At 38.5% G+C, this 72,089-nt stretch overlaps 2 protein-coding genes and 1 long non-coding RNA gene across 3 annotated transcripts; 1 reads left to right on the top strand and 2 right to left on the bottom strand.

Annotated features, from left to right (window-relative positions):
* Positions 1-19,252: 19,252 nt before the first annotated feature.
* LOC110791579 (uncharacterized) lies at positions 19,253-25,546 on the bottom strand. The gene is made up of 6 exons (XM_021996328.2): positions 25,377-25,546; positions 25,187-25,262; positions 25,003-25,034; positions 19,965-20,206; positions 19,545-19,781; positions 19,253-19,442 (listed from the first exon to the last, which is right to left on the bottom strand). The coding sequence occupies exons 2-6, from the start codon at positions 25,237-25,239 to the stop codon at positions 19,434-19,436; spliced, it is 573 nt and encodes a 190-aa protein (XP_021852020.1). The 5' UTR covers positions 25,240-25,262; positions 25,377-25,546; the 3' UTR covers positions 19,253-19,433.
* Positions 25,547-45,581: 20,035 nt separating this feature from the next.
* LOC110796484 (ABC transporter C family member 13-like) lies at positions 45,582-47,259 on the bottom strand. The gene is made up of 5 exons (XM_056834182.1): positions 46,654-47,259; positions 46,325-46,564; positions 46,171-46,243; positions 45,679-45,853; positions 45,582-45,611 (listed from the first exon to the last, which is right to left on the bottom strand). The coding sequence occupies exons 1-5, from the start codon at positions 46,733-46,735 to the stop codon at positions 45,582-45,584; spliced, it is 600 nt and encodes a 199-aa protein (XP_056690160.1). The 5' UTR covers positions 46,736-47,259.
* Positions 47,260-55,835: 8,576 nt separating this feature from the next.
* LOC130465938 (uncharacterized) lies at positions 55,836-56,328 on the top strand. Its single transcript, XR_008925960.1, has 2 exons — positions 55,836-55,936; positions 56,043-56,328. It is a non-coding gene; the product is annotated as an uncharacterized lncRNA (long non-coding RNA).
* Positions 56,329-72,089: the final 15,761 nt, after the last annotated feature.

Here is a 72,089-nt window from a genome sequence, read left to right as displayed (position 1 = left end):
CCTAGACTCTTAAACTCATCACTAGACTCGACAATTGAAAGACAAACTCTGGACTTGAACATAAAAAACTAATCATAGAGATAGTTCTCGGGGTACTCCCACACATCCACATCGCCATCATCATCATTGACAAAGTTGCATCCACAGGTCTCTGAAGCTTGATTCCAGACTTGATTCTAGGTACTGTATGGAAATGCAACAAAGATGCTTTTTCACTAGGTATTGGGGCCTAGAAGAAACATCCTTACCATCTTTCCTTCTGGTAGCTTAGGTTGAACTTCACGGGCAGAGGCATTCCACTTGTAGTAATAATCTTGGACGCACTCATCCTTCTCTTGGCGCAGGGACGGTGCATGCTTGATAGAAGTGCCATTATAGATAGAGCCCTTGGGTGTGAGACAGATAGGACCATCTAACAGCTCCTCGAACCAAGGTTCTCCGAATAAGAGGTCGAAGTTGACCGGTATTTCGACGACCAGGAATTCAGTGTTGTTGTAGTAAGTCTCAAAAGAGAAAACCAGGTCAAGGACCCCTAGGATTTTGTATGCGGTGCCATGCATTTTGACGGTCCTCTCTGTGGTTAGCATTAAGTCGTACTCATAGAAGCCTAAAGCTTTCAAGGTTGCAAGGGGACAAATGTTTTCTTGAATGTCTGTGGTTACCCTGGGTTCGGGGATCGCCCAATCTTGATTCTGTGGAATGAGATGGTAGAAACTCGGAATTATCAGCTCGAAGCTTGGTTTTTACGTTGTAGAGATTAAGTTGCATGGGAAGTTCTCCTCTTCATCCTCATAGTCGTAGGAAATAACTTGTACTGAAGGAGACTGCTTGACTCTTGGAGGTAGGGGAAAAGTCTTGTTGTCGACCATATTCAGGATTAGATGCTTAAGCTTAAAGCAGTTTTCGATGTCATGCCCGTTCCCCTGATGGAACTTGGAATAGGCCTTGGGGTCCTAGCTTTTGGACCTCTTGTCAGCTGGAGGATCTGGTGTAGGCCCAATGGGAATGATGATTTGCTTCTCGGCCAATCGGTCAAAGGCGTCACTATAGGACATCTCGAGGCTGGTAAAAATCCTTTGAGGCCTGCTATGGAAATCGCGCTGATTAGCATTATTCTTGAAGGTGCTTGGTTTCAGACCTTGAGGAGCTTCTAAGGCGTTAACCTCGTGGACCTTATGTGTTGCTTCAGTTTTCTTGCCCTTCCACTTCTTGTGGAGTTGGTGCCACGGGTGCTTCCATGAGGTCATCTTCTATGTCAACCCCGATGTCATATGTTCTCTTGAAACTTTCCAGGCCTATGTATTTCATATGAGTGTTGTACTTTGGAAGGAGCCAAGCAATAAAAATCTTTACCAGTTCTCTCTCAGAGGGCCGAGTAACCATTTGAGATGTCATTTCCCTCCACCGGTTGAGGTAGTTGGTGAAGCCTTCTTAGGGTCCTTGCCTGAGAACCTTCAATTCTTGAAAAGTGGTTTGAAGTTGTATGTTGGGTTGGTATTGTTCCATGAACGTTTGAGCTACCGATCCCCAAGTGTTGGTTTGATGGTCCTTGAGGGAATAGTACCATTTCTGACAGAATGGTTTCAAGGACATAGGGAATACCACATGGTAGAGGCTATGATCAACTCCTGTGATTTCCATGGTGGCTCTGAAGTTCTTGAGATGGTACTTAGGATTGTCGGTTGACTTGAATTTTGGAATATCATTGGCGGAGAATTTATCTGGAAAATTAGCTTTCCCCTTGAGATTGTCCTCCATTGAACTGTCAAAATAGTTCTCTTGATTAGTTACCTTGTTGACCATGCTCTCGATTTTCTTAGTCAGGTCGACTGGGGGTGCGGCTTGTTCTACTACACCCAGGCGGTTGCTCACATTTTCCAGATTGGTGTTGAGGTTGGCTACGGTGGCCATGAGTTGGGCAATTTGATCGGTAGTGGCCGTTTGGACTGATTCTTGAAAGGGACTGGAGGTTTGACTTGTAGAAGGTGAACTTGCTGCTTGTTCGATGCCGGTTATAAGGGAGGCTTGGGTTGATGGAGTTCTCTTCAACCTTTCTCCTCTTCGGAAAACCCACAAGATCTTTTGACTCCTAGTTAGGACACATGACATGATTTCAGAACTTGGACTTCCCGACACATGGTATAATATGCATGCAATGAATGAGACCTAGACTTGACTCTAAGTGTCACTCCGAAGATTCGGGATTTTGGATTTTTTATTTGTATTCGGGATTTGCGACCCGTGGGAAATATTTTAAAGGAATTTCAACCTATTGGATTTGTTTTGGAAATATTTTTGAAAGGGGTTTCAACCTATTGGGATTTGTATAAGAATTTGTACTGGTATCAGGACTTACAACCCGTTGGAATTTTTTTGAAAGGAGCTTCATTCTTTTGTTGAGGCTTCCTCCTTGTACCATTCCTAAAGACTTGCAACCAAGCATTAGAACTCGGAATATTGAAATGGAATTTTGACTCGCTGGATTTGGTATATTCTAAGGGAGTTTCGACCCAACATAGAGTATGGAATATTTTAGGGGAGTTTCAACCCGATAGAAATGTAGAAATTGAATTTGTATTATTTCAAGGGAATTTCAACCCAGGAAGAGAGTTCGGATTTGTATTATTTCTGGGGAGTTTCAACCCATGAGAAGGAAAATTGGATTTTATACTTATTTCAAGGGGATTTCAACCCGTCAATAGAACTAGGAATATTTTAGGGGAATTTCAGCCCAAAATAGAGTTTGGAGTATTTTAGGGAAGTTTCAACCCATTGGATTTTGTATTATTTGTTCCGGGATTTGCAACCCGTTGGAACTGTTTCAGGGGGATTTCAACCCACTGAAAGAGTTTGGGAATTGAGTTTGTATTATTTCAAGGGATTTTCAACCCGTTGGAATTTGTATGGGGTTCGGACTATTTCAAGGGATTTTCAACCCGTTGGAAATGTTTTAGGTGGTCGAATTTGTATTATTTTTGGGGATTTTCAACCCGTGGGAATTTTTTGGAATTGGAATTTGTATTATTTCTGGGGATTTTCAACCCGTGGGAAATGTGTTTGGAAATCGAATTTGTATTATTTCTAGGGATTTTCAACCCATTGGAATTGTTTTTTAATATCGTATTTGGGAGCAATGGAAAGTAAGAATTTTTGTAGTTTGAAAGTGAATTTGAAATTTGAATTTGATTTGGAGTTTGGACTTGGAATTTGAAGAGAGGAGTTTTGTATAGAAGATGAGGCTTTGAATTCGGAATTTTGAAGGATTAGAATTTTTGGACTTGAAAATCCGACATTACGCCGCCATGGGTTTTAGGCATATGAAATTGGGCTCGGAACTTTGATTTTTGAAAAGGGGATTTGAATAGGAATTTGAGACTTGAAAGTCCGGCATTATGCCGCCGGTGGACTTGGAAATTTGAAGTGTTGATCATAGAATTTTGAGATTGAATTGGAAATCAGGCATTGTGCCATCATGGATTTGAGACTTGAAGCTTGGAACATTGAACTTGCAATTTGAAAGATTGAATTGAAGAACACGGATTTGAAAATTCGAACTTGAGGTTTAAAAGGTTGAATTGAAAATTCGGCATTACGCTGTCATGAGTTTGGATATTTAAACTTAAGGTTTTGAGGGTTGAATGATTGAATGGACAATTATGGATTTGGAAATTTGAACTTGAAGTTTTGAACATGGAATTGGAGGTTTGAATGATTGAATTGGAAATCCGGCATTATGACGCTGTTGGATTGGAACTTGAAATTTTGAATTGGAAATTGGATTAGAAAATCCGGCACTATGACGCCGTTGGATTGAATTTTGAATTGGGAAATTGGACTTGAAAATCCGGCATTATGACGTCGTTGGATTTGAATTTGAATTTTAATTTGGAATTTGGAATTTAGACTTGAAAATCCGACATTATGACGCCGTTGGATTTGAATTTGAATTTTGGATTTGGAATTTGTGCGTGAGGCGTGTTTAAGGGTTTTGAATCAAATTGAGTGGCACTCGTAAAAGACCCTAAATCGGCAATTTTAGATGCATGAGGTTTGAATGATGCTCTGAGAGGTTAGGTTCCCTAGTTGGAGGCTAATGGTTTTGGCAAAGCTAGAACTCGAGGTTAGCCATTCACACGTGCAAAGATGCCCACACAATGCACAAATAGCACGTTGTGACACTAACATGTATATGAATGCGACATGCAAAGTTCTCAACCCAAGGTCGGTCTAAGTTTTGTATGATGCAAGTGGTCGGCTTTCGGTCTCGAAAGGGTGCTTGACTAAGAGGCGGATCCGGCAACAACTATTTCACCTCCTCAAAGTGGAGGTGTTGGTTGGCAGACGACCTCCATACTTGACATCAGGAATGTCAAGCAAGTGTCAAGTTTCGGTAGGCGTGGAAATGGTCACACACTTTGGTCAGGAACCGTATGGAGAGTCACCATTTCGTTGCCCCCGGGGCTAACCCGAATGTCAAAACACATTCATGTTGGGCAAGGTAGAAATTCGTTTTGTACAAATATGGTTTTCGAAATACAGATGACATGCCTAGAAATTGAAAATTTTACTCGAATATTGTACTTGAAAAGCTCGTTTTTTGGCATTCATTCTCAGGGTTTAGGAGCGTCCTTCGAAATTCAAAATCAGAATTGAAGTCCCACTCGAAAACTTGGGCAGCATGGGCAACCAGCCACTGGAAGCCACTGTGCTGAATGCATACAGCAGCGTCTAGCGCAGGGACCTGCACCCAGCGTTGATGCTGGCATCCAGAACTTGAGCATGGCAGTGGCAAGTTGCTCAAAGCTTGCTCGTATTGTCGAATTGAAATTTAGAACTCCCCAGTGGAGTCGCCAGAACTGTAGGGGGTTTTTTTTGTACTCTTTTAGACACCCTACGGGGTTTTGAAAGATTTGAATTTCAAAGGAGTCGCCACCAAAAAAATTTAAGGGTCCGGTTTGGAAAGACCAAAGTTGACTCTTTGTGGATAAGGCATTGAATCTTAGAAACGGATGGGTGAGATCTGGGCAAGGGAATGAAATGCTTATTCTGCGAGATTTTAAAATTGTATTCGAATACATGACAAGAAGCATTTTCGGATAACCCTAGTCATGGCGCTATGTTGGTTTGAACATGCATTTAGGACATAGAATTGCTATTTGTATTGTGATCACTTTGCTTTAAAGTTAATTAAAGGAACCTAATGCCGGGTTGTCCAAGAATTATCTTTGTTAAGCGTGACGTAACTTTGTATTTTGTTGGATTTAGCATGTGAGGTGATGAAAGCAATAAACAAGTAAAGCATCATCACAATAAGTAAAGGAATTATTGAAATTGCGTACAAAACCACATCACTTTAAAATAAGGTGAGTGAAGAGTGCGGAATTGAAATTGCAATAATAAAGGTGCGAAATCGAATACGATATTGAAGTGCGATATTGAAATGCGTTATTGAAATTGCGGTATTGAAATGCGATATTGAAAAGTGCAATATTGAAATGCGTGATTGAAATTGTGGCATTGAAATTGCATTATTGTATTTGAGATCCGAACGCCAAACGACTACTAAATAATAAGTGCGTCCGACACGGATTCAATTCTAAAAATCTCAACTTTAAGATGAGTTGCTCATCACAAAGTGTCTTAGATTTTGGTTGTTGAAATTGAATTTTGAACATTGAACTTTGAATATTGAATCTTGAACTTGGGAGGCTAAATGCTTAAAGTCCAAATCTTTTAATTTGAAAAAGATCTCAACTTTAATATGCTCCACAACTTTGACATTGATTTTAGTTTAAGGAAGTGATTGCAAACAACCTTAAACATCATAGAATCCATAACTTGTATTTGAATCATAAAAGGGTTTTGATTTTGTAAAAATGTGTGATTGTTGTAAGTAACACTTTTAAGAGTAAAAGTGTCAATTTTACTAATCATTTTTGAAATAAAGATTGAATCTTGTATGACATAATGGAAATGGTGTTTTGGATAATCATTTGGAGAGGGTTTCAAGAGTGAAACCTCCCAAAGATGACACCTTTTGCATAATTTTCCTAGTTAATCAAGGGTATGAACCCTAATGATAACATCATTGGATTTTTTATTTAGAAAGGTAGAAGAATAGAATGCATTGTAGATTTAAGTAGGGATTCGGAATTACCTAGTGAAGGTTAGGTTGGATTTCCGAATAGTGCTCCCAATTGCTTAAAATCTTGAAATTGTATAGGAATTTGTAGTTTAAATTTTGATTTTTGTATTTTGATTTTGAGAGCAGATTTTGAAATTACGACGTTGTGTTTTTTATTTGCTGCACCAAATTCTTAGAAATGAGGGCTTAAATAGATAATTAATCGGCTAAAATCCAAAAGCCAGTTGCGCCTGGCACAGGGCCTGTGCCTGGCGCAGGTGACGTGGCTCAGAATCCGCCAAAGCAAGGACGATGACCGTCCTTGCCTTTGTCTCTTATGACTGTACCTTTGTACGAATTGTACGAAGTTGGCACGTAGTGAATGCTTAAGGATTAAGGCTTGATTTTGCGTCTAAAAACAAGCCATTTTCGGATTTGAACTCGGTTTTACGGGACGGGGCCCGGCATGCTCGGTTTTGTGGGCTGGCGCCCGGATTTGGATTGCTTAATGTCATTTTGACTGGAAAAGGCCTTGTAAAACCAATGGAGAGGTCCATTGGGTGAGATTGTGTTTGTATTTTGAAATTGATTTTTGGAAATTGAATGTTGTACCGAGTTCCGTAATGAGAACAGGCTCGAGAATTGAACTTTGGATTTTAGATTTTGGAATACATTTTAGCAATTGGGACTTCCGCACGAAGTTGCACCAACCACCTAGCAAGCATAATAGTATCGTCATCCTCCCATTAGGGGAGACACGATTTAGGTGTCTACAGTATCCAAAAGAAACTAAGGGGCATTACCTCTACAACAAGTCAGAGAACAAAGTATTCGTTACTCGTGACGATGTCTTTTTGGAAAGAAATCACATTTCCAAATTGACAAGTGGGAGAATAATAGACCTCAAAGAGATTCGAGACGAACAACGAACCAAGAACTCTTTTGAAGCAGTTCAAGTTGAAGAACCTCCAAGACCTTCAGAAGAGCCAGTGGGAGTAGTTCCGCAAGACGTTGTTGCCCCTCGTAGGTCACATAGAACTAAGGTTCAGCCAGATAAATGGGAAGGTGTCCTCTTGACTGGAAACTTAGAAGTTCTCACATTAGATAGTGATGAACCTATGTCCTACAAGCAATCTATGATAAGCCCAAGCTCCAAAAAATGGTTAGAGGCCATGAAAGATGAAATACACTCCATGTCTGAAAATCAAGTATGGGATTTGGTTGATTTGCCGGATGGGTTTACACCTATCGGAAGCAAATGGGTCTTCAAATTGAAGAAAGAAAAAGATGAAATTGAATACATATACAAGGCTAGATTGGTATCAAAAGGTTACAGGCAAGTTCATGGCGTTGACTACGATGAAACCTTTTCTCCAGTCGCTATGCTTAAGTCTATTCGGAAAATCTGCGATTGCCGCGTTTCATGACTATGAAATATGGAAAATGGATGTCAAAAATTCCTTCTTGAATGGTGTTCTTGAAGAGACTGTATTTATGACACAACCGGAGTGTTTTATCGATCCAAAGAATCAAGGAAAGCTATGCAAGCTTAAGAAATCCATTTATGGATTGAAGCAGGCATCAAGGAGTTGGAACATATGATTTGATGAAGCGGTCAATGAATTTCGCTTCATCAAGAATTAGGACGAATCTTGTGTATACAAGAAAGTCAGTGGGAGTAAAATTGCATTCCTAGTCTTGTATGTAGACGACATACTGCTTATTGGAAACGACATTCCTATGCTGGAGTCTGTAAAGACTTGGCTTGGAAAGTGTTTTTCAATGAAAGACTTAGGAGAGGAACAATACATATTGGGCATCAAGATCTATAGGGATAGATCTAATAGGATGATTGGACTAAGCTAGAGCACTTACATTGACAAAGTGCTAGCTAGGTTCAGTATGATGGAAGCCAAGAGACGACATCTACCCATGTCACATGGCATATATCTAAGAAAGACTCAGTGTCCCAAGACATCTGATGAGCGTAGAAAGATTAGTGGAATTCCATATGCTTCAGCTATTGGATCTATCATGTATGCTATGATTTATACAAGGCCAGATGTTTCGTTTGCACTCAGTGCAACGAGAAGGTACCAGTCAGACCTAGGTGAGGCGCATTGGACTGCTGCCAAGAATATCCTAAAGTACCTGAAAAGGAGAAAGGATCAATTTCGAGTCTATGTTGGTACATATGAGTTGATTGTTAAAGGATATACGGACGCAAGCTTCCAAGCCGACAGAGATGATTTCAGATCACATTCTGGTTTTGTGTTCTTCCTCAATGGCGGAGCAGTAGGCTGGAAAAGTGCTAAGCAAAGCACTATTGAGGATTCTACAACTGAAGCCGAGTACATTGTTGCCTTAGAAGTTCATTGAAGAACTTGGGGTTGTCCCCTCCATAAAAGGACCAATGGCTTTGTATTGCGACAATAGTGGAGCCATTTCCCAGGCAAAGGAGCCTAGGAGCCACCAGAAGTCCAAGCACGTACTGCAGCGATTTCACATACTTCGAAAAATTGTTGAACCGAAAGAAATCGATATTTGCAAGGTTGGAACTAACGACAACGTTGCGGATCCATTGACTAAACCGTTACCACAAGTGAAGCACAACGCACATGTAGCAACCATGGGAATCAAGCATGTTGGATAATGGCTTTGGTTTTCTAAGTTTTGTTTTAGAACATTTGTTAGATCTATGTTTAAAAAATTTGGTTTAACCATTTCATATTTATTAAATGCTTTATTTCATATTCATTTAATTTTGGTTTAGTATTAAATGAAAATTCCAAGTGATTCAAAAGATTCAAATGGGATGTCAAGATGGATTCTTTGACAAAGAAACACCCATAAGTGAACTTGAATATTGAAGTCACAAAGGATCCCTAATCCAGGTTATTGAAAGGTTGGACGACCAATGACTAATGAAGATTAGATTGCAAGTAGACTTATAGTTCAGTTTCTTGAACTAGATGGACATGTTATGTCGAAAATCTTTTGCATAGATACTTATTGGATCTTGTATCGGATTGACCATGAGAACCCTTTAAGAGATTAAATTCATGTCATAAGTAGTTCTAATTAATGGTGATTAGAACCATTCCTCAAAACATGATTAATTATGATTGCTCGTTTGAAGATTAGTTCTCTTTGATGCTCACTACACGTCGCACCGTAAAAGGAGACTATAAAAGCAGTTATTGGGCGTACTATGAATCAAAGTGAGTATTCATAGATTGCAATATTGGATTGTCCTCCTATCTTTGATAGGATATGGTATTGTTGTGTATCAAGGCCTCTCGGAGAGTTAGATACTATGAAAATGCATGGCCGTGCTCAGAATGGTTAAGGCTTAACCTTCTGTAAAAGTTTAATAGTTGAACTCAGTAATCCGAGAAACACTTCTGGACCTAATAAGGATGGCTTGGATCTTACCTTATGTTTAGCAAGTAACACTAAGCGACAAAAGAATGTGAATGCACACTTGTCTGAATGACAAGTAGGAGACTTAAGGAAATATGTCCTTCACCCAATGTGCATTAGTCTAATACCAAGGTTCAGATTAATTACGAACAATTAATTAAGTGAGATCAAATGATCGGAACAAATTTCTAGAGCAATGCTTCCGATCAGTGAGTTCTAATCTATATTAGGCTCACATCTTACTCTTGACTGAACCTATAAGGTCACACCATTAGCATGTAATAGATCACCAGATTAAATGAATTGGAAATTCATTTAATAGCTTTTCGGGAATATAGTTCGAAAAAACATAAATATACGATATGACGTTGGATCGGAATCGTATATCGTATTGCGTATATTCGTAAGCTAGGCGAAACGAATAATCGTATCGTACGACGGTAAATCGTCAAGTACTATACGATAAACAATCGCGGTAAGGCATTGGACGCAAATACGAGAAGGCACGAGCAACAATAAAAAGAATTTAATTCTAAGCAAATACGTCCAACTCGTTTTATTAATCGAGCCCAATAAAAAGAATTTAATTCTAAGCTTAAGACTAGCCCAATCATTTAAATGCTAAGCTCAATGTCAAATTTCCAAGCCTAGCCCACCAGGGATATGAGAGCCTATAAATAGGACTCTCCTCATTAATAATCCCCTTATTTTTTCATTAAGCCTTTCCTCTCTTGCTTGCCCCACACTCTTTCTCTCTCCTCTCTTGTCCGGCTCACCCGCACGCACAGCACGAGCACTCGTCGTGCCTCGTGTGATGATGTGCCCTCGCTGCCCCGCGCTTCGTCGCCCCGCACTCGCGCCCAGCCAGCGTGCCCTTGCGCTGCTGCTGTGCTATTGTTGTTGTTGCTGTGTGCGTTGCTTGCGTCAGCCACACGCACTCCCTCACCCTCTCGCTCTCGTCTCTTGCGCGCACAGCGCCCAGCGCCCTCGCGCCCTCGCCCTCTCGTCCCAAGCGCCAGCGTGCTGCTGCCCTGCTCTTCGTTCCCACTCGCGCGCGCACATGCACAAGGCGTGTGTGTGTTGCTTTGTTTCGTTCGCTCAATTCTTTCTCCCAATCACATTAATTCGTGGTTGTTCCGTGCTATAGGACGGATTGGTATAATTCTCGTCTTCCTTACCTATTCTATTTCAATTCTGTATTTTAAATTATATTACTATTATTGTTTTGAATAATTAAAATGCTGGGAATCGGTTATGAACACCGTATTTTGAGGATTTATATGTTTCAATTCATGAGGCGTGTTTTAATTATCAAAGCATGAATTTTCAGATTTGTTTATTTAATAAAGGATTGAATTTTGTGATGTTGAATTGGTTTTATTGGGAAATTCAAGTTAGGGTTTTAACCTAGACCTACTGGGTCAATTAATTAGCATAATTAGGTAACTAATTTAATTATGATAATCAATTATATTTTCAAATTTATAAAAAGGTCCAAAGTGTCGATTTTTATTGATTTTAAGGGTGGAAAAAGTATGTTTTCGTACTAGGGATTAGTTTTGCAAATTGAGACGATTATACTATTAAAGAACGATTAATTTCTAATTATTATCAAGGTTTTATATTTTATAAAGTTGCTGGAAATTTAATGAACATGGAAATAATTAAAGTTTCATTATTTTGATGATAGGAGGTGATTTCTAAGTAAGTGATTGTTTTGCAAAGTGGCCCCTACGCTTAGGTATTCAAGGTACGTACAAGTCTAGGGCGACCACACTATTTGTCAAGGGACATTACATGATTGTTATGGATGTGAATTATATTATGTGAACTTGGTGGATTCATATTTGTTTTGGTGAACGATCATGTGGATTATTATATTGGAATTATTGATTTATTGGTTGAAAAAGCATGTTGGGATTTTATGAGTATGGATTTCATTGTCAATCATGTTTTTCAATATTTATGCATGTATGGTTTGTTTCATATGCAAGGGATGAATTATTTATTGTTATGCTATTGTACGGGATGTCTAGCATACTTTTGAGCCAATTATTCGTACCTCGTTGTACTATTTATTTTACCACATGTGAAGGGTTTGCTCACCTAAGCCACCGCACATGTAGGGTTCAGTTGGGAATATTTTATATGAAATGAATTAGGATTTGTCGTGCAAGGGCACAACCCTCATGTTAATAGGCATGATGTGGAATCTCACCTTTTGTGAGAAGGAACTTGGTAGTAATTTCACTACGTCTTGATTTATTGATCACAAGTCCTAAAGGATTAAAATGAGATTATTCTGGTTGTCGTTTATTAATTGTATGTATGCATGTGGTCGAGTCTCGAGTTCACCTTTAATAAAATATTAATAAACGTAAAGTGCAACCAGAACAAGCTTCAAAACTCTTGGAGCGTATATACCTTGAGTATGAACGATGGGGGGAGTCTTGCCGGAAAGCTCGTTCTCCTACTAATGATACAAGACGTTGTTTCATTAAATTTATGCGCTGGAATTCCGTCGGTATAGCCCGACACTCGGTATGGTCCGATATTTTATTATTTATTATGGTGTTTGGTGGGCTCCCAACACTCTTCCTTTATGGAATATTCTTTTGGCCCGTTCGAAGCTTATTCTAATTAAATTGTGAGTCAAGAGTCGAGTCTTGTATTCATGATTTACTTGTTATCTATTAAATGGCTTTTGCATGTTGATTAGTACTTAGCGAGTGATGCATGTTTATAGTTTTATTTCACTCTAGCCTTATAAGTACTCAGCTTTTGCTGACTACGTGCTTTGTGTCTGTTGGTCATGGCCTTTGCCTTAATGACCCTATGTTGACCCATCATTTGCACTTGCATTGTTGGGGAGTAGAATAATATAGCAGGTTGGTAGATCGAAGTACGATCGAAATCATGTGGCTCGGGATGATTGAGAGAGTTTCATTCTTTCGTGCTTTAAAACTATTTTGAATTATACTATATGCATGTTTTGGGTTTTGTTGAATTTTAATACTTTGGTTTGTGGGCCGTTATGGTTCCAACTTGTAGGAGGCCTCAATAATTATTATTTATGTTGTTTGAAAGTTAGTTGACATTAAATCTGCGTAATTCTGGTAATAGCCTTAACCGTTATCACGGGGGCGGTAATACTTTAATAATTCCTTTATTTTAAGTTGGAAAATGGGTTTTTAAAAGCAAGGAATTATTAGGGTGTTACAGGTGGTGGTATTCGTCGTATTGATGTGGGTATTGTTTGGCCGGCGTTTGGTTCGAAGGTTGGTGTTGTTATGGTTGGTCCGTCTTTGTTAAAATTATTTTAATGGTCTTCAATTTGGTGTCGGGGTTTCTGCGGGTGGTGAGGCCATTCTTAATGTTGTGAACCGGTTGATTGAGGATCGGGTATCTGATGTGGGTCTTTCGATGTTGTTGGTGGATTTTTAAAACGCATTCAATTTAGTTGATCGAGCGGCCATGTTACGTGAAGTTCGCCTTCATTGTCCGGGCATTTCGCGATGAGTTGAATTCTGCTACTCCACTCCAGCCAGATTGTATTATGGAGAGCACATGTTATGGTCGTCTCAGGGGGTGCAGCAGGGTGATCCCCTTGGTCCTCTACTCTTTGCTTTGGTTTTACAACCCCTGGTTTGTAAAATCAGGGACGCTTTTGATGTATGTCTTCAGGCATGGTATTTGGATGACGGCACTATTATTGGTGACACCTTGGTGGTTGGGAAGGTTCTGCAGTTGATTATGGAGGACGGGCCTTGTCTCGGGTTACATCTTAACGTGGAGAAGACCGAGGTTTTCTAGCCTACGGAGGACCCTTGAAGCAGGCATGTGGGAGTCTTTCCCCCCTGATATTGCTCGTCCTTTTCATGGTGTTAAGTTGCTAGGTGGTCCCGCTAGTTCCAATCCATCTTTTAGTGGTGAGCTTGTGATGCAGAGGGTGACCAAGACCATTGGGCTTATGGATAAGGCTGCTCAGCTTGATGATTCTCAGTGTGAGTTATTGTTACTTAGGGAATGTAACGGAGTTTATGAACTCTACTTTGCTTTGCGTACTTGTCCTCCTGGTATTTTTGAGGCGGCTCAGCGCACTTTTGATGAGGCTCTTCGATCTGCCTTGGAGCGTATTGTAACTGCTTCGGGGCCTGGCTTTGGCGATTGGCAGTGGCGTCTTGCCACCTTACCTTTTTCTTTTGGCAGACTTAGTGTTTATTCTGCATGTGATGTTCGTCATTATGCTTTTCTTGCTTCTCGGTTGCAGTCTTTTGGTCTGCAGACAAAGCTTCTACGGCATGCTGGTATTGTTGGTCCTGATGGAGTATTTGATGATGCGTTGAGTCTATTTAGTAGAACGGTGGAGTATGACATTCTGAGTAACCCTAGTGAGGTCGCTGCCCCTAAACTCATGAAAAAATTGGCAGATATATATTTCACAAAGGATACTGCATCTGCAGAATCCACCTTCTCTTTATCTTCTCGATAGTGGGCGTTGAGGAAATCGCAGCAGGGAGATCACACCTCTGCTTGGCTTTGTGCGGTCCTCATATCAGGTTTAAGATAGACGATGAACGCTAAGGCTTACCGATGTGTGTTGTGTTACCGGTTGGGGGTTCCTTTGTTCTTTGTTACGACGCCATGTTTTGCTTGTTCCGGGGTCTTTGCGGGAGACATCTTTGGTAATCATGCGGTGTCATGTGCTGGCATCATGGGTATTAAACATCGACATAATGTGATTCGGGATACCCTTGTTGATGTTTGTTATCACTCTGGGATTTCGGCGCGGAAAGAGGTTGATATTGGTCTATATGGAGGGAACGATGGAGATCTCCGACCAGCAGACGTGTTGCTCTACTCTTGGGACCGGGGCTGTGATGTGTGTGTTGACTTGACGGGATCATCTCCTTTGACACAATTTGGGTTGTCTGGCTTTGCTCCGGGTCGGGTGGTGACTGATGCGGCTATCCGGAAACGGGTCAAGTACAAAGCACGTTGCAGGGCCATTGGTTATGGCTTTCTTCCGTTCTCTTTCTCTTTTTTGGGGGAGCTGGATAAGGATGATGTTGCGTTGCTGAAGCGGATTCAGAAGTTTTCTAGGACACGGGACATTGGGCTCGTGCCGCTGCTCATATTTTCACCAGGATAGGTTTTGCTATAGACATAGGAGTGGGGGCCCAGATTGTATATCGGCTTCCCACTAACTATTTGTAAAATATTTGACTTTGTTAGCATTTGATTTATAATAATCAGGGGCGCTTTTGATGTATGTCTTCAGGCATGGTATTTGGATGATGGCACTGTTATTGGTGACACCTTGGTGGTTGGGAAGGTTCTGCAGTTGATTATGGAGGACTGGCCTGGTCTCGGGTTACATCTTAACATGGAGAAGACCGAGGTTTTCTAGCCTACAGAGGACCCTCGTAGCAGGCTTGTGGGAGTCTTTCCCCCTGATATTGCTCGTCCTATGCATGGTGTTAAGTTGCTAGGTGGTCCCGCTAGTTCCAATCCAGCTTTTAGTGGTGAGCTTGTGATGCAGAGGGTGACCAAGACCATTGGGCTTATGGATAAGGTTTCTCATCTTGATGATCCTCAGTGTGAGTTATTGTTACTTAGGGCATGTACCGGAGTTTCTAAACTCTACTTTGCTTTGCGTACCTGTCCTCTTGGTATTTTTGAGGCGGCTCAGCGCACTTTTGATGAGGCTCTTCGATCTGCCTTGGAGCGTATTGTAACTGCTTCGGGGCCTGGCTTTGGCGATTGGCAGTGGCGTCTTGCCACACTACCTTTTTCTTTTGGCGGACTTGGTGTTTACTCCGCAGGTGATGTTCGTCATTACGCTTTTCTTGCTTCTCGATTGCAGTCTTTTGGTTTGCAGACAAAGCTTTTACGGCATGCTGGTATTGCTGATCCTGGTCGAGTATTTGAGGATGCGTTGAGTCTATTTAGTAGAACGGTGGAGTATGACATTCTGAGTAACCTTAGTGAGGTCGCTGCCCCTAAACTCATGAAGAAATTGGCAGATATATATTTCACAAAGGTTACTGCATCTGCAGAATCCACCTTCTCTTTATCCTTTCGACAGTCGGCGTTGTGGAAATCGCAGCAGGGAGATCACACCTCTGCTTGGCTTCGTGTGGTCCGCATATCAGGTTTGGGACAGACGATGAATGCTAAGGCTTACCGATGTGTGTTGTGTTATCGGTTGGGGGTTCCTTTGTTCTCTGGGGGCGCCATGTTCTGCTTGTTTCATGGTCTTTGCGGGAGACATCTTTGGTGATCATGCGGTGTCATGTGCTAGCATGGTGGGTATTAAACATCGACATAATGTGGTTCAGGATACCCTTGTTGATGTTTGTTATCAGTCTGGGATTTCGGCACGGAAGGAGGTTGATATTGGTCTATCTAGAGGGAACGATGGAGCTCTCCGACCAGCAGACGTGTTGCTCTACTCTTGGGATCGGGGCTGTGATGTGTGTGTTGACTTGACGGGATCATCTCCTTTGATACAATCTGGGTTGTCCGGCTTTGCTCCTGGCCGGGTTGTGTCTGATGCGGTTGTTCGGAAGCGGGTCAAGTACGAAGCACGTTGCAGGGCCATTGGTTATGGCTTTCTTTTGTTCTCTTTCTCTTCTTTGGGGGAACTGGATAAGGATGCTGCTGCATTGTTGAAGCGGATTCAGAAGTTTTCTAGGACTCGGGACGACATTAGAGCTCGTGTTGCTGCTCATGTTTTCACCAGGATAGGTTTTGCTATAGGTAGAGGAGTGGGGGCCCAGATTGTATCTCGGCTTCCCACTAACTATTTGTAAAATATTTGACTTTGTTAGCATTTGATTTATTAATATAGCAAAATAATAATAATAATAATAATAATAATAATATCAATTATTCCAATAATAAAAATAACAATAACAACAATAATTGAAATTCACAAAATTTTAAATATGTTACGAAATTATGTAACGTAATTTATTTATGGGATTTTTCATGAAATGCCCCTGAGGTTTGCCTTAATGCATCAAATACCCCTAAACTTTCCAGAATGCACCAAATACCCTTGAGGTTTTAAAAAATAACACCAAAAGCCCTTAATGAGCATTTTCCGTCAATTCCGTTAAGTCCCCGTTAGTATGAATTTACTTGTTTGCCCTTACTCACCATTTTCTCTACTAATCCTAATATTAATACTTAATTAAAATAATTAAACCCCTAAAAAACTAATTAACTATTATCTAAAAAAATTAAGCCCCTAAAATAATCTAATTAGCTATTAAAAAAACAAAAAAAATTGACCCCAAAATGTGAATCTGCTATTCTGCTTGCTTGCTTCTTCATTTGTCTTCATCTTCACCTATGTAATTTTGATACGACATCTTCATCATCATCTTCTTTCTCATCTCAAACCACCATGGAAGCAATGACCATCACCATCCTATCCCTAATTAACCGTCTCTCCTCCAATTCGCAAAATCCGCCCCTTTTTCTTTCTCACTCTCGCCCAATTTCTCTCTCCTGTTCTTCACCATCACCATCATCATCACAAAACCCAACCATCAAAACCAAACAAAATCAGCCATTATATATAAGCACCCGGAAAAATTATTCACGAAATCTTCAACAAAACATACCCCATCTCCAACCTACACGGGCGACGTCGGTGGTGGAGCCTGCAATGTGATTGGGGGAGACTACCATGGCTGCTCACAATGAACTCTTCCTCTTATTTTCTTCCAAACCCAAAAAATCAACCCAAAATATCGACCCAAAAAATCACCCAAAATTGAGAAATATTATCTACAAAAATCGAAGAGAAACACCCCTTAATTTGCAGATGATTCACAACAAAAAAACACTCATAATTAGCAGAAAATTCGCAACCAAAAAACCCTTAATTCGCAACCATGGAGGAGGAGAGAGAAAACCCATTTTTTTTTAATTTTTTGTTCGAATTTAAGGATCCATGGAAAGAAGGGGAAGGAAGCAGAATAAAGGAAAAGGAAAAAAAAAAGAAAAAAAAAATAAGGAAAAAAAATTTGATTTGCAGACTCCCTGAGATTTTGGGAAGGAGAAGGAGAAAGAACAAAGGAACATGAAAGAGAAAAGAGAAAGAAAAACAGAAAAATTTAAAAAATTTAACGTTAACGGAGACTTAAATGAATTGACGGAAAATGCTCATTAAGGGTACTTTGTGTTATTTTTTAAAACCTCAAGGGTATTTGGTGCATTCTGAAAAGTTTAGGGGTATTTGGTGCATTAACGCAAACCTCAGGGGCATTTCATGAAAAATCCGTTTATTTATTGTAAAATTGGCAGTTAACATTAATTTAAATCAATTTTTTTTTCAAAAAAATAAGAGTGCCGCCCATAAAAGGCGGCCGATACCGTGGTACATCCGCTAATAATTAACGGCGGCGACCATGGCTCAGCCGCGCAAGATCGATCTGCGGGTCGGCTATGGTCGCAACCACTATTTCTGAGCGGTTGGGCCATGGTTTGGGCCGTCTTCTTTGGGCAGCAGCGGTGCTTGAACAGAATAAAAATAATGGAAGCAGAATAAAGCAACGACGGAGAACAGAGAACGAGGCGTCGACGGAGAACAGAGCAACGAGGCGTCGATGGAGAACAAAGCAACGAGGCGGCAGCAACTTGGAAGGAGAACAGAGCAATGAGGCGGCGGCGGCGACTTGGAAGGATAACAGAACAACGAGACGACGTTGGTGGCGAGACTTGCCCGGATAAATAAGGTCAGTAACAATGGTGATAGAATATATGTAATTGTGTAAATTATTATGTAAAGATTTAGTCAAATATTCCAAAATTGCAAACGATTACTTAGCATTATAATAGGAAATAAACTCCTCAATTATGGGAATATGTCAAGCAATTATGCTGAAGTATGTCACGCAATTTCCATAAACTCCTCAATTACGGAAATCAGCATTGTAATCCCTTGTATGGAATTGGAATGTAAGGGTAAAGGGAGAGGGAGGGTAAAATTGTCCTTTCATGCAACATGTACGGGCATTTTTAGCGAAAGAGAACGTCGAATAAAAATCCCTAAATTAAATTGTTGTTTAATGAAAAGTAAACCAAAAAATGGATGTGGGGTGATTGGATGAAAAAATACAAGGCTAAAATAGAAACATGAACAATAAAATGATGTCCTGATTAGAAAAATAAGAATGATAAAACATGACAGAGGGATAAATAAACGGATTATTTAGCCTTATAAGTTATAATTATAACAATCACAAGCTTAAACTATTTACATTTTAAAAGGTGGGATACTGATTACCGGTACCACCCGATGAATATAACTTTTAAGAGCAACTCCGATGGAGTCATGCCGCATAACATTTTAAGTTAGTTAACTTTTTAGCTAATTTATATTCCAATGGTAAGCTAATTTATCAAACTAACTTGATATTCAAATGAATCTACTTTTACAATTAATCATTTAGTTTAATTTTATTTTAATTACTACTTAAATCCCTACTAGACAACTTTTTTCCAAGCAAAGTAGCTTGCTCAAGCTATTTGCTTGTCCTTAGACAGGCCAATTTATTAAAATCAAACCTATGTTTAAGCTCGTAACTTAGAAACTTTTGTAAATTATAAGCAAGTTCCTAGTGAGTTGCTCTAAATATTTACGTGCGGATTTATTTGTGGAAATGTAATCCAAAGTCAGAAGATAGGAAGTATAGAATCAGAAATAGTAACAGCAAAGTGTAGTTGTCAGAGTAAATCCTTGCAAGTTTATCCATCTAAACATGAATTAAACGCGACTTTGGGAATTAAGCTTTTGCTTGGGAGGATGAGACATTAGTTTTTGCGATTCTGCCAACATCCAAGTTTAGTGACACAGCTCATCTCCCATGATTTATGATTTCTGCAAGTTATGAGAATATTCAGTTCAAGGCCCACAGTAATTATTTAGGTGTAAAAAACAAGTAGAAATCACAGATTGTTAAATGTTAATTCAACTACTTGCCTGCATAGGGAGGTACAACTTAAACTCCGGAGGAAGTTCTTCTTCTGAGTAAAGGCGGTCTGAGAAATAAATCCGTCTCAGGCGACAGTTAGCATGGACTTGGACTCGCAGTGTCTCTACATAGTTGGTTCCATATGCTCGTTTGGTAAAATCAGCAAGATTTAACTGAATTTGATTCCACCCTTCATCCAACTTCAGAGGCATAGTGCATATGTATGGCTTCACTCGAGTCACAGCCTGCGCGCATTATTAAAACATAATCAATTAATATATTAGCCCTTCTTTAAGGCCCCAATGGTACAGACGAGGAGCAACTGATTTTCAGCAAGATGAGCAATTACAAGAAAAAAAAACCGCTTTATTTGAACAAAAACAACAAATAAATTGAAGACAATACATCAATTTGGTAGACTTACAGACTTGATAATTTGAAGCACGAAATCGACGCCTCACGTTCTTATCATCCAGGATTTGAATCTCGAATGTGAAATATTTCTTTAGATTCTTCACAATGATAACCAAGAATGGCAGTTTTATACCAAGTGTTGCAGCTGGATCTGCAGGGCATGTAATGTATGTTGACTGTATGTTTGATCCCACAATCTCAAGAACATTTGACTGGATATCCTCATCCATTGGACGCTTGATATGGCCATTGGAAACTGACAATAGTCACATTTTAAATCTATCAGAAACTTTCTTCTGAAACCATTTACGGTTGAAGGGCGTCATCATAGAGTAATAGGGCATCACTATCTCAATCTTGTACTCAAGCAAAGAACTACAATACTAGTTGGGAAGAATTGAATAGATAAAGAACATAACATTACAACATATGCAAAAGCATAAAACCATCTTGACACCTAAACATAAAAAAAGCAGTGCAACATTTATATTAAGATAGAGATAGCATCATGTAGCTGTAAAAATTGGATAATTTTATTGATTGTACCCAAGATGAATTATTTTGATGATTTTTATAACTTCCTTCCTTTCTTTGAAGACAAATACTCTGCCCAATTAGGACCTATGAACATAAAATTGCATGTTAATCAAGCAGAGGAAAACATAAAGTATACAATATAAAAAGCTGATGCTTAAAAGGACTTTAAGCAAAGGCCTGATCAAATAACAGAAACAGGGAACTTAAAGAAGACATGAAAACATGAAATTGCATTACATTTATTGTTTCAGAGGGACACACTATATCTACATTTTTCCCTGTTCATACAATGAACTATGATATACCTACGTAGTGAAACAAAACTCAAAGAACAATATCATTGACGAGGTCATGAGGCTGGTAGAACATTGCTTTTGGGCTAGGTCATATTTCTATGAGATAGGGAGAAACTGAAAAGGGATAAAAAAAAACTTAATTTTTTGGCAAGACGGATTTTTTATAAAAAGAAAGAAACATGAAATATCCAAGGAGGAGAATATAACCTATGTTCAATTCCACACTTAACATCATCTGAGAACAGACTTGTGAAACCCCAATACGATTATACTCCAATATTTTTAAGGTGTTCCGACACCCCATCTCAAGATTCTCAACATACACATCTCTGGTACACCCATTTTCTTAATATGCTCTTTCTTTAATGCCCAACATTCTGAACCGTATAATAACGCCTGTCTAATTGCACCAAGGAAAGGAAGACAAATAAATCTATCATGTAAAGGCTGTAAGGATATCTTCTTCATTAAAATATTTTATTTAGCTCTGGCCATGAAAACTAATGAATATTTAGGCATGTTGATCGTTAAAAGTACTTCCTCCACGAATAGATGGCAAAGAAGCCCAAACACCCATGATTTTAAACAAGTCATTTCACAGGCATGCTGCCACCTTTGTCGATTTCTCTTCTCACGATACTTTATACATAGCATAAATACATCAAGGATATACACTTATATGGGCATAAAATTGGTGTTTCCCTCGCCAAGAATGTTGTGAGTTTGTGACCAACAAATTTTCTTACCTTCTTCTATTCTACAACTCAATTAATAAATTAACTTTGTCCCTCTCATCCTTCCATCTAGAGAATTATTTTAAGAAATGAATCAATCGTTGAGCAACTTTTGAGGCTCATTTAGTGATACATATGAGGCATGAGGTATACAAGCACATAAAAACAAGCAACTACCAACAGGTCCAACACACTACTCTAAGCCAAAATATCATGGCTAGCGAGGCTTTATTAAAATGAGATGGTCAAAATTCAAAAGAACACAAACGAAATGAACAGTAAAATCTCATGAATTTACCTTCAGACCTAGGGAACACATTATGCAAAACCCAACTCTCGCAATATTCACACATGAATTACACAGTGACGTTCATCAATCAACTTTACACACGACCAGATGGAGTCATGGACTCATGTTATTAGGTGTTTTAAGAAAACAGTGTGTGAAACCAAACATGGAAATTGTTAGCACTTAGGAGAACCGCATGAAAAAGTCACCCATGGTCGTTGTTCTGTGAGGAATGTCTTGGTAGAGTTAACTTGTGATGATTTATGTAAGGTTGTGAACTATCAGGAAAAGAAAGGTGTCCAAGACTGCAACGTGTTTGACATAAAATGAGGGCAAACCTGTAACACTACAAACCACATTCATGTTATAAGGGCTAAGGAGGCTAGGTTATGCTGCCTCTGATGTGGAAGGCGGTTTGTGATGACAATTATGTAGCTCATGAGGGCATTCCAGTTGAGCAACAAATTCAGTCGATGAATCAACCACGACCGGAAGTTACAAGGAGTGCAAAGCTATCATGTTATTTTTTTGAAGATTCTTGCTCCCATTTAAGACTTTTCAATTCAGCTCAAGTACTTATGCGCCTATGCAGTTATGCCCGATACTCATTATTACATGGGAATGAACACTTGATATCTCATGTTGAACCAAAACACGCAGAATTTTACAATGCGGATGAGTCTGACTGTCTTACACTTGGACATAGCCAGTCAAATATAGCATGACTTCACATTTAATCAAAGGGATAGTTGCAAACTCATTGACGCCTTTTAATAGTGGCAATTGTGTATCACAAATTCACAATAAAGCTTAAGATGTTATTCGGCAGGCAGGCCTGGCCAATAATGGGCTGGACCAAATTACACATGCACAGACTGCTGAAAAATGAAAGACAAGTCACTAATTTTGCGCTTCTGGCTTCCATTCCATGCGAAAAAGCAAGAAAATAAGTTGAGTGAAAAATGAGCAAAATCCGGTCTTCCTCTCACTTTCTCTTAAGTCTCTACTCTTCATTTGTCTGCCAGAATGGTAGAAAATTAGGTGCACATCATCTGTGTGCTAGATGGTTCCATGGAAACCTCTACACCCCTCCCATCTCTCCGAAACAGATGAGACAGCTACAGACAGGTGCAAAGTCTAATGCAAATGCATATAGATGAATAAGGAAGCAAAGAGGAGAGAGAAATTTCATGTGCAATTGTAAAGCGTTCCAATTTATCCTAGAGTCAATCTCATTGATGCATCACCACTAATAAGGAGGTCTTACTACTGGGTCCTACACAAGTCCTATAAACTTCAGCAAAATATGTTGCATTAAAGGCTACTGCAAGATATATGCTTATTGGTCAACCTCACAAGCATTAAGCAACAACCTCCTCTAAAGAAGATTGTTTTGAGTTTGATCAGGACAATGTTTCAAACAAAAGCTTTGAACTTAGCCCTCCTTTGTGTATGGATGACACTATATCTTTATCACTTGTCCCAAAAGAATGGCTGAAAGAAAAGATTTATTGTTGGAGGGGAATTTTAAATAAGAAGGCAAAGAGGGAAAGATGTGAAAAGTTAAGCAATAACGTATGACCGTGAAAAGGAAAAAAGAACCTAAACAAGAAACTTTGCACATTGGAGACTAGACCTACAACAAGAGAGAAGGCGAAATCTAAGGCTCTGTTTGGTAGGGTGTAAAACGATTTCATGGAAAACGATTTTCTCCTTTTCAATCATTTTACGTTGTTTGTTATGGTAAGAGATGGCAAAAAATTTCCATAACTCCCTCAACGTTGTTGATTACTTGGGGTTAGCACATGGCGGAATGGGAGGTAGGGACAGACAATGTAAAACTATTTCTACTGGAACGAGAGGAAAGTCAGTTGTCCCTGTGTTGTGCTTGGGGGAAAGCAAGGAAGAATGGGAACACAAAAGGTGGAAAAACCTTTTCCACTTGAAATGGAGGGAAACCACTTTTTTCACCTTTCCTCCTTACCTCCCTCTCCCTTCTTCCCCTCAATCTTCACCATCTTCTCCCATTTTCTTTTAAGGAACCAAACAAAGGAAAACTAGTTTAGAATTGTGTTTTCCCTCGGGAAATGTTTTCCATGGAAAATCATTTTACACCGAAAACGTTTTACACCAAACCAAACGGAGCCTAAGAGAAGGCAAGGATGGAAGGCCGAGAGACATTCATGTGCAGTATTGAAGTCACATTAGAACATATAGGCAATAGAGAGGAGGGAAATTGATTAACAAAAGGAGATTGACCTGGTGTCCTCAGAAAAGGATACTGTTATTTGACTATATCATCTAACCTCACCTTAAGAGTCCCCGTAGACAAGAAGAAAGAGAGAACATATGAGGTGGATTTCTGGGATAAGCACAAGTATCATGAGACCCTAATAAGCTGCCAAGGTATGCCATTCATTCAAGAAAAATTACTTCCTGATGATCATGTGCCATATAGAGTACAAGAATGAGTATCGTTTGCTGATTGATACCCCTATCACTCAAACCCCCACGGGACCTTTTTTGACACCTCTCTAACCATCATAATCATATAACAGCGTAAGGGGGTATAGTAAAGAGGGAAAGATAAGTGAATTATCTGTTTAACACATCTAGCTGCACCCATCCAAGAGCTTAAAGACTACCAAATATGACTGTATAAGAAGCAGAAGCAGAACACCAACCAGGACAAACGAAAAAGGCCTTTCTCGTTGCCAGTTCCATAATTTATTATCTAATGAATATGGGGTCTCTATGTACATTTATAACCGTGAAATCCCCAGAAATGAATTTCAGACATCTATCTGAGCTCTACACTAGACTAAAAAGTATGAATAACACCCTATTTTCATAGAATAACAAGAAAGTCAATATCTTTCACAGATCACATATCTTCCCATCCCATCAAAACCATAAGCTCGAGATCTCCCGGTGGGTACTGCTACAAATCTATAATGCCATTGCAGGTATTGTTCAATAAAACAAAAAAGCATCTAATTCATTTCAGATAATGAATACAATGATCAAGTAATTTTCCAACAATCAAACACCAAAATATAGGGTCCTCAAAGAACAGTTTGAACATGCCAATTCCCTGTAACCCTGTAAGTATATTGATACTTTCAAAATAAAAGTCACAGACAATTACACATCAACTCAACCCAACATTAAAATCATTTTAACTTTCTTTTTTTACCTTCTTTATCCCATATCTGCAGAGGCTTGCTCCTATATGAAAAAATAAATTCATATTAACAACAACAACAACAACAACAACAACAACAATAATACCAAACCTCAATCCGAATGACGGGGTCGGCTACACGAACCACTATACGATTTCGATTAAAAAACATTGAAAAACGACAGTCATTACATACCCAAGACTGTATAATATGGACAGAAACCCCGACTGGAATGTATTCTTAAACATTGTTTAGCTCCCTCAAATAAAGGCTGCATTAAGAACACAAACTGAATTATTGCTAACATATTGTTAACACTGCCGTATCGAGTTGGGGGAAAAACTGAAATTGAAAGGACAACGATGATAGAAATTGAGTGATTTACCTAAGAGAAAGATTCTGGTATTCGATTTCTGGAAGTAGTTGATCCTCGAATCCGAAACTACAGATGGAATTGGAGAAAAGGTATACGGTACTACGATTTGGGCTGCTCGCCGGTCAAAAACAGCAAATTGATTTACACCCGCGTGCACACCGGTCAAAACGATATAGTTTTAGTCGTCTTAACCTAAATTAAATTAAAATAATATTGAAGTTTAATCAACAAATACTCTGTAGATCTAAAGATACTAGTTGTTGGACCGTGTGTGTCCCAAAATAAACAAAATGATTTGTAAAAAATATTTCTTAAAAGATTGAATGTTATAATATTTGTTAAATTCAAGAAGTATAATAAATGTAAAAATTGATATGTTCAAGTTAAATTTGCATGTAATAGACAATACGAAACCATAAATACGTTTAGAATGTAGGTGTCAGTGATAGTTTGGAGGCACAATAGCAAGCCAAAATATTACAAAAAATGTTAGTGTTTCAAAAGTACTTAATGTTTCATCCTATAATCTTCTCCGGAAAAAAAGACACATTATATATATACTATATAATAATAATAAGAATGTCATTGGCTATTGTGAGGCTTTTAAAACTTCAACCCATACTCTCATGCAATCCCACCAATTCCACTCAAAACCGCCCGATATCCAAATTGTATTTTAATAAATAAAAAAATCAAAAGAAAATGAAAACCCATGTAATATCAATAACCTAGCAAAGGAAACTGCTCCTCCACTTTCATGGAGAAATTAAATCACAACAACAAACTACCCAAGTCTTCAACAACGTCTTCTTCTCCTCTCCCTCACGGTTCACCATTATCTCCTTTCTATCTCCTCTTGTACCTCTCTTCTCCTCTTTCTCTCTATCGTATTCTCCAATTTTCCCAACTCTCGATAATTTCTGCAAATAATTCGATTTTATTTTCTGATTTGTAGGTCAAGAAGGAGGGGGGTATTTGTAGTTGACATCCACAACTACAGGTACGTATAAGTTTAATTTCATTTACAATTGATGTTTGAGAAGAAAGCAGTCGTACCTTTAACCGTTATTCTTCTTTTTTTTTCTTTTTTTTTTTTACAGCTATTACAGAAGAAGAAAAACAGAATTAGCCCCCTTTCCTAGCACAGTTGGCCAAGTTATGGGCTTTACTTACTTGTTGTCTGCTAACCTTAATACAAATAAAGAAATCTATGGAGCTAAGAACTTGCATAATATCATGAATAATACTTGCAATGTTCGTAGCAGCAAATTCCGGCTTGTTGAGTGCTTCAACTATGCCCTTGCAATCAGTCTTGATGATGATGTTTTTTTTATATATGAGAACCTTGTAACAGACCCCATAAAACAGCATAACATTCATCTTGCTACGCATCCTGGGCGAAGATTCTACAGCCTCCTTTGAGTCTTGGACTCTGATGAGTTTCTTCTTCCCATCCTACAGCTGCAACCCATTGCTTTCCCTTCCCCTTCTTTTTCCACGCTGCATCCACATGGATGGAAATGAACTCTCCACCATTACAGCGTCCTTTTTTAAAGACAGAGATTTTGTCTTTCAGGTTTGTAGGAGACGGAGCACGCTGCTGCTTAACTCGATTACTCTTCACCTCATTTGCTATACCCCATCGTTGGACATGTGACTGTGCAACTCGGAGTACTCCCTCCGCGTTAACACTCATGCCTCGAAAAAATATTTCATTTCAATGTAGCCATATAGACCACAAGATTGATATGAACTGCACAATACGGGTCTCATTTGCCCCATCCTGGTTGAAAAACACATTCAAGAAATTCATTAGCCACTGTTGAAAGGAAATGTTGGGGGCATTGTTGGACACCATACCCAAGGCACTACTCCTCCAAATCCTCTCCGTAACTTGGCACTCTCGAAATAGGTGGTCCTGAGATTCATCACACTGGTTACAGAAAGCACATTGCTGAGTCGTGCTAATACGTACCCCTTTTTGGAGGTTATCCGTCGTGGGGAGGATAACAGAACAACGAGACGACGTTGGTGGCGAGACTTGCCCGGATAAATAAGGTCAGTAACAATGGTGATAGAATATATGTAATTGTGTAAATTATTATGTAAAGATTTAGTCAAATATTCCAAAACTGCAAACGATTACTTAGCATTATAATAGGAAATAAACTCCTCAATTATGGGAATATGTCAAGCAATTATGCTGAAGTATGTCACGCAATTTCCATAAACTCCTCAATTACGGAAATCAGCATTGTAATCCCTTGTATGGAATTGGAATGTAAGGGTAAAGGGAGAGGGAGGGTAAAATTGTCATTTCATGCAACATGTACGGGCGTTTTTAGCGAAAGAGAACGTCGAATAAAAATCCCTAAATTAAATTGTTGTTTAATGAAAAGTAAACCAAAAAATGGATGTGGGGTGATTGGATGAAAAAATAAAGGCCTAGGGTCATAATTTATACGAACAATTGAAGTATTCAAAGGGTAAGTTTTTGAAAGAAAAATCAGTCATACACTTGCAAACACAATAGCCGAAATTCCTAGTAACCTTAAGGGCGATTCTAGTTGGTCTAACTTGAGGCGGATCCGGACGTACTGTGGACTATCTACGGAGGGACGACAGTTGGAGTCCTAAAGACTTGTTCTTATTCGGTTCGGGCGCAGCTAGGGAGGGCACGCTACAAAGTGTATGCTCCTAAATTATGCTGAATGATTATGTGTAAATAATATGTTTCCTGGCATTAAGGTTTTTCCGCATGATTTATGTTTTGTCATATGTATCATAACCTAACACCTCCCAAGCCAACCTTGTTGAAAATAATGAGGTGATAGCCGCGGTGGTGGTTGAAGCCAACTTGGTGGAGAACAAGGTGGAATGGATCTTGGATACGGGAGCATCAAGACACTTTTGTGCTAACAAGGCTATCATGACGGACTTTGAGGATGCTACCGATGGAGACCATGTTTACATGGGATATAGTAGCACCGTCAGAGTTCTTGGGAAAGGGAAGGTCCACCTTAAACTCACTTCCGGAAAAACCTTTTTTTGAATAATGTCTTGTATGTTCCCTCCCTTAGGAGGAATCTTGTTTCGGGTGCCCTTCTCAACAAAGTCGGCCTAAAACTTGTCTTTGAGGAGGACAAGATTATTATCTCTAAGAATGGAGACTTTGTTGGGAAAGGCTACCTTAGTGAAGGCTTGTTTGTGTTGAATGTTTTGAACAATAATGAAAGTACTTCTTCTTTTTCTTACATCGTTGAGTCTATGGATGTTTGGCACAATCGATTAGGACATTTAAATGTTTCTTACATGAAAAAGTTAAAAGACATGAACTTGATTTCTTTTGATAAAATTGACAAAGCCTCTAAATGTCCTTGTGTTGAGGCCAAACATACTAAGAAACCATTTAAGCAAGTGACAACGAGAAGTACTAAATTGTTAGAGTTGATTCACTCGGATTTAGCGGACTTTAAAAACTGCACTACTAGTAGAGGTGGGAAAAATTACTACATAACTTTTGTTGATGATTTTTCAAGGTTTACTAAAGTTTATCTTTTGAAAACTAAGGATGAGGCCGAAAGTGCATTTTTAAAGTATAAACTCGAGGTTGAAAATCAACTTGACCTTAAAATTAAAAGAGTTAGAACCGATAGAGGTGGTGAATATGGAAAAAGGTCTTTAAAAGAATTTTGTGAAACCAATGGAATTCTCCATGAGCTAAGTTCTCCTTACACCCCACAACAAAATGGTATTGCCGAAAGGAAAAACAAATCTTTTAAAGAGACTATGAATACCATGCTTCTAAGTTCCGGATTATCCAACATGTGGGGGGGGGGGGGTTTATCCGCTTGTTATGTACTCAATAGAGTGCCCCATAAGAAGTTGGATAAGACACCCTATGAGCTTTGGAAGGGTTATAGTCCTAACATGAGTATTTTGAAAGTGTGGGGGTGCTCAGCCAAGGTTGCTTCCAGATTTTAAGAAAACCACCATTGGGTCTAAAACTTTTGATTGTGTGTTCATTGGTTATGCTCATAATAGTGTCTCATATAGATTCATGTTTTTGAGTGATCATTCTATTTGTTAATCTAGGGATGCAGTTTTCTTTGAGCATACTTTCCCGTTGAAATCCTCTTTGTCTTCTCATGTGCATGAGTCAAGTGTTGATGTAACTTTGGATGTTTATTTTTCTAGTCCTAGTGTTCCTCCTCCTCCCACTATAGTGGAAGAAGTCCAACCTAGGAAGAGTAAGAGGCTTAGAGTGGAGACTACCTTTGGACTAGATTTCTTGACCGTTTTTCTTGTAGAAGACTTTGATGTGGATTATTTGAGTAAAATAGTTGTTTCTTTTTTTCTCTTAGAAGAAGACCCAAAGACTTATAGTGAAGCTATGAAATCCATAGATGTTAGTTTTTGGAAAGAGGCCATTAAAAGTGAATTAGATTCAATCATGTCTAATCATACTTGGGACTTATGTGATTTGCCTAAGGGGTCTAAACCCATAAGTAATAAATGGATCTTTACTAAGAAGAAGAAACCCGACGGCTCTATTGATAAGTTTAAGGCTAGACTTGTTATTAGAGGTTCACCCAAAAAGAGGGAATTGACTTTTTTGATACCTACTCACCCGTGACTAAGATTGCCACCATTAGGACTTTGGTTGCTTTAGCGGAAATTCATGACTTAGTGGTCCATCAAATGGATGTTAAAACGGCCTTTCTTAATGGTGATCTTGATGAGGAAATTTACATGACTCAACAGGAAGGTTTTGTGGTTAAAGGTCAAGAGCATAAGGTGTGTAGACTTAAAAAGTCTTTGTATGGTTTGAAACAAGCTCCTAAGCAATGGTATAAAAAGTTTGATAGTACCCTTAGGAGTGATGGCTTTGTGACTAATTCTTTGGACTCTTGTGTGTATTCTAAAGTGTTTGATTCCTCTTGTGTTATTATTTGTCTCTATGTTGATGACATGCTTATTATGGGCACTAACCTTGAGGTTGTGAATGACACTAAAGATTTTCTGTCTACTAAGTTTGAAATGAAGGACTTAGGTGAAGCCGATGTGATCCTTGGTATCCGGTTGACCAAGTCCAAGGATGAGTTCTCAATTAGTCAAACTCATTATGTGGAGAAAATCTTGAAGAAGTTCGATTGCTATGATTTGGAGCCATGTAAGACACCTTGTGATGCAAGTGTAAAGCTTACAAAGAATAAGGGTCCAAGCGTGTCTCAAGAGCAATATGCCAAGGTAATAGGAAGTGTGATGTTTTTGATGAATTGCACACGTCCCAACATTGTGTATACGGTAAGTATATTAAGTCGATATACTCATAATCCTAGTAGTGAACATTGGAATGCACTTCATCGTTTGTTTAGGTACCTAAGGGGTACCATGGAGGTATGTTAGCATTTTAATTGCTTTCCTAATGTTTTGGAAGGTTATAACTAGTGGAAAAAGGCTTATTTGCATCCCCGCATTTTCCACGCCATTCTGAACATGCGAAGCAAATAACAAATTTTAGCATAAAATTTAGTCATTTGCATCGCAAATTTATAATTCTGCGTGGCAAATGACTCTAGGAGCACCCTAGAGTCATTTGCCACGCAGAATTATAAATCTGCGACGCAAATTACTCAATTAAGTGCATCGCAGATTTATAGTTCTACGTGGCAAATGACTCTAGGATGCTCCTAGAGTCATTTGCCACGCAGAATTATAATTCTGCGATGCAAATGACTAATTTTTTTTTTCGAATTCGCGCTCACCCTTAATTGCAAAACGAATATTCATCTTACTTAGGTTATTGCTCGACAAATTAACACCAACACTAGCACCCTCCCCAACGAAACCACCACCAACACCAACACTAGCTGGCGGCACTGCCGTCGTTGCTTCGCCGCCTTCCATCGTTGCCGCGCCGGCGTTCACTGCTTCCCCTCACTGCTGCGCGCGAACAATTCAGCTTCCCCTCACTGCTGCGCGCTTCACTGCTTCCCCTCACTGCTCCGTTTTTAGGGTCGCCTCCCACGCCGCCGCCCACGCCGCCACCCACTCAGCCGCCCTCGTTCATTGTCGTCTCTCCTCTCTTAGGTATTGAATAGTTTTGATATTTATTGAATTTTAATTGTGTATTTTAATTTTAATTGTGGACATTATAATTGAAATTCAGAAAATGACGGGATTATAGAAATTAAAGGTTTGATGGTTACATCAAGTTCACTGATTGATTGGATAGCTCTTTTATTGGGTTTAAAAAAAGTGAGCTCAAGTATGTGATTGAGTGGGGTTTTGATTAATGTTTTTCTTTTTCGAAGAATTGATGCGATGAATCAAATATTACGATTCTATTCTAGTTCTTATAGATTTCAGATGGTGTTCTGTCATCGTACCCTGAGTCTTTCGGTGATTGGTTGTTCGACCTCCATACTCATGCTTGACTCACTAGATCTCAGGTATTTGTGGTCAATGAGGTGTGTGTGTGACTAGCACGTTCTGGTCTTGATGGAGGACAGTTAAACTAGCTAGAAGTATGACTGAGGTACCATCCTGAAGCCATTGGAAATTATGGGGATGCCCAGTTACCCAATAGCCTTATGGAGCAACTATTCCTCTCTTAGTTTTAATGTGGGAATACTCATTAGTTCATTACTTAGATAGTCAGATGTTGTGACCTCTCTAACTTGAGCAAACTGGAGAGTTAATAAGTGGCATTCTAATTGGAGTTGAACTTCCAATAAACGTGAAGTCCTTGCTCGGTTTTATGAATGCATGATTCTTAATCTTGAATAAGGTGTCTCTGGCTCTCTTATTTTCTTATTCCACCAAATCCAACTCTTAAAGGTAGGAGAAGAGGTGTCAAGATTCAGTGAAGGGACAATGTAGCTGATTTGTTTTAAGTGAAGAGAGCAATATGTGTAGATAATTGGAATTCCTCAATTTGTGGGTGAAACCATGCCAGGATGATAAGCAATGAAAAAAGAACTAAGCGTTTTTGAAAGATAATTGCTGTTAGATTAAGAATCAGTCTCCATTTAGCAGAAGAGGTATTGAAAAAGTAATGGAAGAAGAAAGATTTCAGAATGAGATTGAGAAAATTGAGTTAATAGACAATGATGGTCAGTATTAACACTTACGAGTTATGATCCAAGTGACATCCCATTTGAAAGAGCAAATTAATTGGTAATAGGAGTGGATTACTGGACTTGTAGCAATGTGGAATTTTCCTGTGCTTATATATTTATGTCTCTTTGCGTTGATGGACTTTTTTTCTGCCATATGTTCTTGAGGGACTGTTCTCCTAGGCTTAGCATATATCTTAAAAGTGTAACTTATCAGCAAATTCAGTGGAGTAAAGTGCTGGTGTTAGAAATGATTCCAGTGAATGTTTTGGCGTTATTATTAGCCGTTATTGATGTTGTGTACTCCATTGCTTTGATGAACTTTATTTGCACTTTTCAACCATTCTGTTGCTTGTCATTATCTCCAATAATGCTTGACTGGGTAGAAATCTTCAACTGTTTATATCTTCATGTCTCCAGGGGTTGTGTGGAGAATTGTCAAGAGACGGGTTGTGTTGGAAGTCAACAATGCTTTCAGCATTGCATATTCACCGATGATGGTAACATTTCTGATGGTCGGTGGTACCTCCAAGAACCTCTCTATCTGAAATGGAAACAATGGGATTGCCACAGTGATTGCCGCTACTATTGTATGCTTGCAAGGGAGGAGGAAAGAAGAAAGCTCGGCGAGAAGCCTGTCAAGTATCACGGAAGATGGCCTTTTCGTCGTGTTTATGGAATTCAGGTTCTTATGTGTTCCTGTTTGTTGCAATATGTTAGATTATTTTGCAGTAGTATTAACTTTATTTTTCCTTCAATTAGCAAGTTCAAATATTTTCGACTTGTTTCTCCAGGAACCTGTTTCTGTTTCTTTTTCTGCACTCAATCTTGCTATACAATTTCATGGTTGGATATCTTTCTTCATTCTTGTCAACTACAAGCTGCCTTTGACGGATAATCGAAAGACGTACTATGAGTATTCTGGCCTTTGGCATATCTATGGTGTCTTAGCAATGAACTTTTGGTTCTGGGCTCCAGTTTTCCACAGCCGGTAAGAACTCATCGTCTCATCCTTTTGTTCTTTTCTGTTTAATTCGATTATTATGCATCTATTATAGCTGTAAACCTGTAAGATATCCCTAAATTTTTGCCTAAAATGACTTAGAATGACCAAATTAGCCTTAAATGTGAAATAATAGATTGTAAAGAGCCTTAGAAAGTTGTAAATATGCATATTAAACGTGTAATAAGTTTGAAAACATTCCTTAGGTTCTTTAGTTCAAAGTTGGGTTCAAAAACTTCATTTTTGCCTAAAAATGACTTAGAACGACCAAATTAGCCTTAAATGTGAAATAATAGATTGTAAAGAGCCTTAGAAAGTTGTAAATATGCATATTAAACGTGTAATAAGTTTGAAAACATTCCTTAGGTTCTTTAGTTCAAAGTTGGGTTCGAAAACGTCATTTTTGCCTAAAAATGTCCTAGAACGACCCAATTACCCTTAAATGTGAAATAATAGATTGTAAAGAGCCTTAGAAAGTTGTAAATATGCATATTAAACGTGTAATAAGTTTGAAAACATTCCTTAGGTTCTTTAGTTCAAAGTTGGGTTCGAAAAATTCATTTTTGCCTAAAAATGACTTAGAACGACCAAATTAGCCTTAAATGTGAAATAATAGATTGTAAAGAGCCTTAGAAAGTTGTAAATATGCATATTAAACGTGTAATAAGTTTGAAAACATTCCTTAGGTTCTTTAGTTCAAAGTTGGGTTCGAAAACGTCATTTTTGCCTAAAAATGTCCTAGAACGACCCAATTAGCCTTAAATGTGAAATAATAGATTGTAAAGAGCCTTAGAAAGTTGTAAATATGCATATTAAACGTGTAATAAGTTTGAAAACATTCCTTAGGTTCTTTAGTGTTAGGTTATGATACATATGACAATTCATAAATCATGCGGAAAAACCATTTAGCCAGGAATACATATTATTTACACATAATCATATAGCATAATTTAGATGCATACTCTTTGTTGCGTGCCTTCCCTAGCTGCGCCCGAACCGAACAAGAACAAGTCTTTAGGACTCCAAGTGTCGTCCCTCCGTAGATAGTCCACAGCACGTCCGGATCCGCCTTAAGATTGACCAACTAGAATCGCCCTTAAGGTACTATTATTTTCGGCTAAAATGGGCAAGAGTTATGGCTGATTTTTCTGCTTAAAAATCCTAGTTTTGAATACTTGAAAACTTATATATAAATAATGACCCCTAGGCCCTTATTTATAGAGGTATGGAAAAGGAATTGTAATCCTACTAGGATGTGGATTTGTTAATTAGAACTTTATTAGGACTCTAAATAACAAAGCAATTCTAATAAGATTAGGATTTTAATCTTCGCACGAATCCCAATAGAATTAGGATTTCCAGCATACTCATCGCACAAGCCGTGCACCCGCGCAGGCCTTGCGGCCCACGACAAGCGCACAGCCCATGTGCGGTGCTGCGTGCGCGCGCGCGCCCTTGGCTGGGCCTGGCCTTGCGCTGGGCCTGGTCGAGGCGTGCGTTGCGTGCGGCTCGCTGGGCGATGGCCTGGCTTCGTGCTGGGCCTTCGTCTAGCGGGCCTCGTCCGATGCTAATTCGTACGATACGCTTCCGATTAAATTCCCGATTCCGGAATTCATTTCCGATACGAACAACATTTAATATTTCCGATTCCGGAATTAATTTCCGTTTCGAACAAATATTTAATATTTCCGTTTCCGGAATTATTTTCCGATTCCGATAATATTTCCGTTTCTGACAATATTTCCGTTTCCGGCAATATTTCCGATTCCGGCAATATTTCCATTTCCGATAACATTTTCCGATACGTACCATGTTTCCGTTTCCGGCAACATCTACGTCTTGGATAATATTTATATTTCCGATACGATCCATATTTCCGTTTCCGGCAATATCATCGTTTCCGGAGTATTCATTTCTTGCCTGTGACGATCTCAGCTCCCACTGAAACCAAGATCCGTCGATTCCGAATATCCATAGATGGAGTATTTAATGCCATTAAATACTTGATCCGTTTACGTACTATTTGTGTGACCCTACGGGTTCAGTCAAGAGTAAGCTGTGGATTAATATCATTAATTCCACTTGAACTGAAGCGGCCTCTAGCTAGGCATTCAGCTCACTTGATCTCACTGAATTATTAACTTGTTAATTAATACTGAACCGCATTTATTAGACTTAACATAGAATGCATACTTGGACCAAGGGCATTATTTCCTTCAGTCTCCCACTTGTCCTTAGGGACAAGTGTGCATTTCTTAATTCCTTTGTCGCTCGATGCTTGCTCTTGAACATAAGGTAAGAGTTGTCATCCTTATTATGTCCAGGGGTGTTTCTCGGTTTCAGAGTTCAACTGATCAAATAGACAGATAATCATAGCCTATGATTCATCCGAGCACGGCCATGCATTTCACAGTTTCTAGCTCTCCGAGTGGCCTTGTACAACTTTTAAGCATCTCATCCCGATTTATGGGAGGACAATCCCAATCTTGCGATCTTGAGATTAGACTTCGTTTGATAGGTGATTACCTGAGCGTTGCCTTTATAGCCTCCTTTTACGGTGCGACGGTTGGTCAACGTCAAAGTAACCAGTTCTCAAACAAGTAATCTCAAATCACTCAGGTATTGAGGATTTAGTGTCTAATAATTTTAATGAAATTTACTTATGACAGATTTTCATCTCTTACAGTAAAGTTTCATAGGTCTTGTCCGATACTAGTCTTCCCAAAGTAAGTATCTATGCAAATGATTATGACATTGCCATGTCCACATAGTTCAAGAAACAAAACTACTAGTCATCTTGCATTCTAATCGTCTAACGTTTTCTATGCGTCCAATTTTATAGAAAACTCCGACTAAGGACCATTTTCAACCTTTGACATTCAAGTTCACTTGATAGACATTTCTTAGTCACAGGACTGGTCCTGACAGTCTATCTTGAATATATCGTCAAATTTGAAGGGACTCATCATTTAATACTAAACCAAGATTAAATGGAATATGAAAATACATTTCATATATGATAAATGTTCAACCCCAATGTTTTATAACCATGGGCCTCAAACCCATCTTCTAAAACAATTCATGGAATTCAAAGCTATGCTTGATTTCCAGTGCTACAACGTGAGTGTTGCTTCTCACTTGTTGCATAGGTTTAGTTATCATGCTTTGCCAATCTTAATATCCTTTTCATCGAATGTTCTTCGAGATATGATGATAAGATCTTTTCGAGTTTGTTTATTATGTGATCTAGTCTTTCTTACTTCGATGGTGGTTTTACTCATTTTGCAATGAAGAACCATCAAGTTAGCAGACGTTTTTCTTGCTTCAAGAGTGGTTCTACGCATTTTTCAATGAAGAACCATCAAGCCAGCAGATAGGTGATCTACCCAAGTTCAGTGAAGAACTTTAAACAACCTTGTTTTATTGCTTCTTAGGCAATAATTACTTTTACTTCAACTGTATAGGTTGCTAGTGATGCTTTGTTTGGATTTACCTATCCAGGCAGTTCATAGATATGTGGAAGATTCTCCAACTATATCTTAGAACATAGAAATTATTATTTTAATTTCCCACGCAACAACTCATGGTCTCCAACCCATGTTGCCATTTTCAAAACACGATGCTCTATAGCTCGTCCTTATCAATGGGTAACTCCAAAGGGTCTTGCTTGATCCTTTGCCAGTGTTTATGCGTGTAGCATCAATATTTAGCATATCTTTATTTCCTTGAATCAAGAACTATTCCTATGTACCTTTTCAAGTACCATAAGTATTCTTGATCTCAATCTAGTTGATCTTTACTTAGATCAATAGAGATTCGTATATGTTCGTCATGCCTAAAGTCATACGATACGTTTTTGGCGATACTCATATTATATCATACATGATAAATTCTTTTGCAGAATAATTCCCAATTGAATTCTATTCATGTAACTTTAGCTTATCTAGTTTCAGTAGATACTAAATTCAGCTAAATTCTTTGACATATAATATAGGTTAAGAATCTCATTTAGACTCTTTGATGTTTAACTTAGTAAATGCTTATACATAGTTCAAACATCCTTTACTTAGATTTATTCACATGGGTCGAATATCTCCAATGGAGACTTTCGTGTTTGATTTAGTAAATGCCATTACTTAATCCAAAACAATATCATAAGATCTTTGTAAATAGATCTTAATACCCAGTATGTACTAAGTTTCGCCATGGTCCATCATTGATGAATAATCTCAAATCTAAGTCATTAGCATTTGAATGTTATTTTACAATAGAGAGATATGTGTGTGATACACATAGGACCAATTAAGTTTTTATGTACTCCCACTAAACTTCTTATATATCTATAAGAATCATGTATATTTTATGAAACTAAAATACTTATTAGCTTCATTAAAATATAATTCCAATCCCCAATTGCTTGCTTAAATCTGTACTTAGATTTTATAAGCTAGCTTTCTCTTTCAAGCATTTATTTGGATCCACAAATCCTATGACATACCATGTACATAGTTTATTCCAACATTTGATTGAGGAATACGTTTTGTCATTCAATTCACTAGTGGAAAAACTACCTGTTGAGGGGGGCATTTTGGGCTTATTGAGGCGAACATTGCCCGCTTCGACAGACGGGGCTTCAACAGCTCACTGAGCTGTTGAGGCGGGCTTTGTTCGCCTCAACAGGCACTCTGTTGAGGCGGGCTTTCAAAAGTGAGCCTCAACAGCCCTAAACCAAAGGGGAAAAAAAGGACCTGTTGTGGGGGGCATTTCAAAAGCCCGCCTCAACAGACACCTCTGTTGAGGCTCACTTCTTAAAAGCCCCCCACAACAGACCTGTATTCTTGGCACCATAATTCATATGTTGTTGAGGCGTACATTAAAAGCCCCCTTCAACAACATTAATTTTTTTTTCCAAATTCTTTTAAAATATAAAATAGGTAGCAATACCTAAATCTAGATATATACTCCATTGAGTATTGAAACCTGTACACCAATCAATACCAGAATAGCAAAGGTATGAATCTGCTTATTTTTAATAAATAAATCATTACATTAACTTCATTTATAGTAACCCAAGCGTATAGTACGTACGTTTGCAATTTTAAACACCTAGCTAGTCTAACAAATTACAACTAATATTAACAAATAAAGACAAAAGGCTAGAGAGCTAGTCTAACAAATTTCTCTAATCCGGCCACTTAGCTCCCTTTAGATCATGCATTATAAACCTTAATTAAGGCAGTGTTGAATTTCTTCCAATCGACTCGATCCCTGCAAGATGGAAGGAAAATATACATGAGTACCAAAGTTTACACTCACGATATTATCTTTACATTCCACTGAAGCATAAAAACATATAGTTGCAGACTATAGAGATAATTAAGTTGTTGAAAACCATGCAGCTAAACATGTACTTCTAATTGCTCTGTGAGCATTCAAGTGTCCACGAAAGCTGATGCCTGTCAAACCATGATTAATTAGTTGGTGGAACAGCTCTAATTTAGACAGATCTAATGCATATTAATCATGTAATAAGAATCAAATGAGTCGTTAGGTTCTGTAGTTCAAAGTTGATAGCGGAAATGTCATTTTAGCTCTAAACATGACCTATAACGACATAATGAGCCTTAAATGTGCATAAATAGATTCGAATGAGTTTTAGCTAGTTAAAAATATGCATATTAGTCATGTAATAAGAATCAAATGAGTCCTTAGGTTCTTTAGTTCAAAGTTGGGAGCGGAAATGTCATTTTAGCTCTAAATATGACCTATAACGACCCAATGAGCCTTCAATGTCATACATAGATTGGAATGAGTTTTAGAAAGGTAAAAATATGCATACTAATCAGTTAATAAGAATTAAATGAATCCTTAGGTTTTTTACTTCAAAGTTGGGAGCGGAAATGTCAGTTTAGCTCTAAATATGACCTATAACGACTCAATGAGCCTTAAAATGTGCATACGTAGATTGGAATGAGTTTTATAAAGTTAAAAATATGCATAATAATCATGAAATAAGAACTAAATAAGTCCTTAGGTTCTTTTGTTCAAAGTTGAGAGCGGAAATGTCATTTTAGCTCTAAACATGACCTATAACAACCCAATGAGCCTTAAATGTGCATAAATAGATTCGAATGAGTTTTAGAAAGTTAAAAATATGCATATTAATAATGTAATAAGAATCAAATGAGTCCTTAGGTTCTTTAGTTCAAGGTTGGGAGCGGAAATGTCATTTTAGCTCTAAATATGACCTATAACGACTCAATGAGCCTTAGAATGTGCATATGTAGATTGGAATGAGTTTTATAAAGTTAAAAATATGCATATTAATCTTGTAATAAGAATCAAATAAGTCCTTAGGTTCTTTAGTTCAAATTTGAGAGCGGAAATGTCATTTTAGCTCTAAACATGACCTATAACGACCTAATGAGCCTTAAATGTGCATAAATATATTCGAATGAGTTTTAGAAAGTTAAAAGTATGCATATTAGTCATGTAATAAGAATCAAACGAGTCCTTAGGTTCTTTAGTTCAAAGTTGGGTGCGGAAATGTCATTTTAGCTCTGAATATGACCTATAACGACCCAATGAGCCTTAAATGTGCATACGTAGATTCGAATGAGTTTTAGAAAGTTAAAACTATGCATATTAGTCATGTAATAAGAATCAAATGAGTCCTTAGGTTCTTTAGTTCAAAGTTGGGAGCGGAAATGTCAGTTTAGCCTAAATATGACCTATAACGACCCAATGAGCCTTAAATGTGCATACGTAGATTCGAATGAGTTTTAGAAAGTTAAAACTATGCATATTAGTCATGTAATAAGAATCAAATGAGTCCTTAGGTTCTTTAGTTCAAAGTTGGGAGCGGAAATGTCATTTTAGCCTAAATATGACCTATAACGATCCTATGAGCCTTAAATGTCATACGTAGAGTCGAATGAGTTTTAGAAAGTTAAAACTATGCATATTAGTCATGTAATAAGAATCAAATGAGTCCTTAGCTTCTTTAGTTCAAAGTTGGGAGCGGAAATGTCATTTTAGCCTAAATATGACCTATAACGATCCTATGAGCCTTAAATGTCATTTTAGATCATATGCAATTAGAGCCGAAAACCTGCCACTCTTGTTTACAGGTGGTGCAGGTCAAGAGAAGGGGCTAATCAATTTAAAGAAAGTGGAAGAAGCTTACAGAAGACATAGGACGAACATATTCAGCATATGCTTACTTTTTGGAAGCATAAATATTGTTTCCTGGTGTACTTGTTACTATGTTTTAAAGCTGACTTTAGAGAGAGAGTTCAATAAGTGATTCCAAAGAAAGAAAATTAGGAAAGGAAATGAGCGGTTCTGGTTCGTACATTCAGAAAACTTAAAGTGACTAACAGATAATCTATCAACCAAAATTTGATGATGATATATATGAAACCCGAAGTTTCTCATACTTCCTTGGACTGACTGTGCTGTGAAATTGCTAAAGTTAAAGACAATAACGAGCTAAGTGAATAGATTCCTCACTGTAACAACAATCTGTTCTAGCTAGTTCTAATCAGGAAGTGTCCTTACCTTGATGTCTGGATGAGTTAAAATATACTCTCCAAGGAGATGGATCTAGAGTGAAACCATTAACACCGCTTCCAGTACTCAAAACAAGCTGTAAAAACAACAAAAACTGTGATGTTTTAACCACCTCAATAAAGAAATAAATTAGAAAAAAGAAAGAAAACAGGAGGAGGCTGCCACATAATTTGATTTCTACAATTTTGCAAATTCAAACAGATAAAACAATTCAACACAATGACGGACCAAGCAAGTACGAAGGAAACAGTTAGCACACAAAATGATAATATTTTTTTCCTTGATTTGTTGCCATAGTTTACCAATCTGCTATAGTTAGCACCACAATACGTGGGCATAGATCACCGACAGTATATCTTAAGATCAGCTGAGGCCAACCTGAACTTATCGAAAAATGGACTATATTAGTGTTAAGTTAAACTGAACTAATTGGAATTCAACTGAGCAAAAGTGAAATTCTAAAGACCGTTACCACTACGGCACTACCTGACAAGCAGAATTGTAGCAGTTATTAATGGTTGTAAACAGCCAAGTAGTATAAGTAGAGGTGGAGAGGAAAGAGAAAGTTATTCAAAAAATTATAGAGAGTTAAAGAGACTTGTCACCTAATCAATCGAATTCCCCTTCTCCTATTTGTTTTGTTCAAAGTTGAGGCACGCAGATCAGTGCACAGAACTGCACAGTTCTGATCTGAGTTAAAGAGCCAATCAACCGAATTCCCCTTCTCCTATTTGTTTTGTTCTTGGTCTCGTTGTTTAGCCTTGTATTTGGGTGTTGCTACCGTGGTTCTTGTGTCTGCAGGAGAGAGTAAAGCTAGGGCTTTACACATTCTCAATCCAGAACAAGGGGAGTTTCTTTCAGATAAAATGGGTTAGAAAAAACATTCTCATCAATCTCTTCATTGCTCTCAGTTCTTCACCTATCCTATATATTGATTTCAGAGTTCAAACATTTGGAATTTCCTGAACACAACTTGTATTAAATGGCCTTTGCATGTCAGACTCAAAAACGGCTTGTAGCATAATATTCATACACATCAATAGATTTATGATAAGGTCAATTATTCACAGCAGCATATTAGTATTCACAGCAGCAGCAAGACCAGCAGATTAGTATTCAAAGCAATAAATTAGCAACATATCAGTAAATCACAACAGCAGCAGCAAGACCAGCATATTAGTATTCAGTAGCAAGACCAGCAGATCAGTATTCACAGCAGCAGCAAGACCAACAGATTAGTATTCAAAGCAATAAATTAGCAAATCCAGCAGACTTGTAATTATGGAAAAATTAAAGAACTTTACCAAATCCATGAAGATATAAACGCTTCCATCTTTGTGTCTAAACAACCTAAGTAAATAAATACTCGGTTGTAAAAAACTTAGCCCATTGCTCACGAACCACATCTATTTCCTCATCGGTATAAGGCGCATTTCTTGGAGTGTAAGCCTGAAATAAGTAACATGATAAGTAATGCTACTTGTAAATTAAGAATTCTACTACGTACAAGTACTAGTATTAGTAGTTCAACTAACATATGGTAAAAGAACGAACATTATCTAACCGCTCATCAGAGTTATGGTGTAACGTGACTATTTCATGCATGAACTTCATAATGTAATAGCCACACTCGCGGGCGCCGACTTGTTGAGCACACTGATTTGGAAACAAATCATAAATTACATGGGAATGCATGAAATGCATCGTGAGTTCTACGACACTCACGAATCATGAGCATTGAAGCAGACGGTTGGAAAAATCAAAGCAAAAGCCTCTGTTTGGGGAGGGGAGTACATGGGATTTTGTCTTCTTAGGCCAATACGGTGGGGATTCAAAGACAATGCATGCATTCTAATCATGAAATCCCCTGATAGTTTTGCAAGAAAAAAAGGGTAACAATTAAGAAATATAGACCAAAAACAAAAAACAAGGAATCCCCACACTTACCGTCACTGAGGACCAACACAAAATCACTATCCATAACTGTTGGTATTCTGTGTGCTATCATCACAACTGTGCAGTCCCTAAACTCTGCCCTTATTAGAGTCTGGATAAGATTATCTGTCGCTGTATCAACAGAAGCAGTGGCTTCATCAAGAACAAGTATTCTTGCCTGCTTAAGCAAAGCACGGCCCAATGAAACAAGTTTTCGTTGTCCCACACTCCAATTTTCCCCATTTTCAAGCACTTCATGTAAAGCAAAATAAAATTTGGTGTAAAAAAGGCTAATTATGAATAACAGATCATAGATACTCTCAACGTATATGATTACAGACCTGGTGAATCAAGCTTTTCGCCTCTTTGACGAAGAAGGGCTCCAAGCTGCGATTTATCAAGTGCCTGCACCAGATAAAACATGTATTTAGAATAGCACACAAGTATATAAAGTTTCAGATTCCTCGAGATTCTGCTTCATGATATACAGCTATGTAGGAAGATACTATAATGGACCTAGAAATGAAATTAAACAGTGAGCTGAAAAAGGATACACACAATATTCAACCAAAAAGAGAACTCGTTGAACCTGGCAATACTAGAACTTGTTGCACTTGTAGTAAAACGCAAACAAAACAGGAATATGTTTTATCTATCTAATCCCAAAAATATGCTTTTGGAAGGAACAATATGCAAGGTTCATCAACAGCCAATGGAAGCAAAGTATTCAATCAATAATTCAGCAATGAAAGTTCCCCTTTTTATCCCCGGTTCAATATTTTTTTCCCGAAGGTCCAAAACTGGCAGTAACTAATGAACAAACTATAGCACATCTTGTTAGGACAGTAGGATGTTTCTATAGAAGGCCACTAAATGAAATGTGTTGATCATTCATTAAGCTTCTGTTGGAAGCTGAAATCTTAGTAAACGGATGCACTATATTTCTATCTTTTGGCATCTTATATATCTGGAAATGTTTCACATATGTATCAGTTAGCAAATGCCTATATACAGTAACCTTACCAACAATACAAGTTACAAGTTTACAACCCAAATCTATAGGTTTTTGTTTGTTGACCTTCTAGCCTATCATATTGTACAATTACTCTAGTGCCTCAAATGAGTCTCGCGCGTAGTCTGTTCTGATGGGTCAGATGTCTGCAGCCTACTAATTCTTGCAGAAACACACTTTTTGCTGATGTCTTATTACTGCGAAATGGTTGTTTCTAATAGATCCTTGACTACGGAGACAACTAACTTAACTACTACTCCGTAAGGGCCAAAGGGGAATTCAGCTAGATGTTTGATTTAGTTTATTGTAATACAAGAACGTCTGTTTGAAAGTGTCGAAAAAGGGGTAAAATAAAACACCGCTTTGGTTGACCAGAATACTATAGCACAAATTACTGATGAAGCTTCGAAAACTTACCAGGTGGCCTTGCATCTAAATGCTTTAGTAAACTAACCTATTTTGAACTAGAAAAACCACAAATATCAAAACCTATTTTGTAATTGAACTAGAAAAACCACAAATATCAAACCCTATTTTGTAACTGAACTAGAAAAACCACAAATATCAAACCCTATTTTGTAAATTCATCTAATATTGGAACATTAGCCTAAATTCTCTGCATAATCAACTCATTATGCTCAACTAATTGAAGGAAAACTGAATTTTAAGACCAAGCAAAACAAGAATCAATTATAAACTAACCTTGACAGATTGCGTGAAACAAAGTCGGAGATAGGAAAGACGACGGTCGGGGGCAACTACGTACTATGGAAGAGGAGGCGAGGAAGGTGGTGGTGGTGGTGGAGCCGCGCGGTGAGGAGCGGTGCGAACTCGCCGGTGATGCGTTGGAATAGAGATTTGAAAGGATTCTAAAATCTTATCTGTTTGGCGGTCATAGCGTTGTACGTGTTTTAAGTGTTTAAAATTTTGTGAAGACCTGTTGAAGCGAACAAAGGGAAGCCCGCCCCTTTAGACGGGTGTCTATTGAGGCGGGCAAATAAAAGCCCCCTTCAACTGGCTCTATAGAAGCGAATACCACAAAAGCCCGCCCCAACCTGTTAGTTAAACATTTGACCCGCGTTAACTAAGTGGTTATTGTGGCTCGCTTATATATGCCCCCCTCAACAAGGGGGCTACAACAGGGGTTTTTTCCACTAGTGCCAAGACGGTCTTTTGCGTAAGACCGCCTTTATAAAAGTTTGTATTTTCCTTTGTTAAATCAACCACACTCCAAAATACATTGACAACAAGATGCTAAAGTAAAAGCCACTCTCTGGAAATGGTAGTAGCATGGTAAATTTTATTACATATTTACTCTACTCATAGTTTCCAACAGCTCATCATGTTACTTTAGAAGAGTTGTTTTCTTTTTTGTTCTAGTAGGGCCGTAGGGGTAAGTTAATATAGCAGTGAAACCAAACAAGCAATCCATACATATGGATATTCCAGTCCATTCTTTCCCTTTTGAAGATGGTGATACAACTTCCAAGCAATTTATAGTACTAGAATGAGATTTTTCAGCTTAATCATTGAGCTACGCCACCATTTAGGCAAACATAACTCGTAGAAAACTAAAAACTAGGGGAAGGAATTGGAGCTAACTGTTCAGTTGCATCCCATAACTCAATCCTCGTTAAAAATGAAAAGAGGTAAGTGTGACAGACTTACCTCGGGGGCCATATAACCAAGTGTTCCTGTCTCTCCAGTCATGTCACTAGGATTTGACGCCTCAACACGGGCTACATCGAAATCTCCTATTTTCAGAGTCCTAGTTTTATCTAGTACCATGTTCTCTGTGTTTACATCTCTATCAACAATCTTCTCAGAATGGAGATAGCTCAACCTGTTGAAAACACAACATATTAGGTTGGATGAGTTTGCAAAATTATTTGTCGCTATAGAACTTATACTAATTATTTGAACCCTTTCACTTAGCATTTTCTACTGTTATCTATAACTTCTTTTGAGGCTACACTGTTTTCTGTGACTGATTATGTGAAATGTGTGACCGATGGACTGACTGTAAGTAGAAAAGAACTGAACAAACTTTGCACAAAACAGAACTGAGCTTTACAAAGAAGAACTTAGTATTAGGTGACTGATAAGCTCATTGTCTGTCTGTCATCGTTATGTTAAGCTACTGTTTGGGTAGGGGAGTACATGGGATTTTGTCTTCTTAGGCCAATACGGTGGGGATTCAAAGACAATGCATGCATTCTAATCATGAAATCCCCTGATAGTTTTGCAAGAAAAAAAAGGGTAACAATTAAGAAATATAGACCAAAAACAAAAAACAAGGAATCCCCACACTTACCGTCACTGAGGACCAACACAAAATCATTATCCATAACTGTTGGTATTCTGTGTGCTATCATCACAACTGTGCAGTCCCTGAACTCTGCCCTTATTAGAGTCTGGATAAGATTATCTGTCGCTGTATCAACAGAAGCAGTGGCTTCATCAAGAACAAGTATTCTTGCCTGCTTAAGCAAAGCACGGCCCAATGAAACAAGTTTTCGTTGTCCCACACTCCAATTTTCCCCATTTTCAAGCACTTCATGTAAAGCAAAATAAAATTTGGTGTAAAAAAGGCTAATTATGAATAACAGATCATAGATACTCTCAACGTATATGATTACAGACCTGGTGAATCAAGCTTTTCGCCTCTTTGACGAAGAAGGGCTCCAAGCTGCGATTTATCAAGTGCCTGCACCAGATAAAACATGTATTTAGAATAGCACACAAGTATATAAAGTTTCAGATTCCTCGAGATTCTGCTTCATGATATACAGCTATGTAGGAAGATACTATAATGGACCTAGAAATGAAATTAAACAGTGAGCTGAAAAAGGATACACACAATATTCAACCAAAAAGAGAACTCGTTGAACCTGGCAATACTAGAACTTGTTGCACTTGTAGTAAAACGCAAACAAAACAGGAATATGTTTTATCTATCTAATCCCAAAAATATGCTTTTGGAAGGAACAATATGCAAGGTTCATCAACAGCCAATGGAAGCAAAGTATTCAATCAATAATTCAGCAATGAAAGTTCCCCTTTTTATCCCCGGTTCAATATTTTTTTCCCGAAGGTCCAAAACTGGCAGTAACTAATGAACAAACTATAGCACATCTTGTTAGGACAGTAGGATGTTTCTATAGAAGGCCACTAAATGAAATGTGTTGATCATTCATTAAGCTTCTGTTGGAAGCTGAAATCTTAGTAAACGGATGCACTATATTTCTATCTTTTGGCATCTTATATATCTGGAATTGTTTCACATATGTATCAGTTAGCAAATGCCTATATACAGTAACCTTACCAACAATACAAGTTACAAGTTTACAACCCAAATCTATAGGTTTTTGTTTGTTGACCTTCTAGCCTATCATATTGTACAATTACTCTAGTGCCTCAAATGAGTCTCGCGCGTAGTCTGTTCTGATGGGTCAGATGTCTGCAGCCTACTAATTCTTGCAGAAACACACTTTTTGCTGATGTCTTATTACTGCGAAATGGTTGTTTCTAATAGATCCTTGACTACGGAGACAACTAACTTAACTACTACTCCGTAAGGGCCAAAGGGGAATTCAGCTAGATGTTTGATTTAGTTTATTGTAATACAAGAACGTCTGTTTGAAAGTGTCGAAAAAGGGGTAAAATAAAACACCGCTTTGGTTGACCAGAATACTATAGCACAAATTACTGATGAAGCTTCGAAAACTTACCAGGTGGCCTTGCATCTAAATGCTTTAGTAAACTAACCTATTTTGAACTAGAAAAACCACAAATATCAAAACCTATTTTGTAATTGAACTAGAAAAACCACAAATATCAAACCCTATTTTGTAACTGAACTAGAAAAACCACAAATATCAAACCCTATTTTGTAAATTCATCTAATATTGGAACATTAGCCTAAATTCTCTGCATAATCAACTCATTATGCTCAACTAATTGAAGGAAAACTGAATTTTAAGACCAAGCAAAACAAGAATCAATTATAAACTAACCTTGACAGATTGCGTGAAACAAAGTCGGAGATAGGAAAGACGACGGTCGGGGGCAACTACGTACTATGGAAGAGGAGGCGAGGAAGGTGGTGGTGGTGGTGGAGCCGCGCGGTGAGGAGCGGTGCGAACTCGCCGGTGATGCGTTGGAATAGAGATTTGAAAGGATTCTAAAATCTTATCTGTTTGGCGGTCATAGCGTTGTACGTGTTTTAAGTGTTTAAAATTTTGTGAAGACCTGTTGAAGCGAACAAAGGGAAGCCCGCCCCTTTAGACGGGTGTCTATTGAGGCGGGCAAATAAAAGCCCCCTTCAACTGGCTCTATAGAAGCGAATACCACAAAAGCCCGCCCCAACCTGTTAGTTAAACATTTGACCCGCGTTAACTAAGTGGTTATTGTGGCTCGCTTATATATGCCCCCCTCAACAAGGGGGCTACAACAGGGGTTTTTTCCACTAGTGATTGCTATATGTACCAATATCCAATCATTGCTTGAATTATAGACTTGAGCATTACGATTATGCATGAGGTTTCAACACAATTCACACCATGAATTTTCTTGTAACCTTTAGCAACTAATCACGCTTTGTGTGTGAACACAATTTCATGTTTGATGGTTTTTATCCTTAAAACAAACTTGCAACCAATAGGTGTGAAACTATTCTTGCAAATCAACAAAATTTTAATTTTGTCATCAAAACATTGGTTATGTTTTATGGCCTTTAACCATCTAAAACATTTGAGTCTATATATGGCCTCTAACCATTTTAGGGAATTTGGGTTTCGTCATAGCTTTCTTACAGGTCACAAACTCATTAATTTACATGATAATAGTTTGACTGCAAGTTGTAGGTTTCTTCACTATCTAATAGAAGAATATCATAGTTTCATTGACCAGAACTCTATGTTTCTTTACTATCTAATAGAAGAATCTCATAGTTCCAGTGACTTGAACTCTATGCCTACTTGGGTATAGAACATCAAACAATAGAATATCAACAGGCACTTTGAGAGTCCTTTGAATATTCTATTCTCCTTGAAGCACTTGTAAAGTCTTCTAAGAGATGTCTATTCTTTAAAGCCACTTGTAAAGTCCTTACAGAATAAGTTCGGATTTTCTGAAGCACTTCGAAAAGCCTCCTGAATGTCCGTTTATGTTTGTTGTTCTCCTTGAAGACTTTCGAGGTCTATTTTCTCCCACTTGTCATTTTGGAAACGAATCTCCAAAAGGACATTATTTCAAGCAAACAAACATTATGTTCTCAAAAATTCGTGGTAGAAACAATACCCTTGTGTCTCATTTGAATAAATCACAATGAAACATATATCTATACTTGGGCCTTAGTTTGTCGAATGACAAACACTAAGCTCCCACTGAGTTTTGCAACTCTCTAGATATATTTTATGAAAAGTTATTCTGAAATTACTTTTCAATAGCTTTGACGAATTTGGTTTAGTTTGGTGGTAGTTGAGCATTTTGTTTTAGAAATTATAGGAAAAGTCTTTATGATTCATCATTAATCGAATCAAGTACTAATTGATTCCAACTAAGATATGCCATATCTTATGGACCTAGATTGTGAAATTACAACACACAACCATTGATGATCATATTTGGTCTCAAGTAATCATCAACATGATCTAACCTAGATCTTTATGATTTCTTGCCAAGTGGATTTTATACTTCTGAATCTTTGAACTAGCCAAACAGATTCAACTTATATCACATTTGAGTAAATAAACCTATATTCACTCAAATCCATAAAGTCATAAAATCTTTCTTTAGCTTTGAACTCTATTGTCTAGGTGTTCTAACAATAGTTCATATCTTTTGTTACTTTCAACAAGTAAGACTAGTTGTCTTAAAATGATCTAGAAATCAATCAACTTTCAAAAGTCCATCAAAATAGAGCTTATGAATGTTAACTTGTTGATATGGTCTAAGCAACAATGCCAAAGATTAGTGGAACTCAAATCAAGGGGTTGATTTGAACCTAGTAAAGTTCTTTAAAGAGTTGTTTGTTTTAATCAAGCATATTGACTCAACCTGTAATTGACCATTTCATTCAAATAAACAAACAAACATTGTTTTTGTTTTTCTTGAATGTGAGTCTTTCTGTGTTTGAAGCAGAAATTTAGGTATGCTGATTATGGAACAAAATAGCCATTAAGTTCCAGCCTTTGAAAGGACTTAAAACAAACTTAGATGACCCTACAATTAATGTAGCAATGCCATGCTTCATTTCCCACTTGTAGGTCATTAGTGTATCCTAGCTTCCATTGTTTGAGTTATTACCGAAGTAAGAACCTCAAGCGGTATATGATACCAAGGAAGTTTGATTGCTAGGTCACTTCTCTTTAAACATAAACTTATAGGTAGAAACGGAATCGTAATTCCTTTCATTTGTTCCTCGTTTTCCTATTTCTTGTACCCTTTCTTATAGTCTTAAGAATTGAATTCTTTAGTGTTGACTTTTATACTTTGTTAGACATGTCCAATGTCACCCCAACAAGGTTCTTTACCATTTAATTTATGTTGAACATTCTGTTTCAACTAGATGATCTTACCAGAAGCTTCTAAAGTTCTCTAAGCATCGATCTATTCGAATGTCTAGGGACTAGACTCATTCGAGAATTAAATGGACAAAGATATTAGGTTGTTAACCATTGGTAATGCTGAGCGTTTAAACTCAATGCTTTATGATCTCAAAACTACAGTGTATTTTGAATTCACAAGCACCAATTGGTTTGCCATTCGATTTTGATATTCGAAAACAAACATAAAAGTCGCTAAAAGAAACGTACATTTTAAATTGCTCACTTTCTCTCATTTCCGTGAATCGTTCTTGGATTCACTACCAATCGAGGAAATTTACTGTTACCTTTCTAAAAGGATTTATTGCAGTGCTGGATATTTAATTATAAACAATAATTAAAACATACATTGAAGCATGCAAAGTCTAAACATTTATCATGAATAATAACTTGAAAATCAAAGCAATCATGCAATTTCAACAAGTTATTAGCATTTTATTCGAATTTATTGTTCCGGCAGGTGTGAATAAAATGATTCCAAGATCCTAAAATCATTGAAGAACTAAGCACAGTTTGTCGACTTAATCCTAAAACATCTTAGGTAAGCAAAAGCCTTTTGCTAATAGTCTAGAAACTACTCTTGGTTGATAGGTACGTCTAAGAACTTATTAGGTAAACCTATCGATTTTGCCACGACATAAAAGGACTCCTTACTTATATCGTTGAGTTTCACCAAAACTAACATGTACTCACAATTATTTGTGTACCTTGCCCCTTTAGGACCAATAAGTAACACCTCGCTGAGCGAAAACTATTACTAGATTGATGTAAAGGATATCCAAGCAAGTGTATATTTTGGCATGGCACCTTTTAACTCAATTTTTTAAGTTTGGAACTTAAGGCTCTTACTATGTTGGTTAGATTTTAAGTGAACTAAAATCCTTAATCATGCAACATAATCAAGCTTTTGATCTCATGCATTTTAAGACATATTTAAAAGCAATAAATAACTTAAAACATGCATAAGATAAGTGTGATCTAGTATAGCCCGACTTCATCTTGAAGCTTTAACTTCAAAGTCCGTCTTGAAAATCTCCGTGGGAGGCACCATTTTCTTCAAATAGGATAAGCTATAATTAAAACTAATTACAACTATTTGATGGTACGCAGACCATATTTGAATTGAAAAACGACTTTGGTACTTTAGACCAATTACATTCAAATTAATGGTACGCAGACCATATTTTCTATCCTATTTGGGCCATACTAGTCACTTCATAACCTGCAAAACAGTACATATACAATATATACCATTCACCCATTCATTATCATGAATGGCCCACATAGCTGGTTAGTAAAACACATTATGCATCACGTAAACATTTGCAGCAATTAATCAAGGGCACCAATAATCTACCAATTATTCAGTCCTTATTAATTCTAATCAAGTTGTTTTAACCTTAAGGATTTGTAGACCTAATCAAGAGTTTATGACTAAAAGGGCTCCCACTTAAACCAATAAATTCGTATGCTTTACTAATTTTAAACATAAAAATGTATTTCTAGTCTAACCGGAAACATACAAATTTAATTAAAATTTAAAGCTCATATGAATTTATAATTGAATCCAAAAAGTTTAATTTAATTTCAGTCGTATTTAAATTAATTCATGATTTTAATTTTAGTAAAATAATTAGAATAAATAAAATTTATTATAATTACAATATTCAAAATTAAAATCCAAGAAATAATTTAAATTATTAATTTTAAAATTAATTAAAATTACGCAAACTGAAAAATTTCAAATTAAACATTCAAAACGATCTAATCGCAACGCAAACACCCTACGTATCGCACGCCCATGGGCCACACGCACACAGCCATCGCTGGCCATGTGCGCGCAGCCCATGCGCTCGTCGCATAGCTGCTGCATCTCCCATCGCAAGCCATCGCACAAGTGGTGCTCGCTGCGCGCGCGCCAGCGCTCGACGCACGCGAGCCATCGCTTGTTGCGCGCGCTCCAGCGCTTGATGCACGCGAGCCATCACTCGCTGTGCGCGAGCAATTGCTCGCTGCGCGCGATCAACGCTGGGCGCAGCGCTCGTGGCACGCGAGCTTGCGCTCGCTGCGCGCGAGGCTGCGCGCGCTTGCGCGAGGCAGTGCGCGTTGTGGCGCAGCTCGCTTGCTGCCCACACGTGCGCGTTGTGGCTGCGCGCGCTTGCGCGAGGCAGTGCGCGTTGTGGCGCTGCCCACACGCGAGCTTGCGCTCGCTGCGCGCGAGGCTGCGCGCGCTTGCGCGAGGCAGTGCGCTCGCTTGCTTGCCTTCGCCCATGCCCATTCATCCATAGCTCGTGGCCCACGACACAAGGCAGGGCTGCTGCCTTGTGCTCGTGCACCATGCCCCTGCTCATTGCATTCGTGCCGCACGGGCGACGAGCTCCCTTGCTCGTCGTCGCATGCCCGCACTATACAACACCCCTTAAGGGTAACACGAAGCGTCCATTGCTTTGTGCGTGCAAGTTATATGAACGAATCGCATAAAAATTTAAAATTTATATTTAAAATTAATGACAAATTAATAAATTAATATGAATTTCACAATTTTAGGGCGAAAAATCGAAAATTTATTATTCAATTGATTTCCGATTATCATGGATTCAAGCCTAGGTCATAAAAATTTAAAATTTATCAAAAATTTACAATTTTTATGGTGGTTTTTAATCATAGGTTTCTAATTAAATTATAATTAATTATGAAAATCAAATTAATTCTAAATTATTCTAATTTTCAACAAATTAATCATAATTACAAATTAGATTGCATAATTAACAAGGCTAGGCATTCAAACTTGTTAAACATATACAGTAGGTCAATCAAAAATTCAAGATTTATCAACAAGAATCGCAAATATTTAATTTAACATCTTAAATTTACGAAATTTTGCATTCGAAAAACTAAAACCTTCGAAAAGTCATAGTTAGGCTTCGAATTTGAGAATTCTGGGTTCGGCAGAAAAAGACTATTTTTGTCAAAATTTTAGAATGCCTTTTACATGCGGAATTGACACAAAAATCACTCGATTTGGATGAGTAACGAAGAAACTGCCGAAAAACTGCGTACGTATAATTAAATAAACGCAATTTGCAATTAATTAACAATTACGAAAATTAATCACCCCTTTTAATTCTTGCAAATTTGTAATATTTAACCATGTTCATGCAATTTAGATTATGAAAATAATAAGAGGCTCGTGATACCACTGTTAGGTTATGATACATATGACAATTCATAAATCATGCGGAAAAACCATTTAGCCAGGAATACATATTATTTACACATAATCATATAACATAATTTAGATGCATACTCTTTGTTGCGTGCCTTCCCTAGCTGCGCCCGAACCGAACAAGAACAAGTCTTTAGGACTCCAAGTGTCGTCCCTCCGTAGATAGTCCACAGCACGTCCGGATCCGCCTTAAGATTGACCAACTAGAATCGCCCTTAAGGTACTATTATTTTCGGCTAAAATGGGCAAGAGTTATGGCTGATTTTTCTGCTTAAAAATCCTAGTTTTGAATACTTGAAAACTTATATATAAATAATGACCCCTAGGCCCTTATTTATAGAGGTATGGAAAAGGAATTGTAATTCTACTAGGATGTGGATTTGTTAATTAGAACTTTATTAGGACTCTAAATAACAAAGCAATTCTAATAAGATTAGGATTTTAATCTTCGCACGAATCCCAATAGAATTAGGATTTCCGGCATACTCATCGCACAAGCCGTGCACCCGCGCAGGCCTTGCGGCCCACGACAAGCGCACATCCCATGTGCGGTGCTGCGTGCGCGCGCGCGCCCTTGGCTGGGCCTGGCCTTGCGCAGGGCCTGGTCGAGGCGTGCGTTGCGTGCGGCTCGCTGGGCGATGGCCTGGCTTCGTGCTGGGCCTTCGTCTAGCGGGCCTCGTCCGATGCTAATTCGTACGATACGCTTCCGATTAAATTCCCGATTCCGGAATTCATTTCCGATACGAACAACATTTAATATTTCCGATTCCGGAATTAATTTCCGTTTCGAACAAATATTTAATATTTCCGTTTCCGGAATTATTTTCCGATTCCGATAATATTTCCGTTTCTGACAATATTTCCGTTTCCGGCAATATTTCCGATTCCGGCAATATTTCCATTTCCGATAACATTTTCCGATACGTACCATGTTTCCGTTTCCGGCAACATCTACGACTTGGATAATATTTATATTTCCGATACGATCCATATTTCCGTTTCCGGCAATATCATCGTTTCCGGAGTATTCATTTCTTGCCTGTGACGATCTCACCTCCCACTGAAACCAAGATCCGTCGATTCCGAATATCCATAGATGGAGTATTTAATGCCATTAAATACTTGATCCGTTTACGTACTATTTGTGTGACCCTACGGGTTCAGTCAAGAGTAAGCTGTGGATTAATATCATTAATTCCACTTGAACTGAAGCGGCCTCTAGCTAGGCATTCAGCTCACTTGATCTCACTGAATTATTAACTTGTTAATTAATACTGAACCGCATTTATTAGACTTAACATAGAATGCATACTTGGACCAAGGGCATTATTTCCTTCATTTAGTTCAAAGTTGGGTTCGAAAACTTCATTTTTGCCTAAAAATGACTTAGAACGACCAAATTAGCCTTAAATGTGAAATAATAGATTGTAAAGAGCCTTAGAAAGTTGTAAATATGCATATTAAAGGTGTAATAAGTTTGAAAACATTCCTTAGGTTCTCTAGTTCAAAGTTGGGTTCGAAAACGTCATATTTGCCTAAAAATGTCCTAGAACGACCCAATTAGCCTTAAATGTGAAATAATAGATTGTAAAGAGCCTTAGAAAGTTGTAAATATGCATATTAAACGTGTAATAAGTTTGAAAACATTCCTTAGGTTCTTTAGTTCAAAGTTGGGTTCGAAAACTTCATTTTTGCCTAAATATGACCCAAGGAAACAAGTAAAGTAGTGATTTATAATTGCACTTACATGTAAAATATTCTTTGCATTTACATGTGTACGTAAACAAAGTATATATAATTGCGTATTTTATCGAATGTGTAGTGCTTTTCGGAGTTACAAGAGATTAAGTGGACAATCTAAGGGAACTAAATTAACATGGATTCCAGCACAGGTATAAATAGTTTATTATTTACCTAAGAATCAAGTTTTTCAAAATTATAACATACAATGTGATAGAAATTTTACTTGTGTTATTTATTTTAATGCATGTAGTGTGCTCAACAACCGGGATCACTAGAATGTGGCTACCACGTCATGCGTTTTATGTACGACATAATAATGAATCATGGTAATAGTCAAGATCTTACTAAGGTATGTTCTCATAAACTACGTACTTTAATTTATATAATAAATTGAAGTACACAAAACTATTATATTGATCGATCGTTGATAAATTAAATTATTTACACTTTTTTAGGATTTTTCAAGAACATTGCCTTATTCACCGGAGGAGATTAATGAGGTGAAAGATTTTTGGGCAGATTACTTCATGAACAATGTCGACTTTTAGCTTAATTTGTAATATGAACTCGATCTCTAGCTAGATACCTTTGTTGTAGTAATTTTATGTTTGTTGTAACATGTTGGTTGATCTATGACGAATTTAATTGCCTTTTATTGGGAACGTTAATTACGTTGTAAACTATTGTGACAGGTATTATTTATAAATGTATTCCCGGTATTGGGAAGCGTCTACTTTCAAAGACGATCATGTCGGAATTTCCAATAAAATATTAAAAAACCAATTTAAAAAAAAAACAAAAAATAAGTCATTTGCCACGCACGTTAGCTTAATGGGCGAGGCAAATAACTTAATTTTTTGGCGCTCAAATTGTCATTTGCGTCGCACATTAAGCTATTGTGCGTGGCAAATGACTTTTTTTTTTGGCGCCTGAAAGTCATTTGCCACGCACTTTAAGCTAATGTGCGTGGCAAATGACTTTTCAACATGGTGCCTAAAAAGTCATTTGCCACGCACATTTGCTTAATGTGCGACGCAAATATGGGTCATTTGCATCGAGATCTTTTGCCACGCACAATGTGCGATGCAAATGTGCTTAAAAGTGCGATGCAAATGACCCTTTTTCCACTAGTGTTATTGTGATGCTAATTGGGTGTCTGATAATGATGAAGTTGTTTCTACTAGTGGATGTGTGTTTATGTTGAGTGGAGGTGCTATTTCATGGAAGTCCGGAAAACAACCATGTCTAGCTCGCTCCACCATGGAATCTGAATTCACTGCTCTTGAGTTGGCAAGTCAAGAAGCGGATTGGTTAAGGAGTCTTCTAGCCGATATCCCATTGTGGGGGGAGAGAACTTCCCCGGTATCCTTGCATTGTGACTCTCAAGCGGCGATTGGTGTGGCTAATAATAGCAACTATAATGGTAAGAAGAGGCATACACGCCTTAGACATAGTTTTGTGAGGCAACTACTCAAAAATGGAGTGATTGCATTGAACTATGTAAGGTCCGAAAGAAATTGATCCTTTGACTAAGGGATTGGCAAGAAACCAAGTTCCTGACTCGTCGAGGGGGATGGGGCTTAAGCCCATGAAGTGAATATGATAAGCATTACTAATATTCCATCCCTATGGCAGTTTGTATTTGTAATGCTTAGTGCAGGTTGAATTCGTTGGAATTCTTAATGGATTTATACTTATGTGATAGGTGCTCTAGATAAGCATTTGAGAAATCCACCGTTGTAATATATGTGGAGGTTGAGTTTGTTTAAACTCTTAATGAATCCTAAGAGATGTTTTGTGCTATTGAGAAGCACAAGGGATTCACCTACGTGGTTGTGAAGACTCGCCATCTTCTATTGAAACTTGGGCGGTTTCCTAGAGCTTCCATGAGAACTAAGGTAAACTCATGGCTTAATACGCGTTCACTTTGCGGAGTTTACTAGGTCTTTGTGGTGATGTATATGTTGTGGGGGGCTTGACTTAGATATTAGAGTTTCAAGGTTAGTCCACTCTTTGATCAAAAGTTCAAGGGTTTCAAGGTTAGTCCACCCTTGGACTTGTAAATCATTGTTCCACTTCACTAAGCATTTGGTTTCAATTTACTTAAATGTAACACCGAATGCTATGTATTGATCTCCTCTTATGCCCAATATTTCCTCTTTCATTTGGTATCTTTTCTCATCTTTAGTGGGGGATTGTTGGAATTTAAAGATGGAAAAGTGCGCTCAAAACCTGTCTGCCAGGTTTTCCGAAACCGGCAGGTTTCGAGCGCAAGTTGAAAAACAGACTTAAAAGGCATTTCTTGAAGTGCACCAAAAACTGGCCGGTTTTGGAAAACCGGCAGGTTTTGAGATTAGTTCTTTGTGTTGTCCGGTTTTTGATCTTCTCTTTGGATTTCTCTTTTATGATATCTTTTTAAGCATGATTTATGGACAATTATCATTCTGATTATGGTGATTAAGTTGGTCCATTATTTCTCTTGATTATGGGGGTTATAAACCCTTCATTATCATGGGATTAATTGGTGATTCAATACCATTGGATTCCTTTCATTCCTTTCATTTCTTGGGTTGTTTTGTATCCTCCTCTAATCCTATAAATACATGCTTCATTTCTTGAGTTGCTTACAGAAAAAATCATTCCCTTATCATCTCCTTTTCCTCCTCTCTTTTGGGCATAAGTTATAGTAACTCCATCTCACACCCTAGAGTGCCATTGTGTGTTAAGAGTTGTGTAAACCTTAGGGAACGAATCAGTGAATATAATTGTGCACCCCGGTTGCAACGAATCTCATTTTCAAGGAAGTGGTTTGGTTACCACAGCACAACAATTTTCGTAAGTCTTACTTTCTTGTTTTTTATTTTAGCATTGAAAACACATACACTACAACAGTTTGCGCGAAAATATATTTGTGATGGGCCCTGTGCGCAAGAAAAGTCTTGCGCACGTTTCTTCTCCACGCGTTTTATCTAATTTATTCCGGTTTTATTCCAGATTAAAACTCCTTTTTACGCTTTTCAAACTTATTTCGATTTATTTCCAACTAAAACTCTCTTTTATGCTTTTCAATCTCTTTTAGGGGTTTAGTTTATAAATGGAAATATGGGTTTGGGAAATGAGTTAGTCAGCCTCAGAACATTCGTTGCTTGGATAGGAATACCTTGACAAGTGAATGTTTGTTTCATCACTAAACTTACCGCTTCTGGCATGGGGTCAAATATAGGCGTCTACAGTTATTCCCCACTTTGATTGAGTCTGGTTAAGACGATGGTCAAAGTATTTGTAGACGAAATGCGTCTAACGAATCTAATTTTGGGAAACTGATTCAATTCGAGTGCGAGGGTCTTACCAGCCCCCGAGTGATAACATTTGACTTTAGAGTCATCACTTGGAAAGTTAACATTTCTTCTCACGAGTCATTGAAGATTTGTTGACTAAGCTTATACCTTCTCACGATGTCATTGAAGGTGGTCAAATAGATAGAACTTTTCGAAAACATATATTTGGAAATTGTTTAGACTTATATGGATTGAAAACTTAACGATCCTGCTTTTTGAAAGAAAGCGGACAATTTTACTTGGCTGTCCTACTTTTTGAAAGAAAGCAGAAAACTTTACTTGACGGTCCTTATTTTTGAGAAAGAAAGTGGAAAACTCTACTACCTTATTTTTTTTAGAGAAAATGGGAAAAACTCAACTTAACTCTCGCTTTTTAGAAGCGGAAAACCTTACTCTCGCTTTTTAGAAGCAGAAATTTGGCTTAACTATTGTTTTAGAAACGGAAACTTGACTCTCGCCTTTTAGGAGTGGAAAACCTGGTTTGATTCTCGCTTTTAGAAGCGGGAAACTTTAAATTTTGAACTTTGACTCTCGTTTTTGGAAATGGAAATTTTTGAATCTAACTCTCGTTTAATTTTTTTAAGAAAACGGAAATTCTTATTTTTCGAAATTTAACTCTCGTTTTTATTTTGGAAAATGGAAAATTAAATTTAGGAAATAACTTGAGAACTTTTATTTTTTTAGAAATGAGAACTTCCAATGAAAATGATTGGGGTCATGATTATTTTTTGAGAGGTTATGGCCTGTTCGTGGGCCAATGATATTCATTACTATTATGTGAACAAATAATTTTTTTTTTAAAACCGTTACTTTTTCCGCGGGAAGGAAATCGTAATGAATAGCGGTCAATTTGTTGTTAGGCGTAGGCTAAGTGGCCTTATATTTTTTAGCGAATCCTGCAGCGCAAGATTTTTTTGACGCTTAACGGTTCTGCGCAAGAACATTCTTGCGCTTTCTTGGAGGGTACAAGAATTCTTTTGCGACGTTTGGATCAGTATTCGTCTTCCTGGGACTTAGTCGTGCCCTCGGAGCATATTTTTTATATATCGGATATATACTATGCTTTCGTACTTGTGTTCAGTTGTCAGGTACATACGTATGCAATAGCCCATTTACTTTTCCGTCCTTGCATTTCATCTTTGTCCTGAATGAAATCACAATTTTGCGAAAACTAAGGCTTATTTTCGTGGGCCTTGAGTTGTTTTATTTAGATGAAGGAATTTTGACTCACTTTACAAGAAAACATATAAATGACAAACGCATAAGTTTTTTTAAGTCAACAATATACTTTATTAATTCAAAAATATTCAAAAAATGTTTAAAGATCCGAGCCCAATGAGATTTAGGTATTGCGCATAATCTGAGTTGTCCTAAATAAGTCGAATTATATAAGAGTTTGTATCAGAAACGAATTAAAACAATTCCTACTAATCACGGCTCCATCCTTCGAATCTTGGGCTGAAACTGTTTCTTTGGGCGTAAGAATTTTCCCGCGTATCTGTGACGGCGTGAGAGTTTACTTGCACATACTGCCAGGCTCGAGAAATTTTTCAGGTCGGTGTTTCAGTTTCTGCAAACTTTAAATTCGTTTTGTTTTTCATATTGGTTTAGTTTTCTAAAAGAATATAATCTAGATGCATTGTTAGGTTTACAAACTAAAAATTCATAGACTTTAGTTTTCTCCATGCTGCTCTGAATTTTCGGGATCCTGATCACCATGTCTTTGTTTTTAGAAATAATGAGATAGTCCCTTTGCCTGACGAATTTGCTGTGATACTTGGTTACTCTGCTAATGTATTCCTGTCACACCTACTACGGCTGAAGAGGGTAGAGCTATAATTGGGGAAGTTTCTAGGTCTAGATAATGATGCGGTTAATGACATATTAGGAGAATGTCAATTTCACTAAACTCTTAAACGTTGTAGTGTCTCCACGAACAACATAACCAATCAAAAATTTAATGTGCGGGCTCTTTGCTTTTGTTTGTTGAACTGCTATTTGTTCCATGATATGAGTGTTTTATATAGAGTATTACCCCGTCCCTTAGTACTTTTATGCGTCAAATGAGCTCTTAGAAGCCATTTTTAGTACTAATATGTGTTATTGAGTGTGCCTTGAGTTTCAGGTTTGATTATGAGAAATTGGTCTTTTTAGACCCGTTTCATGGTGATTTAGGCCACTACACGAGCCCGAGGAAATTCGGGACCTTTATCGTCGACTTTCGAGAGCCTTAGATGCTTATGGTTGAGCCCCGAGAGTTACACTCGGTGATATGGGCGAAGGATATTGAGGATTGCAAATTGCCCTGTGAGCTGAGGGCGAAATGCAAAGATCGGGCGAATTAAGAAGAAATTAATGTTGTCAATGCGCGCCCGATCGGGCGCACTTCGCCCGGTCGGGCCGACTATCGAGCACTTCGCCCGATCGGGCGACGCCAACCTCCAGCAAATTTTCGCGAGCTTTATTTCCGTTTTTTAGTATCATTTTGGGCAAACTTTATATTCTAAGCCCCATTATTTTAAGAGACATCTTTATTTTTTAGTTTTGAATATTTAGTTTATTTCTAGTTTCTCTCTAATTGTTCAAGTACTTAGTTTTTAATTCCAAGTAAAAATTCAAGCTTTATTATTTCGTTGTTCTTCAATTCGGTATTGTTTCTTACTTTAACTTATTTTATTGCTTTAATCATGTTTTCCATTATGTTAATTGCGTTGTTATTTATTATCATGAGTGAGTAGTTTAATTTCTAGGGTTTAGGGGATCCATGAATGCATGATTGGGATTATATGTGGACTTGATTATTCGATTGATTGATTATAATTTCTATAGCTTATTATTATTGCTCGTCAATTCTGTTTGGCCGGACTATTTTGATTTGAGTTTGATTAACCTTAGATTATTCTCCGAGAGGTATAAATCTGATGTTTTTGGTTTGTGGCTATTAGATAGGAATTATTTCTAGTACATAGCGAGTGCCTACTAGTTGTTTTATCCTAAGGAATTCATAAGATTCGAGAGATGCATGTTTCCCTAGTTATGATTGTTAATTGATTGTTATTGTCCGTTGTCCAATCCCGGTCTGCATTTATGGTGAACCGCTGCCCTAGATTCCTTTATTATTATTATTTTTCGATTTGATTACTTGCTTTAGTTTAACATACAAACCAACCCAACTCTTGTTACCAGTAGTCTAGATTAGTCTTTTAATAGTAGAAAGAACGCCTGTTTCCATGTAGATACGATCCCTGCTTCCCTTACTATATTTTTAGTTGGTGAACCTTAGGTTTATCTTTGATAGGAGTGCGATTTAGCCTGTCAAATTTTGGCGCCGTTGCCGGGGAAACGGTTTTATTTTCTGTTATTAATTGTTATCTCTAGATTATTGTTTGTTACTTTACTTCTCAAGGAACCCCCGTTCCTTGAGATCGGATCTCACGACTATTTTGCTTGTTTATGCCCAGGACTGTCCATACCAGCGATCTGACTTCGTTCGATCCTGAACCTGAACAGACCTTTCGTAGACGGCGTAGATTCGTTGAACAGTTGAGAGACTATTCTGACTCTGAATCAGACTATCTGATTAGCAATCTATTCCATACAGATTCAGAGATGGGTGACCAAGCACCACCACCACCACCCCCACCTGTGCCAAGGCTTACAAACTATTCTAAGCCAAGTCTGTCTGTGCTTCCCAAGGCGATCATGCCTTCTATTGCGGTCGAGAATTTCAAGATCGAACCCCAGCTGATAAATATGATTGAGAGACACCAATTCGGTGGGGAAAAGGGTGAAGATCCTAATCTCCATATTCAGTCTTTCATTCAGTATGGTGCTACCATTAAGCAGAAGAATTTAACACCAGAGCAAACTATGGAGATACTCTTTCCATTTTCATTGAGTGGGAAGGCAAAGCTATGGATTAATAGTCTCAACCACGCAGTTATGAAAATCACCGATTGGGATTCTTTGGCTCTTGCTTTCTATGTGAAATACTTCCCACCCGAGAAGACGGCTCGTCTAAGGGGAGAGATAATTTTCATTACCCAACGAGCAGACGAGAGTTTGTTTGAAGTCTGGGAAAGGTTTAAGGATCTGCAGAGAGAGTGCCCACACCATGGTATGGATGACTGGTTCTTGATCCAACAATTTTACAATGGTCTGGGTAACGAGTCTAGAACCATTCTAGATTCTGCTGCTAGTGGAAGATTTATGCAACTGGAGGTGCCTAGAGCTTTAGAGGTGATTGAGGAGATGGATATCCATAGTGCCCAATATGGGAATCCTAGAGGTTTTTCCGACCGGGGTGTTAAGCATGAGATGAATTCTATTGAACAGCTTACCGCTCAGCTAACTGCCCTACATCACACGCTGGATAATATACAGATCGTATCTGCCCAATCCACCCAACATGCTAGTGTTGCTGCAATGAGTGCCCAATCTGCCAATGTCTGTAATAGTTGTGGGATGCAAGGCCATTATGCACAGGAATGCAGGAGCTCTATCGAACAATGCAAAGCATTCCTGTCCTACAAGCAGAACAATCCATACTCCAACTCTTACAATGAGGGGTAGAAAAATAACCCCTGCTATCATATAGGAGTACTAATGTCCAGAACCCCCATCATATTCAACACCCTCCACCACCACAACAACCCTATCAACCACAACCACAACAGTCATACCAACCGCGGAGTAACTACAACCCGCAATCTAGTGGACCACCTGGGTTTCCTCCACAACCTCAACCCACACAGTCTGATCCCATGCTTGTAGAGATGAGGAATATGATGTTGGAATTGCAGAGGTCTCTGAACGAAAAGGATGCCAAAATTGATGCTCTCACTACTCATAACAAGATCATGGATAAACAGTTGGCACAAATGACTACTACTCTTGCAGAAAGACCCCAAGGTCAACTCCCTTCACAGCCCGTGCCCAGAGAGTCTGTAAATGACGTCACCTTGCGGAGTGGATATGAGTATGATGGGCCGCCTATGACTATTGAAGAAGAGGTTGAAGTGTCTGTCAGTGGTGCTGTGCCAGAAGAAATTGAGAAGGTGGTCAAGGAGAAGGAGGCTAACCAAACGGTCGAGAAGAAGGTTGAAATACAAGTGCCACCTATCAAACTTCCCTTCCCTCACCGTCAGCTAAAGAACAAGCTAGACAAGCAGTTTGGTAAGTTCTTAGAAGTGGTAAAGAATCTGCAGGTAACGGTCCCTTTCACTGAATTCATTACTCAAGTACCTGCATATGCTAAATACATGAAAGACATCTTGACTAGGAAGAGAGAATTTAGTGAGGTGGAGACTGTTGCATTTACTGAAGAGTGCAGTGCCTTACTACAAAATAAGTCTCCACCCAAGTTGAAGGACCCCGGGAGTTTCTCTATCCCGTGTAACATTGGCAATCTTTTTATTGACAAAGCCTTATGTGATTTAGGTGCCAGTGTTAGTGTCATGCCCCTGTCTGTCTGCACTAAATTGAACATGGGTGATTTAAAAGTTACCAATATAACTCTGCAAATGGCTGATAGATCTGTGAAGTACCCCTTAGGTGTTCTAGAAGATGTGCCTGTTAGAGTAGGTAAATTTTTTATTCCTGTTGACTTTGTTGTTTTGGACATGGAAGAGGACAGGCAGATTCCTATTATTTTAGGTCGACCTTTCCTACACACTGCGGTGGAAATCATAGATGTCAAGAATGGCAAGCTAACCTTAAATGTGGGGGATGACAAGGTTACTTTCAATTTAACCCATGTTGCTAAGAGTCCTATGGTAGAGGAGTCATGTTGTGGAGTCAATGTTCCTAATGATTATTTCAATAATGAATTGACTCATACTAACTCTAACAATCCTTCGGAGAAAGCACGTATTTCAATTTTTTTTGCAGGTAGAGGTGACTGGAATATCAACTCTTTGGCATGGGTTCGAAAGGAAGCACGATTTGATAATGCTGCGACCCAAAAGGCCGAAAGTTCTGTAAACGGTGGGCACCGTATTCATGATCGGGGTCGTGATCTGTTACTTCCCGCGCCACATAGCTCATCCAAGGCAATTGATTTGACACCAGATGGCACCATCTTTGGTGCCCCCATTCGATGAGCTGTCGTGGCTCTCATCCCCTTCTTTTCGTTGCCTGCGCATAACCTGAGATTGAGTAATGGGGACATTACATCAATCTAATTGGGGGATGAGTACTTTATTATCCATTTACTGCTTTCCATAGTGTACTTTTTGCTTTCGTTTGTGTGTTTCAGTATAATTCTTTTTAAGTGAGTGTTTTAGTGTAGTCTTTGGTATTGGAGAGGTGAGAAGAGGGTATTTTACGGTTTGGGTGTTTAATGTTGTGCAGGTCTAGAGCTCAAAGTTTGAAAAAAGTGAAGTTATAGCTGAAACGGAGCATACTGCAAGTCGCCCGATTCGGATCGGGCGAGGTGCGCCCGACCAGGCGCGTGTCGACGTCAATAAAGGAATTCATTTTTTCCCAACCGGGCGAAGGAAGCCCGATCGAGACATCTGTCGAGTGGAATGCCCGAATCGGGCGAAGGTCTGCCCGATCGGGCGGCAATGGCGAGTAAAATGCCTGATCGGGCGAAATTCTGCCCGATCGGGCGGTTCATGATGACGTCACCTAAAAGTCAAGGGGCAGAAATTTGGTCAAGGAAGAGGTTTTTGAAGGGGTTCGCGAATCGCCCGATCGGGCGCGCACGGATGAATCTTGACATCTATTATTTCGCCCGATCGGGCGAACTGCTGCCCAATCGAGCGAAACGCAATTTTGCGGGCTTAAGTCACGGATGCTCTTCTATTCTTCACTCTCATCTTCTTCTTCAACCAAATTTCTCTCTCTTCCTCCATTACCCCAATCTCACAAAACTTCCAACCTTCATATCTCCCTCAAATCTCCACCAAATTCAACAAACTTTACATCAAAATCTTCCTCTCATCACCCTCTACAACCTATGCCCAACCAATTTCAATTTCCTCCACTATCCACCAAATCCCCAAATTTCACCAAAAACCTTGAGACCACCAAATAAAAAAATCAGATTTTAACCATGTCTAGCCGTCCAAAGAGGAATTGCACGAGGCAAGCAAGGAACCAACATGAGGCTTCAACTAGCCGAGCTCGTGAGCCGACACCACCACCACCGCCGCCCAATTCGGATGTTATTTTCAAAACGGAGTGGCAACGAGACCGATTCATCCACCTCAAACAGAGGGAGGTAATTCCAACCCGATTTATTTGTCAAAGGTCTTTGAATGCTATGGGTATTGAGAATGATGTTAAACGTGTCTTTTATGGTGTCGGTATGAAAGGAATGTATAGCATGTTGCGTCTCACCTTTAGGCGTCTAAATTTGGAATTTTTGAGTTCTTTAATTTTGCGCAAAGATGGTTATAGAAATGTGTCTTCGGTTCATTTTCGTTTGATGAACCGTGATGTTAGCTTGAGTATTGCTGATTTTGGTGGAATTTTTGGTTTGTCCACTGCCCCTAGTAGGAAACCTGGTAGTGCCCATAATAACTGTACCATGTGGGGAAAGCTGACTGGCCGGTAATGATAATTCCGGTAGTATGCACCACTTACATGCTTCCAAGATACAACACCCTGTCCCTATTGTTTTCTACAGGTTCCTGGGGTTCACAATTTTTGGTAGAGAGGAGACCCAAAATGTTAGGAGTACTGAGCTGGAGATTTTGGGTGGCTATGTTTTAGAGGGGGAAGAGAGGTATACCATGAACTTAGCACATCATATGGCCTCCCAACTTTATTCTATAGCCACTAGCACGCACACCACCCGTATCACCATTGGTGGGTTGATCACCCACATTGCCATGGCCATGGTTAATTTTGTTGAGGCTAACCAGACTCCGGTTTTGGGTAGCAACCTATTAGATTTGGCCTATTTTTCTGGGCTTCGCCGCTTACAGGGTGAGCATGGGTTATTTAGGCCGGGTGCCATGTATTGGATGTTCGAGGGGAACAAGCTTTTCACCTTGCCTGACCCTCAGGGCCGCACCAGTTTCAGACCCGACCAGGCTCACTATTTATATGCTAGATTTGAGCAAGAGCAGCCTGACCCACAGCCCCAGCCTGACCCACAGCCAGAGCCCCACCAGTTTGAGCCCGAGCCTCGCACCTACTTTAGGAGGGGGCGTCGAGGGGGTGAGGGGAGGCCACAGGGTGGGCCTACACCAGATGAGGAGCAGGGGTCTGTTCATGAGAGGTTAGGGAGGCTTGAGATTGGTTTTCATGAGTTCTCGAGTGATCACCAGAGGGCCATGTTCCCTATCTATGATCAGTATGCCAGGCAGGGCTACATTGCTCCAGATGCTCAGCACCCTTCCTGGTTTACCTATCCCGCGGAGGGATATGGAGCCCCCGGTTCTATGGCACCTTCACACCCACCCACTATGGTGGGTATGGAGCGGGCACTAGCGGTTATGGTGGTCGAGGTGGTGATGATGGTGATGATGGCCAAGGCCATTACTGATGCTGAGGAGGATCGAGATGGTCCGATACCCCTGGAGCTAATGAGGACATTGTCTGATTTAGCTTGGGGGGTGTTTCACTCACTTGTACATTTTAGGTATGTTTTCTATTTATTTTTGCATTTACTTATTTTTGGTGTGTTTATTTTGGTGTGTTTATTGCTTTCTAGATTAATTTATTGCTTTGAAAAAAAAAACAAAAATACGTTCCGATTAATACAAAATCATGCTTCCCTCTGCCCCTCGAATGAAAATTGTTTTGGATTCTTGGTATTTGACGATGAGCAATGTAGATGTGTTAGCCATGATTTGATATTCGATTGCTTTGATGCCTTAGCATGAATCAACTCTGACTAACTACTTGTGGACTTGGTACTTGGCTAGTTGACTTGGTTAGGATGTGTGATAGCTTTCTGGTGTGTCTTTGATTTTGAGTATTGGTTTGCAACTGTTAGTAGCGTTTTATGACTCATATACATGCACATTGTGGAGGACGAAGGCATTTTTCTGTTTAGGTAGCCTTCAGATGAATTTAGATACATTTGTTCCCTCCTTTTCTACCCATGTTGTTGCTTGTGCCCTTTATTCGGTGACTAGCCACATTACAAGCCTGTGAAAATCCCATTGGTTACTAGTCCCAAGCCTAGCTTAGGGGAGCTAATAGTAGTGAGGTGAGGGAGTTGCAGTGTGCTACATTTTGAGCACAAAGTGAGTGTTGAAAAAGGAGTTCGTCTTATCATGTTTGTTGTTGAAAAATGAGTTGAAAATGAAAGAGATGAAAGAATAAAACAAATGTGAAGATTTCTAAAAGAAAGAAAAAAAGAGAGATTGAAAAAGAAAAGAAAGAGAAAAATCTATTACTCTAAGAAAAAGTTCAAAGTATTTTTCCACTCAAGTTTTGTAATTTCATATCCTTATGAGTGGTTGGTTATAATGGTGAAAAAAGGTAAGAAAGTATGGTGTTGGTTATTTGTTGTTTTGTCATGTGTTGAGGGGGAGAGTTATGGTCATTATATTGGTTGATCATGGTTGTATTTAGGATTTATGCTCCCCAAGGCCAAGGCTTTTAACTCACATTTTATCCAAATTTACCACACCTTTACCTAAGCCTAACATTACAAGCTTTGAAGACCTTCCGACCTTTGTGCATAGAGTCGCATTTTTGTGAAAATAGTTGTTTATCAATGCAAGTTATGACATGACCTTCCGACCTGCAGAGCAAGATTTTTTTGACGCTTAACGGTTCTGCGCAAGAACATTCTTGCGCTTTCTTGGAGGGTACAAGAATTCTTTTGCGACGTTTGGATCAGTATTCGTCTTCCTGGGACTTAGTCGTGCCCTCGGAGCATATTTTTTATATATCGGATATATACTTTGCTTTCGTACTTGTGTTCAGTTGTCAGGTACGTACGTATGCAGTAGCCCATTTACTTTTCCGTCCTTGCATTTCATTTTTGTCCTGACTGAAATCACAATTTTGCGAAAACTAAGGCTTATTTTCATGGGCCTTGAGTTGTTTTATTTAGATGAAGGAATTTTGACTCACTTTACAAGAAAACATATAAATGACAAACGCATTTAAGTTTTTTTAAGTCAACAATATACTTTATTAATTCAAAAATATTCAAAAAATGTTTAAAGATCCGAGCCCAATGAGATTTAGGTATTGCGCATAATCTGTGTTGTCCTAAATAAGTCGAATTATATAAGAGTTTGTATCAGAAACGAATTAAAACAATTCCAACTAATCACGGCTCCATCCTTCGAATCTTGGGCTGAAACTGTTTCTTTGGGCGTAAGAATTTTCCCGCGTATCTGTGACGACGTGAGAGTTTACTTGCACATACTGCCAGGCTCGAGAAATTTTCCAGGTCGGTGTTTCAGTTTCTGCAAACTTTTAAATTCGTTTTGTTTTTCATATTGGTTTAGTTTTTTAAAAGAATATAATCTAGATGCATTCTTAGGTTTACAAACTAAAAATTCATAGACTTCAGTTTTCTCCATGCTGCTCTGAATTTTCGGGATCCTGATCACCATGTCTTTGTTTTTAGAAATAATGAGATAGTCCCTTTGCCTGACGAATTTGTTGTGATACTTGGTTACTCTGCTAATGTATTCCTGTCACACCTACTACGGCTGAAGAGGGTAGAGCTATAATGGGGAAGTTTCTAGGTCTAGATGATGATGCGGTTAATGACATATTAGGAGAATGTCAATTTCACTAAACTCTTAAACGTTGTAGTGTCTCTACGAACAACATAACCAATCAAAAATTTAATGTGCGGGCTCTTTGCTTTTGTTTGTTGAACTGCTATTTGTTCCATGATATGAGTGTTTTATATAGAGTTTTACCCCCGTCCCTTAGTACTTTTATGCGTCAAATGAGCTCTTAGGAGCCGTTTTTAGTACTAATATGTGTTATTGAGTGTGCCTTGAGTTTCAGGTTTGATTATGAGAAATTGGTCTTTTTAGACCCGTTTCATGGTGATTTAGGCCACTACACGAGCCCGAGGAAGTTCGGGACCTTTATCGTCGACTTTCGGGAGCCTTAGATGCTTATGGTTGAGCCCCGAGAGTTAGACTCGGTGATATGGGCGAAGGATATTGAGGATTGCAAATCGCCCTGTGAGCTGAGGGCGAAATGCAAAGATCGGGCGAATTAAGAAGAAATTAATGTTGTCAATGCGCGCCCGATCGGGCGCACTTCGCCCGGTCAGGATCGGGCGGCCATTAGAGAGCAGCTGTGAACCTTTCGCAAACTGCCCGATCGGGCGGAATTTGGCCCGATCGGGCCGACTATCGAGCACTTTTCCCGATCGGGCGACGCCAACCTCCAGCAGATTTTCGCGAGCTTTATTTCCGTTTTTTAGTATTATTTTGGGCAGACTATATATTCTAAGCCCCATTATTTTAAGAGACATCTTTATTTTTTAGTTTTGAATACTTAGTTTATTTCTAGTTTCTCTCTAATTGTTCAAATACTTAGTTTTTAATTCCAAGTAAAAATTCAAGCTTTATTATTTCATTGTTCTTCAATTCGGTATTGTTTCCTACTTTAACTTATTTTATTGCTTTAATCATGTTTTCCATTATGTTAATTGCGTTGTTATTTATTATTATGAGTGAGTAGTTTAATTTCTAGGGTTTAGGGGATCTATGAATGCATGATTGGGATTATATGTGGACTTGATTATTCGATTTATTGATTATAATTTCTATAGCTTATTATTATTGCTCGTCAATTCTGTTTGGCCGGACTATTTTGATTTGAGTTTGATTAACCTTAGATTATTCTCCGAGAGGTATAAATCTGATGTTTTTGGTCTGTGGCTATTAGATAGGAATTATTTCTAGTACATAGCAAGTGCCTACTAGTTTTTTTATCCTAAGGAATTCATAAGATTCGAGAGATGCATGTTTCCCTAGTTATGATTGTTGATTGATTGTTATTGTCCGTTGTCCAATCCCGGTCTGCATTTATGGTGAACCGCTGCTCTAGATTCCTTTATTATTGTTATTTTCCGATTTGATTACTTGCTTTAGTTTAACATACAAACCAACCCAACTATTGTTACCAGTAGTCTAGATTAGTCTTTTAATAGTAGAAAGAACGCCTGTTTCCCTGTGGATACGATCCCTGTTTCCCTTACTATATTTTTAGTTGGTGAACGTTAGGTTTATCTTTGATAGGAGTGCGATTTAGCCTGGCATTCCACAATAATGATAACATGTGGGGAGACATTAGACTGATCCCGATCGTTAGTCGGATGGAGAGTTGTTATTCCATATTGACCATGGTTGTTGCTGAAACTATACTTTGTGCGGATGCATTTGAAAAGGATGCCAAATCTGAAGATTTAAAAGAGGTAGCCCCTACTACTGCAGGTAATCAATCTTTCAATATATGTTTTTTTTGTGCGTCGAGTGTACTTATTTTTTACTTTTGTGGTGCGCGTGACAAATTTATCGCGCCTGAAATTGGGCGTAGAAAATATACTATGCGCACCCCGTATATTATGGAGCTGACAACTACGTGGCTTGGCACACGACAGTATTTTCACGCTTGCGGTTATGCGCAAGTATTTTCTTGCGCTCAGCCTGTGTGCGGAAAAATATTGCCGTGCCCTGTCTCACATAGCTTCCTATTTTCGTATTTGTTTTATTTAATTTTACGAACTTTTCGAATGATGTGATTGATTCATGTTCATTTTTCAGATATGGCTCATGGAGCGTTCTAGATTGTTAGAGGTTCCATGGAATCCTCAAGTTTACTTTCCTAAGGCTCTTGGCGGTAGGAAATGCTTGCACCAAGGGAAAACGAGGCCGAGTGGACCTCTTATTTTACCCACAACCTTTGCTCCATTAAGTGGGTGATATTGTGGTGGAACTTGCGATCTATGGTAGGCGATTAAGAGACCATTGATTTCAACAGATTGCTCGGGTTGACATATCCTACATATATATTTTCGTATCGAGTCTTGAGACAGTACGATATAAAACAGATTATACCTTTTAAGGACACTACACCACTAAATACAACGGTTTTCCCACATAAACACATCTTTGAGTAGGCAAAGTACTACAATGACTTACCCCGTTGGACTATTACCGTAGATGGGAGTATTTTTCTTTCTGAGAGCTACAAGTTCTGGATGATTTTTGATGATGT

The sequence above is a fragment of the Spinacia oleracea genome, chromosome 1, assembly GCF_020520425.1.
Source record: "Spinacia oleracea cultivar Varoflay chromosome 1, BTI_SOV_V1, whole genome shotgun sequence".
NCBI lineage: Eukaryota > Viridiplantae > Streptophyta > Magnoliopsida > Caryophyllales > Amaranthaceae > Spinacia > Spinacia oleracea.
Note: the sequence above shows the minus strand (reverse complement) of the source record. Positions and strands in the feature narration are given on the sequence as shown.

What these genes read in the sequence shown, in the direction of transcription:
- LOC110791579 (XM_021996328.2), bottom strand. Translation starts at nt 25,239, where the DNA reads ATGTTTAAGAATACATTCCAGTCGGGGTTTCTGTCCATATTATACAGT. An exon ending in TCCATATTATACAGTCTTGG is followed by an intron (nt 25,035 to 25,186) that starts GTATGTAATGAC and finishes TTTTTCATATAG; the next exon opens with GAGCAAGCCTCTGCAGATAT. An exon ending in TTCGTGCTTCAAATTATCAA is followed by an intron (nt 19,782 to 19,964) that starts GTCTGTAAGTCT and finishes TAATGCGCGCAG; the next exon opens with GCTGTGACTCGAGTGAAGCC.
- LOC110796484 (XM_056834182.1), bottom strand. Translation starts at nt 46,735, where the DNA reads ATGTTTTATCTGGTGCAGGCACTTGATAAATCGCAGCTTGGAGCCCTT. An exon ending in TGTGTTGGTCCTCAGTGACG is followed by an intron (nt 46,244 to 46,324) that starts GTAAGTGTGGGG and finishes CAAAACTATCAG; the next exon opens with GGGATTTCATGATTAGAATG. An exon ending in CTAAGAAGACAAAATCCCAT is followed by an intron (nt 45,854 to 46,170) that starts GTACTCCCCTAC and finishes TGTTTTCAACAG; the next exon opens with GTTGAGCTATCTCCATTCTG.